At 41.4% G+C, this 72,089-nt stretch overlaps 1 long non-coding RNA gene across 1 annotated transcript; it reads left to right on the top strand.

Annotated features, from left to right (window-relative positions):
• Positions 1-34,432: 34,432 nt before the first annotated feature.
• LOC139622457 (uncharacterized) lies at positions 34,433-36,705 on the top strand. Its single transcript, XR_011691279.1, has 3 exons — positions 34,433-34,521; positions 35,106-35,702; positions 36,014-36,705. It is a non-coding gene; the product is annotated as an uncharacterized lncRNA (long non-coding RNA).
• Positions 36,706-72,089: the final 35,384 nt, after the last annotated feature.

Genomic DNA, 72,089 nt, shown 5'->3' with positions numbered 1-72,089 from the left:
CCAACTTCCTTTACAGAGCGCTGTGACGTGCCACCGTCAGCTCATCCAGACGGTGCAGTATCTGAATGTGAGAAAGCACGGATAACATCTCTGTGGTCATTACCATATGCTCACCTTCCTTGGTAAACTGCATTTCTTCTAGAATGGTAAGTAAACAGCTGTTGCTAACATTGGCTATTTAGCAATAGCAAAACTTATAAATAGCTCCTTTAATGATTGCATAAAATTGTTTTAAGACAGACACTTTGACAGCCAGCTCACACTGAGAACAAGACACAGCATAAGATTTTCCTTAAATAGTTCTGTGATATATGAGTTTCTGCTTTCATCCCCACATACTTTGTTTCTGTCATGGGTTAGAGGGACACAGTATTGACCAACACTGTAGGTGCCCCTCTGAGTGACTTCGGGGCCATTTTCAAGGTGAAATGAAAAGGAGGATGATAGAGAGGGAAGAGGAAAAGGGAGATGACAGGAAATGGAGAGAAAAAGAGTAGAAGAGTGAAGGAGGTGGTGCAGGAGGAGGAGCAAGGGAGCCCCGTCACATGGGACCAGGCTATTGATTTAATTCCGACATTGATTAAGCATCTTCTGATTCACAATGCCATGTGTTTGTGCATGAGTGCGTGTGTATTGTTTTATGTGTGTGTGTGTATGTGTGTGTGGGGGTATTCACAGGGCTTGTACTCAGTGTCTATAAAAGAAAAGAAGGGATGAAAAAAATAGGAAAGTCTTCATTTTCAACATTGTGTCTACTTGCATTTACATATATATACAGTGATGTGTGTTTGTCTGACATGAATGTGAGTGTGTGGGTATGTGTGTGTGTGCATGCCTACTCCTAGGAGGCCTGACTTGCAATACCACTTCATCTATCCTTGTGGGATAAAAAAAGGGTCTCTCACTCTTTTTTTTTTTTTTGCTACCCCCTCACTCTTTCTCTCCCTCTGTCTCCTTTATGTGCACTTTCTTTTTTGTTCATCATTAATCCTACAGTCTGAGTGTGGGATGTCACAGCCTCTCCCTCCCTCCACTGCCCTCTCTCCACAGTTCTGGCTTTCTCTGCTATTGTGTGTCTGCGTGAGAGTGTGTGTATGTGTGTGTGAGTGTGTGTGAGAGGGAGAGAGTTTGCCATCCTGTGCCCCTGTCACTCTGCCTCTCAGTTCACCCCCCCCCCACAACAACCATCTCTTCTTTTTCCACCTTCCCCTCCTTTCACTCCTCCTCTCTATCTCCGCTTTTCTCTATCAAAATTCAAATTCACAAAATGCAAAACAGCAGTGTTACATAATCAACAGAATTATCAGGAATATGTTGCACCCCTGAAATTGTGAACACAAAGCCATGCAGATCACACAAAAGCCAGTAAGGGGCACGCTAGATGCTCTGGGAAGTTTAGTATGAGTTTGGGTTTTTTTGTGCGTCTGTGTGTGTATATGTTGACGGAACAGTGGAGGGGTCATGAATGGAGTGAAGCAGGTCAGGTAGTGTACAAGGCCTCAGGCTGGAACTCAGACATATAAACACAAACGTTGAGAAATGCTATGCAGAGCCTGAAATGACCGTGGGACATTCACAGATAGTCCTGCACACATACTGTACCATACTGACTGGGGTTAAGAGACAGTCCATGAGTCTTGGAGGAGAGTCCAGGAAGACCTCCTGTGTTTTACTTGAAGTGTTGATATCCATAAGAAGATATATTTGTGGTTTTAAGAACCAAAAACCATCTCAATGTAGTTTCACATCTCCTCTCTCAGGCTTCTCTCTGGAGCTCCATCGACAGGTCAATGAGCCAATGAGGAGAGAGGTTCTGAGCATCTATTCTGATTAGCTGACTGTTTTTTGAGAAATTGAAAAAAACAAAACATATTTCAGATAAATACTCAGAGAAACCAAATCCTGCAAGGTTGGTGGCATGGCTGAGGGCAGTGACTGCTTTGCCTAGACCTGCTTTATAATATCAAAAAAGATATGGACATCTACCCTTAGACTATATGAACAAGATTTTCTTCATAAGATGCCAGAACCAAAATATGGGTAGTATCATGATTCTGTACAATGCCAAAAGTATTTCCAGTTTCAGTTTGCCGTATCCCTCTTATTTTTGAAAACTGCTTTGCGCTGATGACTGTTGTCTCACACTTGTATAAACTCAAAACCACAGTAACATAAGCCATCAAAACTGTAATATGTTTACTCTAAATAATAACTACCAGTAAACATACATAAATTATAAGCTATTATACTGCTTCCCCCACCCCACATCTATGCTAGGGTCAGAAGCATATATGCATGTATATGATTCATCTAACTACACATTAATACAGTGTTGGTTTATCTCCCTTGGCAACAAAGTTGAAGATAACATGTAAAATGTAATTTTTCCTATCAAGCATTACATGATGTTGTGTCACTAAGCAACCTAAAGTCTGTCAAGTCAACTGACCGATATACAGTACTTTATATGGGATTGTGAAGAGCGCTTTGTCACCTGGCTTTGTAAATATGGCACCATGCACTTTTGACTGTTAGGGTATGGAAACACATGGACTTCAATAATTGCACAAGCACTTTAATAGGAGCAACAGCACTTTATTGAAGATTTACACAATACATTTGATCAAATTGCATTTTGCACATTTGGATGGCTAGACTTTGCACTATTGATTGATGGAATATTTGTCTCCATATTTATTGTCCTTTTTAATCTTGATTGGCTGGCAGGTGGTGTGTAGGCCACGCAGCTCCACCTGAAAGAGAGGGACATGGGAGTAAATGTGCAGCCATGTTTTAATGGATAAAACAATGAGCTTAGAGTTGAGCCAAAATAAATGTTGATATAATGTGTAGTATGTGCGATAAGTGTATGAAGGTGCAATGAGGGAGATCATAAAGTGTGTTAACCACTCACCAGTCTCTTTGTCTTCAGGGTGTTAGGGCAAAAGGCTTCCCCAGACAATGGACCCCATGTTTAATGGAATAAACTTAACTGAAGGGGAACTTTTTTAACTGCACTCAGCTGTCAACTGCATCTTGCAGTCTTCACTCAGTGAATGTTGCCGACTCCAGTGTCATCATGTGACCCAAGTATAAAAGTTTGGTCACATGATGACAGCTGGTTGTGAGGCAGAGAGGTGGTAACCCCTGTCTCTAACCATGGATGGCTTTGACATTGACCATCACTCGTCCACTGACTCCATTTTGATGACCTTTGACCCCTTGCCAGTCGTTGATGAAACTGGTATTGGTCTGTTGTCTCACCTGTTTTTGTCTTTGCCCCTAAACTTTAAAATAACTGACAGCTCACTCTTAGATGATCTCTTTAAATTGACATAAGAATTAATCTTCTTAACTCTAACTTCCTCCTCATGTCCATTCAATCCAGATGCGCTGCTCCGGCTCACTCGCAGGTCTGTCACTGTTTCAGCAGTCACTTTTCTAATATGATGTAAAGTTGTTTTGCCAACATTGTTGTGTTTTATAACAAACTGAACACGTGTTTGCAGCTCATTTAGCTGCTTTGTGGCTGTACTTGAACATGACAACCCTTTGTGCCTCATAAACTTTCTCTGTGGTCGGTCATTTTAAATGTCAGTACAGTCGATCTCGCAGCACAGCTGCTGTCATTAACCTGTATTTTTGTTCCTTGTGTCAGACCATAATGATTTTATCTGCAGCGTACCTCCATGGTACTGACTGATGATTAACGCAGTAGCCTATATAAGAGTGCTGCATATTTCACAACCTGGTGGTTTAGTGTGTATGTGTGTGTGTGTGAAATAATCAACATGTTTTCCACAGCTACATTAGATGTAAAGACAACTTACCCTTTTTTGCAGCTCAGTGTTCAAGTCCCTGATACTTAAAGCTGGTAAAAATAGTCTTATGACATTTTTGGTGGCTGGCTTGCTGCTGTGCAGTTTACCAATGAACAAGTAAAGTTGGTTTAGAGCTTATTTGCAGCCCCGACACTCACAGGCAGTGATTATCAAACCAACTCCGGTGTTGCTCCTGCTCTGGAAGAACTTGGTCTTCTTGTTTGTTGGTTTGTTTCTGGGCTCTGGACAGGTATATATACTTGGTATATATTTGATTGCATTGGTGACTGTCTCAGTTCTAATCTGCATCACTGCAAATTAGATGAATACTGTTCTATACTATGTTACCTTTAGGCACAAAGTAAGCTGTGGAGGAACAAACCTAATCAGACACTTAAACACCATCACCCCACTGAACATGTCAAGAAGCTCGCAAAGGCAAAGTGGCTAAGACTAGAGTCGCACTGCTGACCTCACCTGTGCGTGACGACGGCTACCTGCTGAGCTGCTGCTGTGGGTGTGTCCACACTGAAAGGTGAAAAGCTGTAATCAGAAAGCAGTCACATGATTATACTGTCTTACAGAGAGAGAGAGAGAGGAGAGAGAGAGAGTTTAGTTTAGTTTAGTTAATAGTCAAATTGAAATAGTATGTTCAATTTTAATATGAACATACAGTTCATATTGTATATATTGTATCTATTATGTCCTTAATTGTCTATTCAAGAAAAGTTAGAAAATATTTCTGCAGTTGTGAAAATCGTAATCAGCAAGGACAACTATAATGGGTGCTTCTCTCAAAACCACTTTAACCCCTTTGGCTTGACTGTTTGTCTACATTTTATGTTGCTTTCACACAAATGTTTCAGAAGGTGTGGACAAAATCTATTACACAGTGAGAAAAGATCTTTGCGTGAGCCTGGCTTGGATGATGTGGACACTAGTGATGTTCAGATAAGTCGCAGATGTTTGGCTGGCAGAGAAGTGCAGTGATAACTTTGTTTATTATTGATAATCAGCTTTGTTACAAATTTGGCAAAGCAGAAGATTTTCTTTTCCATTGATGATTTCACCACGTATTGCATTCACAACATTGTCGGATTTTAATTTAAGTTTAAATGTGTTCTAGAAAATCAAACTAAAACAGCAGAGAGTGCAGAATAGACCCTGAGTTAAGAGGTTACATGGCTCACTGTGTTACTGTAACTGATTATTTTGTAACATGGAGCGTTCAGAAAAATATTCTACTTCTTGGATTTCAAGAATTTATCAGGCTCAGCTGATGGTGCAAGATAACCATAGCTGATTGAGTGGTGTCACGAGATAATGTGACATCAAAGGAACATGTAATATGGAGCTTTCATCACTGTTTCTGCACACACACTGCACAGGAATAATATCACAGGTTCAAGGATTTTCAATGACAAAAACTTGATCAAGCACTTTGTTTGTACTGGTGTAAAAGAACATTGTTAGTGTAACTGTTTTTTTTTTTTGGTGCAAGTTAATGTATTTTATGTATATTTGTTGGTCCAAATGCAATGTGTAATTGTTCTATACTGTGTGTGTGTGTCAGTCAGATCATGCACTGTACACATACAGTCTTTCTCCCTGCTCTTGTCCTGTAATTGGTCTTGAATGGAGACCCTCATAAACAAAAGGCAGTTCAGGGGTAAATAAACAAAAGCCTGTCATGTCGTTTATTATCGCTCCTTTATTCTTTCTTTTTTATTTCTGCATGGCCTATGGTCGGTCAGGGGGTAGGGGGGAGGAGAGAGAGACAGCTCCCTGTCTCTCTCTCTCTCTCTCTCTCTCTCTCTATCAGATGCCTGGTGTGTTGTCTATTGATCGCAGAGGTTCAGTAGCAGAAAATAATGGGGTGGTGAAAGCTTAGCAGACAGAAGGAGATGGAGAGAAAAGGAGAAAAAGAGATCTACAAAGATGTATGTTCGCTCACACACACACACACAGACACACACACACACACACACACACACACACACACACATACATCACTCCCCGTACACAATCCTGTTTTCCTGCCTCTTTTCTGCCCTTTGCCCCCATATGAATATTGGTTCTTCCCTAACTCCTCCATGTCACTGGTGTGTGTGTGTGTGTGTGTGTGTGTCCAGGCTGCCTCATTTGCATGTGTGTGTGTGTTATCTATGTGAATAAATCCTTCCAAGCCCCATGCGCCTCAGGGTGATGTGATGCGGCCAGTGCCCGAGCAACCATACCCTAGCTAATTTACAACCAACCTAGTGTGTCCCTCCACTCCCACGCACACACACACGCCCTCAGACACACACCGATATACACACGACTTGATGACACCATGGTGAAACATGTCGTCTAGACGACATTGAACCCTGAGTCCGCCCAGGGTAATTGTTTTATGCAAATGGTGAGAGCTCGGGCTGACATGATTGGGCCAGACTTGGTGTTGATTGAAGTGTGTGCGCGTGCGTGTAGCTCTTGTTATGGATGTGGCCATGATTGTGGTGTAATGCTGGTAGCCATTAGTATTATTGTTATTGTTGGAAATGTTCTATTATTCAGCAGGGCAGGGTGGGGCAGTATGTACATAACATGCAGAAATATGGAGGCGGATGACATGCAACTGCACACGCAAACACACATACATACACACAAATACACACAGAGTCAATACATTCAAAACATATCTGTGTAATATTCAACTAGCCATTGAACTGAATCATGAATCCCCCACACAGACTACACGTCACACCGAAGAAAATATGAATCATAGCAAGGATGCCACTTAATGAATGTGTTAGAGTTTGGAGCATAAATACACCCACACACACAAACACATGCACGCACACACTCATTTAGGACATGTGTTATCAAGGCAGCCATCAGAAGGGAGGCTGTGTGTGTGTGTGTGTGTGTGTTGTGGTCCAAGTCATAAATTTAATTTCATGCTGGATTTCCAGAGCTCATCTGAATTGCATGTGAGCACAGCCTGATGGGCCTCAGTCTCAACGCTGCAGAGTCACACACTAAGAGGCAGATGATGCCATCGATGGCATGCACACACATAAACACACACACACACACACACACATTCAGCTGTGGCATCTCAAGGTCAGGATAATGCTATGACCTCTGGGCATGACACCACACATGCAAAGCTTTTCCATTATAGTAATGTGTAACTTTGTTGCATCATTGGAGCGTGCACCAACAAACACACACACACACACACACACACACACGCATGAAGTGTCCAAATGTCCTGACCACTTCATCTGCCCTCAAACGCCACTTGAAAAGGCAAAATGTTGCAACTCAGGTTTATTACTTACACTCATTACTATTTTTTGTTATGTGATTTATTTTGTGAAAACTAATTTGCTTGGTGGCTAATGGTAGCTACCCTGCCCTCAACAATGTTGTTGTAACAATGTTGTCGTTGACCTGCATTAAAAGCAAGAGGTAACACACCAATTGTTTTTTTACATTGATTTTTAATTAGCTGGTCGTCGCTGTGGGTTATAGAAGTGCAACAGTGAGTTTAACAGATGACAATCTTCAGAGGAATACAACAATTAATGCACAAAGAGCATAACAACACTAATGAGGACCTGCTGACCAAACACAAATAAGTTATATAAGCATCTTATTAGCAATGCTTTGCATAACAACACACAACCTCATATAGACAAAGACTCTTCGCGTTATTTGTCATTTTCAGGCTTATATCTGGCAGAACGTTGTTACTACAATATCCTTTTTGAGCAACTAAAATGTGGTCACAGTTAAGCGACGAAAAGCACTTGTGCAAGATTAGGTTAACACTGTGGTCACGGCTAAAGAAGCCAGTGTGTTGGAAGGCAAATGTCCGTCTCCGAACCCTGACCTCCACACCCTCAATTTCCACTGCACCGGAGGAACCTCAGCCCTACATTAGCCCTGACAGTTCCATTGAATGTAACTTACTACTGTAGAATAGCTGTATATGAATAGAGGGTAAAGGTGGGAAGGCTATTTCATGAAAAGGACATTCTGAATAGCAAATGAATCTATCCTTGAGGTCTAACAATGAGCATGTTTCCTTCTTCATAAAACATTTGCAAGCCATTTTTTTTCTCATTTTTTATTACTTTAAAACATACATCATTTACATTAATGTTTTCTTCCAGTCTTCTTCTTCCGCAGGGCTTTTTACCACACTTTTTTGAAGAAGCCATGAAGAAGATCGCTTGTTGTGTTGTTGTGTACTTTCGTTGCCCCAAATGTTTCCAGCAGTTGTCAAACCTTGAGAAATACGTCCCAGAAGCTCAAAATTGACTTTAACAAGATTTAAACCACATTTCCTATGTCTACCAAAGAACATGGGTGAATCGCTGATTTTAAAGTGAAATTGCCTTATTCAGTGTGTCTACTGGTTTTAATCATCTGGTGTGTTTGTTTTGGAGAAGAGGAGACCTCCGTGGATAATCAAGCTGCTGGTAAAAACCTCCTGAACATCTGGACCTACAGTTACAAAGATTAGCAGCAGTCTCACCTCCCAACTCTTCCCTGATGTCTTGTGTCCACTGTATAGTGTCAGCAAAACACTGATTTTATATATGTAACAGCACTTTCTACTTTTAGTGTTTTTTTGTAGATTTTTTTGATAAATCTTTTCTTCTATTACTTTTAAATGTGGGAATTTTACTTGTTTTCACATTGGTGTTTTTTTTGCATTTTTATTCATGTAGATTATTTGAATATTCTTCCACTGGTGTCAGTGAGGATTTTATGTAAGTTTCTTTGTCATTCATCTGTCAGATGTATAGGTAAGTGAGTGTGCTTTCCATTTGTCACTGCACTACATCTCTATGCACACGTTGGTCTCGTATATACAAGTGTCCATAAGATTCCCACCAGTCTCTTGCCGCAGCTCCAACCCCGAACTTGTCACAACCATCATCAACCATCACATCCATTTAGATAAAACACTGCCTGCATCTCACCCCCTCCCTCCACCTCTTCTCAATAATTCCCCCGTTCCTCTTCTGTCCATCGGCCTTCCTTGCTATGAAATGGAGAGAGGGAGCGAGCGACCCTGCAGATAGATGCAGGCTAAAGTCAAAAGAGAGAGAGAGAGAAAACTCTGCAATTACCCTGTTACAAGGATTGGAGCAATTAAGGAAATGTACAGTTCAGCCAGGTTCACGGTTTCAAATGCCCGTCAGAGGCATACAGAGAGCCTCATAAAGGCCTCATGAGTCATATTTAGCTGCTCAAGGCCCCTCACACACACACACACGCTGGTATTACAGCAATTGTTTCCTGACACGCTGAGGGAAGTTTTAAACTGCAGCACCTTTATCTCTGACATCATTGTTATCACCTGTTTTACATAAGTAAGTGTAAAATGTTGAACGTTCAAAAGGAAATATTGATATTTTTAAGTTTAAGAGTTTTTTAAGAGTTCTTTTCTCACTTACCTCTTCACATTCACAGTGCAGAAACCTGCAGGGGTCAGTGGAAATTCATTCTGTACCATCTGAAGGACAAATGAAGAATTCTGTTCTAAAAAGCCTTTATTTTTCATTAAAAAATAAAAAAAAACTACTCAAACACACTGAATGTACTGAAAAGCTAGAATCCAGCCTGTGTATGCATTTTGTCACCCAAGAACTGTCACTACCTGCTGTCCTCTCTATAATGCCTTTTCATTTTGTGCCATCTATCATCGCGTAGACAAAGAGCCGCACACTCCAAAAACGTTAACTAACTTTACAAAGAAAGTTTGACGAAGGCTGGTATTTGCTCAACTCTTGTCATTACAAAAAAAAAACAAAAAACTTGGAAAACAAGCCAGATGAACATTTTAAACCCAAGGCATCGTCTGAAGGCCTTTCTTTCTTGCCTTGAGAGTATGAACATGACCATTGTGGAAGATCGTTTTGCAGAGCACAAGAAGAAAATGGATGTATTCGCTCTTTGTGGACTTTATTTTGGGCCTTTTCCACTAAAGCCTCTTCAGCTCCTGCAGTCATTGACTCAGCAGACAGCTTGAGTCTGCCATGAAGGAGGTTTTTGCAGGAGGAGACCGCAACTGTCACAAGTAAAGATAAAATGCAAAAGGAGAACGTAAATAATTTACCGCTCGCTGCAACTATATACTTATCTTTAATGGGGCTGTTTTGCAACTTTTCTCTGCTGCTGAATGTGGCTTCTTGTTTGGAGCAGGAGGTGGTGATCGTTCCCTGACAAGAGCTTCGGCCATTGTTGTGTTTACAAGACAAGAGGTTATAATGCATCATCAGACTCGAGGCTACAGCGGGACGCTCGCTGGTTAGTGTGTTAACTTCAGTAGAGGAAAAGAAGTGACACACAGCGTTGTTTTGCAGCATTAGCCCTGATGATCTAGCTCATGTGACACACAGGAATTACACCATACACGATATTATCTTCCTATCTGTGGAAGTCTGACTTAAAATAAGCAGTGAGGAATGACAGATTGAACAGTGATTCTTTAGAGTTTCGGCCACTTCAGATGAAAATCAATTAATCTGCTGCAGGTAAAACCGAGGCTATTAAAAATACTATTTGTTTTCCATGACTGGGAAACTGATAAACTGTTTTCCAGGTTTTCCAGGATGCTTTGGAATCCTGCTCAACACTGCCTGAAACACGCATGGAGCACTGGAGCGTCTGCAGCTCTGCTAACGTGTGCTCGCACTAAACTTTTTGTGCAGACGTGACGTCGGTGTGCGTTCAGTTTCGAAATGGCCGAACAAATCCTGGGACTTTTTAAAAGTTGTCACTCGTTCTCTTGTGTGTTTTCCTGTAGAGACATTAGACTTCAGTGAACAAGCAGAGAAGAGGAGGAGAGAAGAGGAGGCCTTGAGCTGCAACAAAACAAGCCTCTACAAACATCTAAGAAAAGATAACTCTCACAAACATCTGCCACACAGTGACTGTGGCTGCACTCCCAGGGCGCTTTACCTTCCGGAAGCCGCTCCGGTAACGAAGACAAAAGCCAGACACACACCTACACGCACAAATACACACACTCTTATTCCCCCCTGCCTCGCCTGGCCAGTCTCAACATCCCAGCGCTCTTTGAGGCGACATCCCAACAATTCCACCGGGTCCCTCATTAAGGCCCAGGCACCAACTCTCAAGGGGAGGTGGGGGAGGGGGCTGCCGGGTAAACTTTGGAGAGGTCACCTCCTTGTTTCTGTCTTCCACCTCCTCTAATCCCTCATTCCGGCCCATCCTCAGGTCCTGTCAGCGCAGAGTGTAAACAAGCAGAAAGGTTAGCGCTGTTTTCACCCGACACCATCGTCTCCCATCGGGGACAGGGGACAGTGAGCCGGTGCCACCAACAAAGACACACTTTGTTGTTTGAGAGGCAACTTCTGTGATGGTCCCTGTGTCCTGAAATACATTCAACACAATGACAAGAGTGAGGCGCTAACTAGGTTAAGAGAGGAGTCAGCTGTCGAAGAAATTAACTGTTTAAAGTGATAGTTGGGGTTATTTCACGTGGGGCTGTGTGAGGTAGTTATTCATAGTCATAGTTACCTGCAGTAGATTCAGATCAGCACGCTGCCAGTGTAAAGAAGGAGAAGCTTAGCGATGTGCTGCTGTGGAGGTGTTGAAGTGTACGCTTCATTTTGAATATTTTATATTTTATCTTGAAGTCAAACAGCCCCTTTTTTTTTCCATTTTTTTTTCGCTTCTTGTTTTTGTGGGTTTGTATTTTGCCTCTCATTGTTTGTTTTGTCTCACTTAAACTGAAGTAAAATACTAAATATCATTGTGGTTTGATCAACCTATATAGTCAATTTGCAGAACAACCTGCCAGAGGATCTGAGGGGAGCAGAGAGTGTGGATATGTTTAAAAGGAAACCTAAAACACACCTTTGACCAATTTGACGTCATGACTTACAAAACAAAAAAAGCTTCAATTAATTGATACATTTTAACTTGCTCTGGGAAGGATGCATACGATCTCAAAAGATAATTTCCCAAACTGTCCTTTCTGAAGTTTTTTGGTGAAAAAATAAAAATGTTTTGACCAATAATTTAAGGCATTCCTCGAAAATCACGGTTTTTACCATTAGAGAATTTAAATTAGAGAGGCAAAGTTATGGATTCATTTTAAAAAGTATTTGGTTGCTTTTTCTGTCTTATTTGGAACTGAAATTTGGAGTGGAGGCTCTGATGCTGTGATTAAGTGCAGAATACATGACGTTCATCACTTTCACTTAGCTTGTCCTGGCAGTTTTTACATTTTTTGTGTAGTTCCAGTGGTTCTAAGATCTGCATCATCTTCACAGTGGAATGTCCCAGACACTACAACTGTTTTCAAACATGTCTGATTTTACCACAGCCAAAAACAAGATGTAGCTGAAGTTGGAGCAGCTTGAAGACAAGCATGTGACAGTTGTGTTGGGCAGTATCCAATGAGAGTGTGAGAAGGAGATGAAGAGGGAAGCTGACAAACACACTGCAGTTTTAGGATCTCTCCAACTTGAACAATCCTGGAATCAGTTCACCTAATGTTGTTTATGCAGCCCGAGGTCAACATTCACAGGCTCTGATTAGAACATTTTTTTCTTGTTTTAAATAAGCTTTTCTGTAGTAAAGTGGTGTGTATTATATGCAGGACAGAAAGAAAAACCCTCCTGTACAACAACACGGAGAGAGGATTTCTATCTTACAGTGGCCCTGGATTCATTGTCAGGGGACTTAGCACTGCAAACACAAAACGACCAAAAGCTGGACTTAGTGTGTGCATAACCTCTGCATACCATTAAACTAAAAGATCCTATTCAAATGTCCCCCAGTGGCAGTATTAACCCCCACCCCCCCCCTCCCCACCCCCGCAAGAGTCATCACTCCTCTCCTTTATAGTGCCTCTTTTCCTACAGTCACTGTCCATTCTGCTCTTACACACACACACACACAACACACACACACACACACACACACACACACACACTCCGAGAGAGACAGCCACTGTCCAGTTCCTCCCTGCTACAGTGGTGAATGTGTCCCTGCCTGCCTTGTCTATGTGTTTGCTGACTGGCTGTGGAAGAAGCCATTTAGCATGTTGAATGTCAAGGTCAGCGTGCGCTGTCCTTGTCATCACTCGCCACGGTAGAAGGTCAGGGAGGAGCTCTCCTCAAATGGCCTGTGCTAGACAAAGAAGAGCACAGGGAGACCAGAAGATGGATGAAAGAAAGGCAGAAAGAAACAAGGGACACAGAAACAAACACCCCTATTTTCAGCTCTTGTTAACCAATATTCTATTTCCCTTGGCTCCAGTAGAGCTGCTATTCAAAGTGTTTTATTCATCTTGTGTGTTGTCTTCTAATTGTGTTGTTATTATGAGAACCAAATGTCTTGGCACTAACACAAATACTGTCAGTGTTCCCACTGGGTTCACGCTGGTTTACAGCAGGATCAAGTGAAACCTAAGTTTGGGTTTCATTTGGAATTTTTATTGTAAATTACATTAATTTACATCAATGATATTAATGTAAATACAGTGCATGCGCCTTTTGATGCCGTTAATAGAGAGTTTCCTTTGCCAGTTTGTTGCCAGAAATTGAGATATTGTATATTTGGCCAGTAATCATACAAACATACAAACCTTTGTGTTCTCCTTCACACTGCCCTCTGTCTGAGCTGCGTTCTGTATGTTTGCTGTCACATGGAGTAATGACCACCGAGGGAACCGACCGCTGGCCGTTCAGACATCACCGTTCCCCCCTGTGAGCCATAACATGGGATGATTTTAATGCAGCGAGTAATTACAATATGCCCCCAACCTCTCTATGACTTTCTTGTGCAGAAACACTCAAAAATGCACAAACTTCAGTGTGCACGTGTGAAGCAGTGCACACATGCACAGATGTAAACACACTGAGGAGCTGCACAGGAAAAGCATAGACTAATTTAATTTAGTAGTAACTCCTAAAGACATGCACAGTGCAAAATGCAATTGAGTTTTAATGCACGGGCAAATACTGCATGTGGTTTACATCAGTACCTGTTAACTTTATCATTTGGAGTGTAAACTGATGAAGAACATAAATAATGACATCGAAATAAATGTGTTTTCCACAGCATAATTTAGATTGGTGCAATGAAATGGTCATGTCATAGTCATCACTGTGTTATTCTCAGTGATTCTTTCATTTGCTGTTAAACTACTTTCACTTCGACTTAAAAGTTTTTGAAGTTATCACATTAAAAGCCTGTGAGTAAACGAGAGATTGCATCTTTTGGAGCGACTGCCAAGCTTTTAATGTGACACATCTTTGCAGGAAGTCCTTGGTTTTATTGAAATTAGCGTAACACCAGTCAAAAAAAAAAAAAAAAAAGAAAAAGAAAAAAAAATGCAAAACAGCAAAGTAGTAGTGACTGAAATCAATTAGTGAATAGCAACATTTTACATTCTGTAAAAAAGACATCACACAGCATGGTTGTGTAGTTGTACTGATGGACTTGTAGAGTGCTCTAGCATTTAGGACTGCACTTTCACAAAGCTTGAGCTTAGACACGCTCCCTTGCAGGTAAATGGAGACAGGTCTGTCTGCAGACTCTAAGAGAGGGGTGTAACTCTTCAGTGGGGGGTGTAACTTTACGTAGGGGGGTGTAACTTTAAGTCCAAATCACATAGAACCACACGAGATGTCAAAAGGAGATGATGTTGGCAAGATGATTGTGAGAAGACAACGAAAGATGGACACAAGTAGAGAAAATTTTGTTTGTCTAGTGTTTTGTTTCTCTATGATTTCATGAGTAATTGCCATCTATCAATTTTTTATTGTGTATCTGTGCCTGGGTCACAGGGCAGCAATTTATGCAGGGCTGTCCTGACCTCCCTCTGCCCTGCCACTTCCTCCAGCTCTGTCTCAGTAGATGAGAGCGCCTCTCTGTTTGGACCGGGAGAGAGCTGCTAGCTGCCATGCAGACTGGTAAAAGGGATCCGTGGGTTGGTGCTCCTGTCAGTGTCGGGACTTCCTGTCATTAAATGTGTGTCTTTGATACTTAGTCAGTGAGTCAGACAGCTAGTAGCTAGTTAGCATGGCTGCTGTGCTTAAACCCCTTACACATTGTCCTTAGATTATTGTAAAACTCATTTTAAAGCCAGTTGTATGATGCCAGTATTGACCTTACACAGCTGCATTCACAGAATGAGTAGTTCTCTCCATTACACAGTGTTAATGTGTCACCCTGAATTTACCAAGACAACAGATAAACGATGCATTTACAGCATCAACAGCAAATTAAGACAGCAGCAGATCAGAGCACTTACTAGAATATGAATAAATATATTTCAAATAAAAGACCTGGCTGTCCGTGAAACTGAAGTAAACAGGGCCTTTATTTAAGAATTTACACTATGCACGTAAAGGTAGCAGCTATTTGCTGCCAGCCATCCTCTCCACTCCTTCTATCATTGTGTCTCTGTGCTTGTGCCTACTTTCCACAGCTTGAGTAAACACTGCCAACTCTCTCATTAGTCCCTCTCACCACAGTCTCTCTTTCACTCTGCATGTCTTTCATCCCCTCTCACTCTGTCTCTACGTGCCCCTGTTTAAACAGATGAATGTGATTAGAGCCAGTTTTAAATGACATTGGGAGTTTGTGTGTTTAATGATTCAAATAAAAGGCATGGTTATAATGTTTAAAGATAGGCCTTAACAGGGCGTCTCTGAGTGCCGCTCTGTGTACAGTGTGTGTGTGTGTGTGTGTGTGTGTGTGTGTGTGACACTCCACAACCTCGACTGAGTTTATTTTATTATTTTATTGTGCAGCTTGTCAGATGATTGACTGTAATGCCGGGCTTATGGAGCGGTCTTCTGTACATCAACACCAGCGTGCCTTGCGGCCACAAAACACATCTGTGTTTGCAATTTACTCATTCATTCTAGTTTTTTTTTTTTTCAAGGCCCAGTGTGTCAGTCGAGAAGCTTCTGGTGCTGTGTTACGTTAACTTTTTATGACAGTAGAAGTAACTCAATGTGGTAATAGTTTGGTTTGCTTAATTTACACCATCGACTTTTGTGTCGCCTTGTTCTCACTCAGGCTTGTCCTGTTGGTCTCACAGATCAATGCTGCAGTTTCCACCAAAGAGGCAGGAAAACTAGCACCACATGCCACAGGAATGAGTCCTGTAACCCAGATTTTAGGTCACATCGAAGCACTTTCTGGTCCCTCATCCTGAAATCTTTTTTTTTAATGGATTTTTGATTAGATGACTGAAATAAGGTCTGTGGTTAAAACAAACTCTAGAGATCTATGATTTATGAATAAAGTACTTCAGTAAAAACCCCAGTTTTGATTTTAAGTTATTAACAAGTGGCTAAATGCGATTACAGAGGTTGTTGAGGATGTTAAACGTCGTCAGGCCAAACACGAAAACTGACTTTTATTGACTTGTTCTCACATTTTGGCAAACTATTACCAACTTTGTAAGAGGAAAGGCTTTTGTAGAAGCGGTCAGAGCTAAATCAAACAAGTTGAATTTCAAAGGTGGTGACGTTGAAGTCATGTGACTGTGGTGTAGTTCATTTATAGCCTAACATTAGCTTTTTACTTCTGTGGATTCTGTTTAGGCTTCAATCAAAGAAGTTGTGTTCATTTGTGAAGATTATCCTGCTCAACAAAATGTGTGAGTATCAAACTTTTGTTAGTCAAAAGCATGTCAATATCCTGTTGGCTGTTTGTTGAGGGAGCCAGGGTGACACTAATGTCCGGGTTGGCTTACAAAAATGCATCATCCCTGCAGCACTCTATTGACATTGTTCGATAGCAAGCAGCATGAATACACAGGAGCACATGAACCGAAATAGTTTTTTTTTCTGATGAAGACCTCATTGGGCTATTTTTTTTTCTTTTTTTGTGGTTAAGCTAGCAAACAGAAGGATCCAACAGAGGTAACATGTTACTAGCCTTATTGATGTACACTGGTCAACAGCCCTGTCACCACTAATTGACATAATGGTCATTTTGTGTTTATTTGTCCAATTTCCCGTTCATCTTTGGCTGGTGCCCAACATTACTCAGACATAAGTCTGAAACTCCTTCCGATCATGTTTCATAACTGAATCAGTGACAATTATATCTCAACTGTCGATGAACTATAAGCCACAGCATTACACTAGTCATGTGTTTGGATCACAAGAATCACAAGGTTTTCTCTGAATGCCCAGCATGAACCCAACATTGCCCTGGGTCCATAGCTCTTAAATGCCCTGGTCACTTTTCACGGAACAAAACAGAGAGATGCTGTTCTGAGCCCTTCTGGGGAAATATTCAGAGCAGATTTGTTGATGTATAGTCACCGGTCAAACCCGTGATGACATAAATTTGACTACAGCGAGGGCAGATGAGGCATAGATCACAAATCAGTCTTTAGTTCTTTGAGGCAGTTTGATTTTTTATGGATCATGCACTAATTACTAATACAGTGTGCTGCTGTAACCTATTTAGAAAATGTGTCTTTTTCTATCAGCCTTTTCTCTGTCTTGACTTGTAAAACAGTTAGTTTTACCTTCTGTCCTCTTTGGACCACTCTCACTAGACCACTTGGTCTAGTTTGTGTCAGTTTAGGGGTCCTTGATCTGAAAAAGTTTAAGAACCACTGATCTAAGAGAGTGACCTTCAAGCTTTAGAGCTTGTAATTATTATTATTTTTTTTGTTTGTTTGTTTTTTTTCTTTTTCAACTGAAAGGTTGACAGAGATTTGGACTGAAATGAAATATTTTGGAGGCTATAATTAAAGGTTTTAATATTCAACCTCACTTCTAGCTACCAGAAAGAAGCAACAGCTATTACCCAGTTTCCCAGCTGCTGAGAACTAAAACTACAGTAAGTGTCAGCCATTGCAGTTATTGTTGTTGTTTCTCTTGTATGCCTCTGCCACTCAGACCAGTCTCAGATTACATCCCTATTTATCCAGATATGAACCATTTGTGTGAAATCTTGTCATAATTGCTGTGTGAAATCTGGAGTTATGGCTAAAAGTGTTTTGTGTGGTTGCAGCAACTTTGACCTTTGACCACCAAAATCAGTCCATCTTTTAGTACAAATGGACATCTGAGCCAAATGAAGATATTCCCTTGAGGCGTTTCTGAGATGTTGCATAAACAGAAAACCTAACGCCTCCAGCCCTGGCTGTCGCCGGCGTGGAGGCATACTGACCATAAGCTACTGCATCCACTGTGGAAATGACTGACGCTTTTGTGTCACACAAACTGCATTGTTACTTTCTTAAATTACACCATAGACAGGACTATTTGATTTAAAATACATCAGGAGTTTATTTGGTCACTTTCTGAGCAGCTCCATGCTGGAGGTCTGCTCATTCTTGAGTGCTGAGTAAACACCATTTGTTATTTGCTTTCTGCAGCCTGACTGTCACGGGCCGCACATGGATTTCAAACCAGATCACACAAGCTCTCGTCTCTAACCTCTACACTGCTGCTGCTTGGCCACTACCAGGCCATGTATTATAATGCATGAAAGATTAAGTGTTGTAACTCCCTTTGTCATACCACACACATACTGCACATGAAAACACATCTGCCTGTACCTGCAACACCCTTTGCACTCTCATCTGCATATCCCTTGCTCTGCACTATAAATTCCACCAGAAACAGGCACTTATACTTTCATAAATCTCCTCCTTGTCACCTTCAAATTACAGAGATTTATTCACAGAGGAACAGACCTGAACAGAGTCGAGAGAACAAGGGAAAGTGTGGAGGAGAGAAAACACTTTGTCTTTATGACCTGCCACGGCATTGTGGGGGGATTTAGAGTGGAAGTATGCAGTGTGGAAGTGCCTGTGAAGCAATGTGCTGTGTGTACATTAATATAACATTTTTAACAGCAACTAGTATGTGATGTAATCCTCTTCTGGTCACTTCACTGCGTCAAAACCCTGAAGTGCTCCCTGTTGAGTTGGCTGAGAAATCACTAGAGAATTGTAAAACAGGTACTTCTGGCCTCTACTTCAGAATAGCTGAATTCTAGTTCAGGGGGCCCCTACTTCGGAGGACGTGGTCAACGAAGGTGTGGCCCTTCGTGTACTGTCAAGTCCAAACCGAAATGATGGTCTTGCTTGCTGAGACTTTTCCACCAGCAAAGCACGGCTCTTGTCACCCAGCAATCTTGACAGCACTTTTTTTTCCCACAAAAACTTGGTTTTAACAGTCGTACCGAAACCCAATACATACATACAAGTGTAATCTTTGAGCTCTCTGTCTGTGTTGTTTGCTGCCATATTATTTTCATCAGCGGCATGCAATGAATCTTGGGATAAATTGGGCCACGAATGACCCGCCCGTTTGTTGCTCAGGAAAAGAGGCCGCATTTGTCTGATGCTTTTGAAATAGCTTTCGAAATGGGACACCCTAGTCATTTGGTTTATCTGTCCTGAGATAGACATTTATAAGAATGCCCATAGGTCAGGTATGGCTGAGAGGGTAGAACGATGCAGATCTAAAAAGTCTCACAGGTGGCATAAGAAGAGGATGCTGGAGGATCATGGAAATGATAGAACCAAGTTGTAGTGTTGCACTGGTGAGTTTTCAGGGTAGTTGTACCTTTTTTGCATCGAAATGAATTCAGTGGCTGCTAGCAGGTGCTGTAGCAAGTATTCATTGGTCTTAGAATGAAGGGAGTAAACCAAAGGAACTTGTTTCACTCTTGCACAAACAGAAGGTTTGAGGTCAGTGAGAGACTGTGTCACGTTACAGTGATGCCCACTTCCTGCATTGGACACGCTTAGATTTGATGTCAGTTTATAGATTACTGCTACGTTCATGAGATGGGGGACAGAATGTAGCAAAGGGAATTTATCTTCTCATCATTGGACAGAGAGAGTTAATAACTGTATGTACATTATCATTCCATTAAATTAGCTTATAAGCACATTTAGTAATGAACTGAATGACAAGAGCCATTGTTTTTTTTAAGCTTTTATAGGCTCTTTATTTAGTGCCAAGTTGAATATATAACAGCAGTGCAACTTCAACATGACATGTATAGCTGATGCCACCGGTGTTGTACAAGTTCACACTTCACAAGAGCTAGCTCAAAGGTAAGTTCACAAAGGTTAAAATGAATTACTTCAAATTCATAGTGCACAATTTTGAATTTGCGGCCAAAAGTTAGTGTCCAGATTCATGACATTTCGTTCAGTTCATCGTTCACCAAAGAATGTGCGTGTTCGATGAACAGGCACAACACAACAGTAAAGATACCACAGTTTTGAAAAAGTATCATACAGACTCAGACTCACAAAAATTCCATCTCAGTGACATAAATATGGCAAATAATTTCATCATTATAGCTGCTGTGACCAAACCTTCTCATCTACTTACTCTTTTCTTCTGTGCATCGCTATGATTTCTCTCACCCTCCATTACTCCTTCCCTCCTGCTTCTCTTCCTGTCACTTTGTCCAAGGTGTTATGCAGTTTCGTTAAAAGGAGAGACCTTTGAAGTTGTAGTTACTGAGCCGGCAGCTCTGGTCTTCTTTGTCTGCCTCTGTATTGCTCTCTCTCGCTCACTGTAGGGAAGACTGTGATTCATGTACTCCTGGAGAAGACCACCATTAATTTCATGTAATACAGCTTTTATCTCTGTCCCTGGGCTTGCTATCGCTTCCATTTTCTCTCTTTCTTTCTCTGTGTCCCTTCTGACTTCGCTCCCCCACTTTTCTCTTCCCTTGTACGGTCGTTTTATTCCTCCGCCTTCCCTGTCTCCTCGGCTCTACCCTTCAGCTCTTTAGTGTCGGTGCCATTTTCACTTCCCTCAGTCATCATCGTCATGATTATTGTTCCATCACCATCGCCATCATTGGTCATTTTCATCCACATTACGACAATCACCAACATTATCGCCATCATTATCATCATGGCATCATGACACATCCTGATAATCATCATCACAATCATTAAAATCATCATCTTCAAATCAAATCAATGAATGCATCCTTGTCATAATCATCTAAAAATCACCTTCAGTATCATCATCATTGGAATCATTTAAATCGTCCTCATTTTTTATTATTGCTTTTACCACATCATCATCATCATCATTATCATCATGGTCATCAGAATAAATCACCATCAACACCACCATCGTTACAATCTTCATCACATTTAATATCACCTCATTATCACTTCAACAAAGTCATTTTCATCTATAGATACATGTCATCACATATCACACATCATCATCAATACGACAATCATTAACTGTATTGGCTATATAGTTATCATTGACACTGGTACTATTAGGAATCATTTCCCCTGTAGTCTTGTTAAAAGCCTCCCCCCCTCCCCCCTTCCCTCTTTTCTCTTTTACTTACCCCACAGAGCCTGCAGTGCCACTGAGCCATGGAAATGTCAGGGGTCAAGTTTACGTTGACGCTAAAGCGCCGGTCACCATGGGCCACGGTAAAGGTCGGCACCATGGCGACAGCTGGTTGATACTGTCGTTGGGGAGGCGCTTATGAGTCACTGCTCCAAATCCTCCATGTGGCATTAACATCATTTCCTGATTTCTCTCTCTCAGACTGTCTTTTTTTTTTCTTTTTTTTTTTCAGATGCCGTCTTGACAGATCTGACCCGAGCAGCGTGTGAAGGAAAGGTCGGTTTGAATTGTTAGCAGAAGTTTTTTTTTTTCTTTTCTTTTCTTTTACTCTTCTAGCGCGTGACACATTGTGAAAGTAAAGAAGGTAATTAAACACATCATGTCAGAAATGATACAGGGAGTGAGAGGAAATTCAGATGTATAATAACCTTAATGAAACGTGGATTTTATTCTAAAATAGCTGATAGTATGTTAAACCATCGAAGCCTATATGTGCTGTGTGCACTGATTAGGAATGGTGGTTACAGCTAATGAACAGCACACGGACAGTTCTGCCAACAATGATGCAGTGTTCACATTGTATTGAATTTCCTGTAAATACAAGCTGTCATCTGGGAGAAGCCATTCACGTCACTCTCAGGGTAATTACCAGGAAGACAGGATTGGTTTTTTTTTTGTTTTTTAAGGAGCCACGTTGTCTTAAACTTGAAATTATGAATGAAACATGTCATACAAAGCAAACATGGCTGACGATGGCAGGAGAGGGAAAATTAAAACCATCAGTTATCACTTAAATTGTCTGAACCTCTACATAAGAAAAAAAACAAGTGATACCTGGTGTTTTAGTTCATTTTATGATAATTAAACCAGTTGGAGCAACGGCATCTTATCCACTTTTGATATGACATGAATGAGGCATGTGGAAATAAAAGGATAATTAAAAAAAAAATATGAATAATGTTGAACAACAAAATGAAACAATAAAATGTGCTAACAAGAAAAGAAAACATTAAGGGCCCTATTTGACACCTGGTGCAAAAGTGACCGACACAGTTGTCATTTTCCCATCCAGCGCCCACGTTGTTTAAATAGCAAATACACATGTGCGACCATGGTCTTAAAATGAGGTGTGGTCAGGCGCATTGTTAGTGCATTGCTGTCTTGAAGCAGCGGAAAGTGAGTGCACGACTGACCAACACAAACCTGGTCTGAAGTCAGCGGCGCAGTATTTCAGTTATTTTAAAGACGCATTGTCAAGAGAGCAATATGTACCAACATAAGTGAGTGCACAACACACCTGTTATACACATGCAGAATGCACAGTTTCATAATGAGCCGAAAATGTATCTACATGTCTGATAGTAAAACATAAAAGATGTGTAACGTGATTTGTGCCATTATTAGCTGTGCACAGTGCAATGATTCTCTCAGCCTCAAATCGCATGGAACTGCTGTGTCTGTGAGCCTGGGCTGGGCTCACTGTTCATTAACAATATGTGAGCCAATCAACTGACGCCAGTAAGAATTCTGTGTGACACACTGCACCGTTCTAATAGCAATCCACCAACGTGCAAGTGCGCCAGGCCCAAAACACTCCCATGATTAATTAAGAGACTTACTACAACTCGTTTGAACCATGAGCCTGGTGCAGCGACAGTTTTTTCCACCATTAAAATAACAAAAGCAATGTGGACATCCTCTTAATGCATCTGCACCAGGCACTTTAAATCATGCGCTTTGGATAAAATGGAGCCCTAAAACACAGAGTAAGACATAAGAGTAAATGAATAAAAGTAAAAAAAAAACAAAAACCCTTAACTAGGAAACACTTTCTGATAAACATTTTTAAATGTGATTTCATAGATTTGGCATGACAAAGATGCTTACAAGGGATTCGTATTGCCTGTTATTATGTCTGTAAAAACTGCAACAAAAAATGTCTATCATTCAAACATATGACAAAGAGCCATGGTGTCAAATGCAACAGATTATTTCCCTCACAGTTCAAGTCTGACTGTATCACTTCCTGCCTTTTGGTTTGCATTTCTCATTCTTATTTTGCAGTGCTTTGTCTGAGCTTGATCTTTGTTGTAATTGGGCAAGTAATCTTGGGGTGGGGCTTCTGTGTGGGTAAACTGTCAGTCATATCCTTCCAGGAACTCTGGGAAATCACCACAGTACTCCAGTGCAATTGGCATTCAGGCAGCATAACTCCCAAAAAACATATCACTTGTTTATTTTATCTTATCTTCCTCCCATGGTTATTTCAAGAGTACCCATGCTTTAATTTTCAATCCACTGTGGCCTGTGACATCAAAGCCACCAGTAAATTACCGAAGGTTTACTCAAATAAAACTCCATGAACTCTGACTTACTTTGACCCGGGCTGGTCATCTTGGTAACTGGTCTGCTAGGAAGATGTAGCTTGCCCCATTAGACCACTAACAGGCCCTTCATCTCAGAAAAGTTAGATCATTCTTTCAAATGCGCTTTCATTATTATTTGATAAATCAATCCAATTTTTGAAAATTGGTTAATTTTCTTGCTTTAGAAATCTAAAAACTAAAAATACTGATGCAATAACAATTGTTATAATTCTCAACAACAACAACATGCACTTGTAGCTTTGGTTCCACTGCCATTGGCACTGGCTGATTGATACACTCCCAACATTTTATCTTCTCTGAATTTGCTCCTGTTGCAAATCACCAAGTAGTAGAGTCTCTATTTTAACCTTACCTGATGCATCAGTGGATTTAAAACCAGTCTGTCATTCACCATGAGCCTGAACATCACAGCTGGTATGAAGCAGTCTAAAGAAATAATGAGTTCAGCAATAACTATGTATAATTCTTCTTATTTAATCTTCTTCCTGCTTTCTCCGCTTATTCTTGTTTATTCTTACACAGATAATACAGTCAAATTCATTGATTTTCAACCACAGTCCCAATGCCAATAACAAAAGACATAAAAGGAAGTGGTGCCTGGACCCTCCCAGCAGCACTGTGAAATATATTTCAGCTCTTACTTTGAAAAGGATAGGGATTCCACTTTACATGCAAACCATACAGAGTATATTTAAATGGCCTCTATATTCCTGCCAGTCCACTTTGCGTTCTCCAGCCTTCACCGATTCCCTGGGCCCTTTGTTGTTCCCCCTCTTTTACTGGCAGAATGAATATCTACACTCTGCAGCGCCACAGGGGGTCTAATGTGTGTGTGCCGGAGGAAGCGAGGGAGTGTTTAGACAGCTAGCGTATGTAGGAACACCAGGGCAACAACCACTCTCCCCGCCACTCCCACACACAGACAGACAAGGGTTAATATGGCCACCAGCCGTGTGGCGTGGCTGACTGGCCCACCTTCCATCTTGCCCAGCCAGGCTCCATGCTGGGCAAGACACGCCCACCTGACAGTATGCATCCACCAGGCCACGACGGCTCACATATGGAAACCTTCCCCGACCGCCAGAGAGGGGAGAGGAGGGCAGTGATCATCTGTGGATGGAGAGCCATACTGTAAAGACAAATTCATTTCATACTTCAGAGGATTCTCAGGCACATAGCAAAGTGTGTCCAAAATGGGCCAAAATGTATGTTTGTGTGCAAGATGGCATTCAGTTGAAATGCATTTTGACAGTGGGAATACATAGTAAGCTCTCAAGCTGCAAGAATGAGTGGATGATGGATGCATGGACACTGTAGGAACAGATTTCACATCCTCTACATAAAATAAAAATAAAGATTTTTTTTCCCAGTGAAAACTTTAATTGAATACATTAATCATTACAGTTGTGTGAGGCCTTAAAGTGTTTGTTTTCATGTCAAGATATTATTAATCTGTTTTGAAAAATAAATAAATAAATCATAACAACTACAATACCCAGGTTCATGTTGAAAACTGCATCTTAATATACATAAAATGTCTCAACTGACATCCATTCACAGTTTTGTATCTTTTTTTGAGGCGTTTCTTTTTTTAATTATTGATTTTTATGTGTTTATTAACTTATTAAATCAAATAAAATATGAAATGTCCTGGCTTTTCCAGACAAGAGATTGTACTTTGATTTTAGTCCTGCTTGAGTAATAAATTCATTTTCAGCTGGGACAGATTTAAAGATTTAAGTCTTAAACTGTGGACCACCCTTCATTGCTCTGACATTTACATTCACAACCTAACGTAACAGAAATAACTGTAAGTTAGACTGATATTTGCAACACTCTGAAACATCTACATCTAATAACAGAAAATATGTAAAATTACATAAATCCTAAACACATACAGATGCAGTGCAGAGAAAGTGAGCTGCCGCCATGGAATCTGGTAAAACTGATCAGTCACGTCTCATCCCCCGGATTGGTACTCCTGTAAAACGCTTTGATCAGTGATTGTGTGTGAAACTTATTTCAGGGCTGCAACTCACTCTTCCTAAAGCCCAACATTGCCATGGTGTTTCTGGTTGAACAGCACAGTGCTGGGCAGGTGACAGGTGTGTTCACAGCGTTTGTGCTCTAGAAGACTTCACAGCAGTAAATGTGAAATTTAGTGTGTTCACACGGGTGTTCTCTTTACAGCAATGGCAACCCGAGCCAGAGCCGATAAATTCCCATCTACTGCATAGTCTAGTAATTCCTGACGTGAATTAGGTGTTTCAGTTGTGAGTAAAGAGATTTGTGTGAGCAGTTTAGTCAGTATAGAACAGAAATGTGGGTTTTCGGTTTTGAAAAACTATAACTTGTTATGTGGCAGTCAGTTAACCGATCTGCAAATCTATCAAAACACTCTAATTTTCTACAGCACAGTTTCCCTATATGGCCATGACATTACCCACCATTGCAATATCACACAAGACACAGAAAGAGACAGATAGCTAGAAGGGGAGGTGAGTGACACCAGGTAGTTTATGTGTGTGTGTGTGTGTGTGTGTGTGTGTGTGTGAGTGTGTGTGTGTGCGTGGAGTATAGCTATCTGCAGTTCATCACAGCTTCTCCAAGTCTCAATCTTGCTCTCGTCTCCAGCTTTTGGAGGCACTAAGGTCCCTGATGCCAGCAAAGGTCAGAGCCTGTGATTTATTGGCCCTCTTCTGGGAGGCCGTCTGTGGTCCTGAGATGCCTGCCGTGCCCCTGGATCACAGCCAACATCCCTGACACCAACCAACATGCTGCCAGCAGATGAAAGGCGGCAGGTCTCACAAGGTGGTCTTACTTATTTTGGCCATATTTCATATTACTGTACATATGTATCTGCTGAATTAACATTAACTGCAATACAAGATACCCTGACATCAGTATTTATGTGTTCAAAGTCCATTTAGTTTTTTCACTGCAGAGTTCATCTTCTGTGCAACTGATGAGCAAACCCACCTGTTTTTTAATCTTTTTTGGTTTTTTCTGAAGGTCAAAGACTTTTGCCGGAGTTTTATTTCACTGTTATATTAACAGGATTGGTTCCATTTCTGAGACCGATATTTAAGACTGAAACACAGTCCTTAGCACACAAGAAAAATCCTTTAAAGTTCCTCTCCAGATATGTTTTAAACTATGTAAAAATACTTTGGTATGATTACTATTTTGTTTCATCACTGCTACTTGTACCAAGTTGATTAGTGAAGCAAACATTCAAGACTCGGTCACGTTTGAGCTTTAGTCAGACCCAGACCAGGAGTTTTTGAGGAGTTAGTTGTGCACCAAAATCGGCAACTAGGAGACATATCATAATGGTTAGCATCTTTTATTTGTCTGTGTTGTTTATTATCTTGTAACAGGCAGTGGCTGACACAGTGTTAGTGGCTGTGCTAATGCAAACTTCAGCCCCCTGTACTGACAGGGTTTCAGGTTTATTTTGCCCACACCCAGCCCCACAAGTTGATGCCTTTGGTTCCTTAGGAATATAGTTGTCTGAATCATTGACTGTCATTGGTTCACTGCTGTTCCAAGGTGGAAATACTCAGTCACCCTTCATTGCTCTGACATTTACATTCAGAACCTAACGTAACAGAAATAACTGTAAGTTAGACTGACTATTTGCAACATTCTGAAACATCTACATCTAATACAGAAAATATGTAAAATTACATAAATCCTAAACACACACAGATGCAGTGCAGAGAAAGTGAGCTGCCGCCATGGAATCTGGTAAAACCGATCTGTCACGTCTCATCCCCCGGATTGGTACTCCTGTAAAACGCTTTGATCAGTGATCGTGTGTTTTTGAAACTTATTTCAGGGCTGCAACTCACTCTTCCTAAAGCCCAACATTGCCATGGTGTTTCTGGTTGAACAGCACAGTGCTGGGCAGGTGACAGGTGTGTTCACAGCGTTTGTGCTCTAGAAGACTTCACAGCAGGAAATGTGAAATTTAGTGTGTTCACACGGGTGTTCTGTTTACAGCAATGGCAACCCGAGCCAGAGCCGATAAATACCCATCTACTGCATAGTCTAGTAATTCCCGACGTGAATTAGGTGTTTCAGTTGTCAGTAAAATTGACTGTCATTGGTTCACTGCAGTTCCAAGGTGGAAATACTCAGTCATTGAGTTGACTGCTTATTCTGGTCACAGTATGTCTTGTATGACATGAAACCATACTGCACCATATCAACATGTTAACAAAGTTAAAAACTTGATTTTCATTGGAGGGGGGGTTTTAATATTAATGATGGCTGAATTCCTTTGAGGTGCAGTGTATACTTTTTAGGCCTTTGGTATTCTTCATGCTCCAATAACTAAAGGCTTATTGACCTTCTATTAGGGGGTTTTAAACCTCTCTGCAGGGGTCCCCAGAGGTAAGAAATGTGAGGCAAAGATGAGGTGAAAGGGCCAGGTGTGTTCAACAAACAACAGTTAGTTATTACACTTTGGCCACAGACGTTGCAGTGTATCAGTACGGTCAGCAGCTGCAGCGGTGGCTGTGACATGCAGCTCATGGAGGCAGTTACCTTAAAATTGCTTAACGTCCAATTTCTGCAGTTTTTGTCAAACACTGTACTTACAATCACACTGACAGGACACACATTTATTTGGATTGAGTGTGACTGGTACTTATTAAAAATATCAATGTCCCATTGTTCATTTGTAATAATTGTCCATAAAGCTGCTTAGAAATCAGAGAAAAACACAATCCTTATAGCTTCAGAATTCACTTGAGAGTGTCAGGCTTTGTACCCCAGCCTTATAGTAATTTGACTGGGCTCCTATGTGACCCACTCCACCCTGTTTACCTGTTACTTGGGTTGTGTGGCCGCTCTGCTTTCTTTGCCTGCACTGGAGGTGGGTGTGGCATAAGGTCATCATCAGGGCAGCAGCACCTAGTCTCATCAGCAACCCTGGCACACCTGGATCCTGTACACAAGTGCGCCTTTAAAAACAGTTGCAGCTCAGGTCTGGTTCTCTTTCCTCCCTGAGGCACATTTGGTTGTGGTTGCTGTTCAGTTTGTGTTACTGCACCACACACATTGCACACTGCATTACACATGCCGTTCTTAGTATCTCCCAACATTGTAAGTTCTCCTCTTAGATTCATTGTTCTTTTTAAAAAATAAATAATTTGTTAATTGGCTTGGTTGTGTGACAAAGCCTTCAGACCTTCAGGTCTGGGGCCTGAAGCTCACAAGCATTATTATTAACCACAGCTTGGCCTTAGCATAAGATATTATGTAGTTATACTGTGTCATGCTGCATGGGTGAGCCAGTTAGTCACGTTTTGGTATTATACAAAACTGATCTGATTGTCTTGTAGAAAAACTCTTCATCATTGTAAGACCAGATCACCAAGACCATCCACACATAATGGTGAGACATCAGTGGCACTTCATCGGCATCATACCTTTTCCATGATAATGTAATGTAATTAATGAAACATAATGAATTGCTGTAGCAGACATCTATCAAACCATGTATGTGATATCTTTAAAAATAACAAATTTCAAATTGCACAAGCCTCACATTCTCATAAACAGTTGAATTGAAGCACAGATTTCGTCCACACCAAGAGCTCCACCTAATTTACAGCGTAGCAATGAAATCCAGACTTTCATCCCTTTCATATGATGTGACTGTTTAATCGTAACCACCAGTTATGTTTAAAGCATTTTTATTTTAAGCCTCTTGAAAATATAAATGATAAAAGGAAATTGAAGCCTGTTGCTAATTACTTTTTAATATTTAATTTGGAATAAGGAAATTATTAGGCTATGGCCTTGTGATGCCAAAACCTCATCAAGTATGGACAGTATCTTGCCAGGTTAAAACTAGAAATGTACGCAAGCGAATGAACTCCTGAAGTCTTCCTACTTGGCTGATCGATGATATTGATTAACTGTTTGTGCCAGGGGGGAATCATTGATTGTCCAGCCTGACATGACAAGGTCTCCTAAAAACTCTTTAAAATGTAAATTTTGAATTTAACTTTTTAAATGATTTAGGAATGCCAGTTAATGCTCATCTGTTGAGGACTTTTTGTAGACTTAAAAACAGAAAATCGTTAGTGCATGAATCCTTGGAGCTTTTACCACTTACTCTTCAAAACCTTTTGACCAATTGTTCAATCAGTGAAATCTTTAAAAAAACACAAAAAGGTATTAATAAATATTTTTGTCTGCTTTTATCAGCCTGCTGAAGACAAATTAGTGTTGTTGTGTGTTTCCGTATGTCTTTCTGTCTGCGTCTAGGTTTGTGTTCAGGATGTAATTGGTGGAAAATGAGAAACAAAAAAGCATAAAATCCCAAGAGTGTGGGCCTGCAGTACAAGAGCTGTGGGATATTATGCAACACTAATACAGAAAGTTGATAAGCACTCCCATTAAAAAGACTTCCATGCACATTTAACTTCAGAGCTGCTGCAAAGTGCAGAGCCTAGTCAATTTTTTCTTTTTTTGAAGTACAAAAATTAAATGTAAAATATGACGTAGCAAACCATGACAAGTGCAACAAAATGAATGAGACTGCACTGAACCAAAAGGAAAACAACAGAGGACTTTGGTTGTACATAATATATAAGATACACATATACAGTATAACATTTTAGAACATAGCACATGCAGATAGTGGGAAGCATTAGCCCCTTTAAAACATGCATGTGAGTTTTTTTTATATGTTGTTAGATTACATACAAGTCATGGTATTAGTCTTACTATCGGATGTGAATGTCCTCATCAGGTGTACACGAGGTAGGTGGGTGGGTGGATGGGGTTATTTCTTTACATAGAGGTAGGCAACTCTAATGGACATGGAGTTTGAAGAGAGGCTGTGAGCAGGTCCGCTGCTACCCTCACCTCTACATTTCATCTTAAAGAGAACAAGTACAGCCAAGAAAGCAGATCTTCTTGACCTTGATTTGATTAGAATTGCGCTGCATGGAACAAGGGGACGATGATCTGCTCTGCACATATGGACCGCATCCTCCCAGCAAATGGAAATAACTACGCATCTGTGGTGTCTATGTACTCATCTGTAAGTAAGTGTAACTGAGGCGTAAGTCAGACCCTGCATAAGTCTGAATTTCAGAACAATTGAATGCAATTTAAGAACACATGTGCAGACAAAACACAAGCAAATTCAGGAAATACCTTAATAAATGTGACAACACGTGCTGCAAATACAACACAATGGAAGTGTTTCCAGGGCACATCAAAAAGTAACAAACCTGGGCTGGGACGCAGTTGTTGTTCAGTGATTTGTGACTTTTGAAGTTTAAAGCATTAAACAAGTACGCACGGATGTATTGCATGGATGTGAGTACGTCCTAGTCTGGTTCATCACAGAGTTATTCATTCCAGTAGTGACGGGACAGTCAGGGAGAGAGAGGATGACATGCAGCGAAGAGCCACCGGTCGGACTCCAACCGCCTCTGCAGTTACCAGGTAACAGTTTGTCCACTGGAAACACTTCCATTGTGCTGTGAGTATTTGCATCATGTGTGTTGTCAAATTAATTATGTTTTTGTAATTTGTCTACTTGCATGTGCTTTCTAAAGTCGCAGTGTGTTGAGCTCTCAAGGCCACCGTACAGCACTATGAACCGCAAAAGGCTGTTCCCAACATACTGGTGTCCTACAGAATATTCTTTTGCACACAGTTGTGTTTACCGTCAGTATTTCTGGCAAAAACACCTTGTTTGTATCTTGAGGTCTGCAGAACGTTTTGAGTGCATTTGCTTACTTTTATCATGAAATGAAGCAGCTTCTTAGAATATTTTAAATTCCCTTTACATCCAGCAGTCTTCATTCATTCCTTTGTTGGTCCACTGCCGCTCTCCTCGGTTCATCACTGGCACCAGTAGATCATTGGAATACCGTGAAACCTTTGACAGGAATGTGTATTGCAATGTGTTTTAAATCTACATCCTCGGTTGTACAGTTTTAGAAACTTTACTCTATAGCGCTACCAGTGATCAAAACTTTGATTTCTTTGCTTGGAATCTGTTGAACAAAGATATTCTCTTTGAAGTACTGTAGCTCTTTCCAAAGCCATCACTTTAGGAGATGATAAAGCCAGCAGGGTTATGTGCACCATGTGTTGTAAGGGCTATAGATTCTCCATGTATGCAGCATAAAACATTTATTGGTACTCGATTGGTGACTCAACTTCATCTTCATTTTCAATTTCCATTACATTTTCTTTGAAGCATTTGGCTTCAATTCTATTTCCTCTATCTCATGTTTCTTAATTAACAAAATATATTTATCTTAAATAATTTTTTTTTTCATTCATTTTTTTTTTTCAAGAGTGACACCCTACGTCAAAGCCCATAGCTGCCTAAATCTGCAGGAGAGCCTTTGGCAAAGTGTCATTTCAGTGAAACACTCATTTCTAGGTGAACAAATACATACATCGCTCAAGCCTCTCCACCATTATCTAAGAAGGAACAAGCGCAATGCACTGGAGTTGACACCAGTGGTACTCGCCTCCATTCTGTTAGATAATAAGTGCAGTCATTTAGTGTATAGTATTTTATTTAGAAAGTTGCACTGAAGAATTCCTTTCAATTCTGCCACCTGTACAAACCTTGACTGGATAATAAGCTGCACTCTGACTGGACGACACAACTTCTCCCCCTGCTTCATGGCAGCTCAGAGAATCTACCCTCTGTTTGTTCACTGGCGGTATGTATACTTCACCAGCAGCAACTATTCAACACTGCTTTTGAGTGCGGTGGCAACAATGTGTGGAGTGCAACTGCAAGGCTCCTGCAAAACAGAGAGGAGAAAAAAAATGTAAAATAAATAGAAATAAATAGAGATGTAGATGTTTGCATTGGGAGGGATAGCAGCATATGCACACCCACGTAAGTGATAAAAAAAAACAACCCTCGACCTTCGTCAAGGTGGTAGTAATGCTTGAATAGAGCTGAATCCGAACTCTCTTTGTGTCTTTAAAGGCTGTATTAGCACTGAGTAATTCCACTCTTGAGTAAAACCATTTCAAAAAGCTTATGTGTTTATACCAGAGCTGTATTATAGTGGTATGATGTCTTGGTTTACTTTTCTTTTTAAATGACAGAAAATGTGAGAGATTTGAGGACTTGGGCTTGGTCAGTCACACTACAGCCAAAGATGGTAGGTCAGAAAGTCTTGTCCAAACCATGAATGCACAAAACCATGAAAGGATTTCAAGGACAGGAGCACATACACTCTGAGGCTGAAAAAGAAGCTACCAGCTGAAATCATAACCAATGCAGAGAGCTTTCTACTATAAATGTTTTCTCCATGACCAAAATCTTTTTTAAATGCTTAATTTTTGCACAATAGCTGATATTAGTGTTGTGTAGATGGTGTGGTGTTGTGGCCACAAGTGACAATTACAGGGTTATAGCAAAAATCTCAGGGCTAGCTTTTTTTTTTTTAAAGCACCAATTACATTTCTACTTTGTTTAGCCTTTCTGGTGGCTTGTTAGCAAGTGAAACCAGATAAAAACAAAAACTTTTTAATTGGGTAAACTTTCTATATTAGAATTAATATAAAATTTTTGTGTGATGTTTGTTGGGTATTGTGCACAAGATTTGTTGAACTGTCAATTTTGTAGCTGTCTTGATACCATTGATGTGTTCATTACAACATATATATATAACAGAGGTCACTAATGCGGTTCTACCTGGATCGGGGCTTAAAACCTATAAATCAGTAGTTCCCGACCTTTTGCAACTTAAGGCCCACTTGAGAATCCCAAAAGTGATGGCGGCCCACATCGAACCCCTCAACAATATGGAGGCCAAATAATGCCTTCTCAGAGCCCTTTTTATTTTATTGATGGGGTGAGGGTGGGGTCACTTGTTGATTCACCATCTCTATCTTAACTCTCCTTTTAATTTTAACTGTTGCTAACCAGCTCTATATTATTATCCAGTCTTTGCCCTGGACATAATCAGATCTGAGTAAGCAAACAGGTAGACGATGTGGCCCAGCAGTGGGCCGGCTGGTGACAGCATGAAAGCTCCTATCATTGGCTTATCACAGTGATAGGGAAAGAATGAGGGACTTTTGAAATACTTTTTATGTTTTTAAAGATAATTTTCCTTTTGAACGATTTAAAAACATTGTATCTTGTATATTATATATAAATAATTATGTATTTTGACCAAAGTTGTACTATTTGGCAAATGATTTGTCAGCACACTTGCAGCACCTCCGTAGCCCTGGCCCACATGTTGGGAACCACTGCTGGACCACACTTAAATAGTCACCGTGAACTCTCTTATAAAGTGAAGGGCTTATAGCTGAAATACGTTCATTGATTTTAAATAATAAGAATATTTAAGTAAGAGCGCTGGCATTGCCTTTGTCTTCTTTACTCAGCTACGACAATGCACCTGATAGTGTTCAGGATTTCTTCACTGGTTTAAATGATTGAGAATTATTAGATTTTGATGGTGCGTTCTATTTTAACCAGCACCGGTGACGTGACACTACTCAGCCAATCATTGGATCTCGAGTCAGTCAGTGAAACACACACATACACACACACAGTAAGAGACTGGGTGGGAGAAATAAGTGGGGAAAGTGGGATGGAGCCTTGAAATGCCTGAACTATAACAGCTGTGACAACATAATGTAACAGCAGCACAAGTAGAAATAAGTGAAAAAGTCAGGAAACTGGCCCAGTAATGTTAGTTACCCCACAATATCTGGCTGAAGTTTCCTACTGTTCGCTAACATTAGCCACCTTAGGCTAGCAAGAAAGTCTGCAGTTTATAGCTGACAGATTGTGTGTGTTTCCTTCATTACAACTTGTATTTTCATTGTCTTTCAGCTCCATGTGGAACATATGCGTAAACCTACACAGCTACCGACCTGGATGCACACTCTACACACCATCAATATTCAAGAAGCTGCCAGGTGAATCTATACATTAGGTGAAGCACTGCAGTGAAGAGTGGAAATGTTCCTGAATCCACCAAATGCCAAAATGCCCTCCCATCCTCCAAATGAGAAAGGCTCTTATTTGACTGTAAAATACTTCCTGGATTAAAGGTGGCTCACAGTCTAACTCTAAACATTAATCGAATAGAGGGCTTTCAAATCTGGCATTTTACTGTGGGAAAAGACAAACTACTTTGCTGTCATGTGAATGAATAGGAGAGGCATTTAGTGACAAAGAGGTGGCCTTTTCCCTCTGCTGTGTAATTCAAACGTGGGTGGGGGGGGTAGCTTTATCAAACTCTCTGAATGGCTAAATGCAGTAGTTGAACACTCTGAAAGTGCTCATCATCGTGGGAAGAAGGGAGGAAGGGAGGAGGCAAGGAACCAGAAAACAAGGGGGAAAAAATCAGGGATGAGATTGCTGGTGGAATAAATATGGGCAAAGAAGGAGAAATGTAGGATTCACGTGATTAAGTTAAATTCTAGGATATTGAAAGGACAAAAAAAAGGGGGAGAATTCTTTTCTTTTCTTGTTTGTCACCCCTCTGTCTGTCTGACAGATGTTTCTGCGGTTGTCAACATCCCCTCCTCTTCTTTGGCTGATGGGGTGAAAGAGATCCGCTGCTCCCTGGGACAGAAGAGACCTCATTTTTATATGTGAATGGCTCTGAACACTGCTGAATGACACACTACAAAGGTTGGATGTGCCGCTGCCCTTTCTCTCTTAAATGGTACGTTGGCATTTAGCTTCACACATGTCAGCGGAACACACACCTCTCAAGTATTTGCACCCAAAATGTGTGGAAGTGTGTGTGTGAGTGTGTGTGCACCCACATCAACACAGAGGATTTATTTTTATCAGTTCCCAGAAACAGGAAATAAAGAAGAGTAAGTGTGTGTGTGTGTGTGTGTGAGGGAGAGAGAGGGGGGGGATAAGACAGAGGAGCAAGAGAGCAGATTCGCATCCACATTATATTTCACAAAAAGACAATTTACATTTTGAGTCCATATTATGTTAATTTTGAGTGGCCTCTCCAGATAATTCTATTACACAGATAGCTCTCCCATGTCGTCCAGGGCAGAAACATCATTTCGCCCAGGAACACACACCAGCTGACGAGCACCGCGACATGACGGAAAACAAGGGCTAAAGACAGGTGGGTGTGTACCTCAGTTGTTTGTGCCTGTGTGTGTGTGTGTGTGTGTGTGTGTATGTGTGTGTGTGTGTGTGTGTGTGTGTGTGTGTGTGTCTGAAAAAAAGGATGTGTGTTGACGGAGGCCTTCAAAGAGCAACTATCTATTTAAACGACTTGTGGAACAGTTTATCAGTTTTTCTTTCAATACAGGATGTGCTGCCAGTGAGTGCTGTACACAGTATTATGGCTCTTAAGAAACCATATCACTGCTGCAATCCTGCAAGCAACCAAACCGCTGTAATTCCCTGTCATTGTCCCACAATCCTCCACAGGCTCAGCACTGCTGGCTGGGAGGATGAAGCCTTGGACGGCAGAGTTGAGCAGATTCTTGTGGGACTCACGAGCAAAGAAGAATCCAACTTTGTGGTGCTAGTGAACTGCATTGCGTTATGTTGACTGGTGTTCTTGTTATTTTGTCCATCCCTGTTCAAGACAATAAGGTTAGGTTTAACAACAACTGCACCTGTGACATAGACCTGTTTGATTGACACAATACAGTTTAACAGCACCTCAAACTACATCCTCTAAAATCATCATATAGATGAAACAACCAACCAGTCCTCCAACCTGAACAACCACACTGGTTGTTTTTTTCAACCCTCTGATACGAACCATAGGAGTGTCTCCTGAAATAGCAGCCCTATGATCGCAAGCATACCTGGACCTTCGTTGTCATGGTTACAATAATAAACACATGGACTGTACCTACAGTGACATACCTGCCTTCTTTGCCATGGTTACTCTAATAAAAAGCACTAAAGCCACTTGGTTAGCTTTAGGAAAACATGGTGATTTAGGTTAAAATAAGTACTTCCTCACAATTAGACAATTTTTGTTGTCATGATTACAATTATAACAATGAACAGTCAGAAACAACATAAACTGCTACTGTCACATGGGAATCGAACACCTCTCTCCTGTGTCATATTATTGTGTTTTGTTGACCCATCCATCCACCCCAACCTCCTCCTGACGCAGACTTTGTCGCTCTATAAACTACGTCATCGCACTTTTCCCTTTGCTCCTGTCATCATTACTACACCCACTAGATGTCTCCTAGCAACAAAACCTAACTATGGGTCATAATAACCTGCTGACAGACAACCTATGGGCTTATGTTTTCCAGGACAGTCTTGAATCAGCAGTTTCAACAAAAACTGAACATTATAACCTTCATGAAGGAGGATTAATTGCATGACTGTTGTCCTATATGGTATTAGTTTGAGCGTGTACTTAATAAACTGACAACTGAGTGTATTTGCATACACTGTCTTATCAATTTCAATAACATCCTTTTTAATTGAGTTCTTCATCACCACCATCACAGGTTTTCAGAAGGCGCTATCCTAGTCATAGAAACATACCATGCCACTGCTAACTAATGGTAACAGTGATGGCAGTTATTAGTTACTTTATATAAGACCAACTGTTGTGACATTCATCCACCATTCAGGATTTGGCCTAATGATCCTCAGGTCTGTTCGGATTGCACCAGCTGTCCAGATTTGGACTTAATTTTTTTTTTTTAACTGATTTATCAATAAGTTCTCCAACCTGACTATATAGGCCCTTTGTTCCAACACTATGATACAACCCATAGGAGTGTCCCTAGAGCAGCAAGTGTACTGGACCTTCATCACCATGGTTACTATTATAAAGGGTCTTGGCTAAGTTAGGTTTAAGCACAAAAACTACTTGGTTAGCTGCACTGTCCCACTGCTGTTACATGAACAAATTCTGTGGGGGAAACTTTTCCATTCATTTGTACAGAAACAATCCATCTTCTTTGCTACAGCTTCTATATGATTTTCTTTTCATCATTCTCATCCACCCCTGCTCTTTTTATAACCCTAGAATACATTTTCTCTAAAATATACTTTCAACTGTCATCCACTCTGACAATTTCGTTGTATCTGGTTGAAAAGAAAGCCCAAGCCCTTGGTGCTTCTCTGTGGCATGTCAGAGGCCACTTTCTCTAGCTCCTCCATCTCTCTGAGCAAGTAGGGATCATTAATGAAGTGGCCTTCTCATGGATATTGACTAGCCTGTCAGCAGGCCTGCCACACTCACTAATAGGAGCTATTGGTCTTGGCTTAAGACCTGACAAAGAGGAGGCTGGAAAAGGGAGAAAATGAGTTAGCATGTTCTTTCACCTCAAGGTGGATTTCGGCTTTAGCCTCCAGCCAGCACAGTTTGAGTCTGGCTTCAAGAAACTTGGGTACCATCAAGGTTTCTCCCTGTAAGTCCAGAAAACTTCCTACTCTAGAAGAGACTTTTTAGTGAGAGGTAAAATGCTGTATGATAACACCACGAGTGCTTGGGCAGTACAAGCAAAGCCACAGCAAGCCAAGGAGAGCTCATTAAAATAGATGTGATGGTAAATTGGCACTCTTCAGAGCCTGAGGGTACTCCAGGACTTTTTGTGAATTTATGTAATACTATGTGACATATTTGTATGAATAAATTCCCATGTATCACCGGTTGATATAACAGTGGTTAACTGTCATCAGTGCCATTCAGTCCAGTTCTGGTACTGGACTGAACTGAACTGAACATGTGCAGTTCTAAACCCTACTATGAAATGTGTAGTACAGATAGGAAGAGATTTTTGGGTTTGAATAAGAAAACCTAGTGAGCTTGGACATGGACAGTAATAACCACTGTTAGAAATAAATTAATTTCTTCAGTGCAAGTGCAGTATGTGTACTTGTGTATAGTTTCTAACATCTTACATCACCTCTGTATCAAGACGTTATATTTTTAGGACATTTTCACACCTGAAAGTCTGGACAGGATTCGACCCAAGGTTCATGTCTTTGTTGGATTATATACATTTACATACTTCTATACTAGACCACAAATAAACTACTGTTACCATTTCAAATGACATCAAATGACAAGATATTTTAAACCTTATTTATTTAATTATTCAAAGAAACGTTCACCTTGACTCCAACTTGATGTAGCAGGATAACATGTTAGTTATTCTTGTGTTAGATGACCCATGGATCACGGTTAAGTTTAGTCTTAAATGACAAAGAAGGCTTGTTAAGAGGGAGTGTGATCTGTAAGGAAAAACCCTAATTTAGTCTCTTTGCCCTGAGCTTTGAATAACACTAATGACAGTGTTATAAAGTGTTTTACTTATTGGAGCTATCATCATCTTATGGGAGAAGCCTTTTGGTTTCTGACACTGGCAACATTTAAATCATGCCAGATACAGTTGATCTTACACGTCTCAGCGTAATGAAAGAGTCGTATCCAACCACTATCATTTCCTACATAATTTATGATGACTCGAAATTTGTAGGTGCAATGTTTTAGATAAGTGCATCTTTTTTCTTTTCTTTCCTGTCATCAACACTTCAGAGTGGAATCAAATAGTTCTGCACAAAAGGTCTTTAAAAGAGTAAAGTATGTGGTATGAAACTAGTACCTGCTCTCCATTTGCTTGTATCTCACTTTAGTGTATTCAAGGTGGTTTGAACAAGTCAGTAATATCTTTTTTCAGTGTGGTAAAGTGGAAATTAAAATATATTTTATTTATATATTCTATGTTGTTTAATGCACATCTGAGTCAAAGAAATGAATTCCTGTCAACATATTTGCATCTTTAAATTAGATTTTATTAAAGCTGCATCAGGCAGTGTGTTTATATGAACAGCAGAACAAATGACCCGACTCTGCAGGTGCGTCTCAGCTTCGCTGTTTTAATTCAGTCTCACTGCTCTCATTGGCGGCGTCTCCAGCTGCAGCAATGCAGAGGTTTACAGCCAAAAAGCTCTGATCAACCCGCTGTTCACTGCCTTCCCAGGACCAAGCAGCACACCATTGCAGTTAGCAACTAAATAGTAAACATAATGGAGATTTAGCCGCTGAAAAGCCAAATATTTTCCTCAGTCTGGACTGATGGAAACCAAAGTGGAGCTAAAAGGAGGGTAACTGCTGGAGTTGCATTGTTGTGTGACCAGAAACATGACTCCAGATCAAGCAGCAATCTCTGGAGCTGAAAAATGAACCATCAGCTAAAAGCTGCAGTTCCTCTAATGACCACTAGAGTCTGACTCTAACAGTGAGTCAGTCCCCACAGACTCCCATGTTAAACTGTCCAACTTTACAGCAGAAATAAACATGTTTACAGCCTGGTACAAAAAAGCAATTCTGGTCTCTAAGGCTAATTTCCTCCTTCAAGACAACTGAATGGGGAGGGGGGTGAATTTTTATATAACTCACCTATTAAATTTTATTCAGGCTTAAATTTATGCATAATTGAAGGCGTGGATGCTCTAAGTAACTGGGACGTCAATGTAAGCATCCCACAAACCAGCATGCACAAAGGCACGGCTCCACGCAGGCCCCAACTCTTTGTCCATTTTTGGATTAGCCAGGAGTTAGGTGGAGTCAGGCACTGCCAAGATGGCGACAGTGGAGCAGCTCCAGATATAAATTCCTTTACAGTGTATGTTAAATGGCTAAAAGCAAACCAGAGCTGTACCCATTTCTAAGTAATTGTATCTTTTGTTGGTTGTTTTTGTTTGACTATTTGTCTGCTTGTGGTGTTATTGTTGTATCTTCTTAGACTGTACATCTGTATATTTTCACTAATTGTATGATATTATCAATTGTGTTGTCTCTTCTTAGACTATACATCACAGTCAATTAATTTCAATATCGTATTTTACTCTACTTGTATATCTGTAGTGTATTGTAGTTTTACGATAGTGAAAATTGACTGTTTTGGTAGAACTGTAGTCCAACTAGGGCCAGGAGTCAAGAATCAGCAATAGCTACAAACTCTTTATGCTTCAAAACTGCTTCAAAACCGCTCTTCAGAAACCTGTGGGTGATGTCACAGAGGCCTTGTCCATCTTTATTTACAGTCTGTCCCTCAGATAAATGCTAATCTCATTCTGTGTCTACCAGATGTGTAAATAGGCAATTATTTTATTATTATTTTATTATTATAATTATTATTTGCTACACATACATGGGTGGTAGGGTTTTGTTTACAGCTTATTGCGTTGTGAATCAGTTTTTCAACCACTGGAGTGTTGGATGTTAGCTATGATGCTAGCTCTGCCCAGTTGCATTTTACTACTGTTTCTCGTCTTGTCTATGTTCTTCAAGGAATTTGCCTTCATAAGCTTCAGGAAAACGTACAATTTTTGCTCAAGTTGAAACATTTTCATCACCTCTGTCTGTCTTTAACGTTGCCTCAGTTTGCGATGAACGAAAGAAGTGGGTCTTTAATTTATGTGTGATTCCCACATACAGGCAGAAACTAAAACTGTGTAAACCTGTCGTGAAGACATCGAAGCAGTGGAGCAGTGAAGCCATAGAGGATCTGCGGGCATGTTTGGACTGCACTAACTGGGAAGTGTTCAGGACTGCTTCCAACAGTCTGGATGAGTTCACAGAGGCTGTGACGTCATACATCAGCTTCTGTGAGGACTGCTGTATCCCATCACGCACCAGGGTGAGTTATAACAATGACAAACCCTGGTTCACAGCTAAGCTCAGTCAGCTCAGGAGGCAAAAGGAGGAAGCTTTCAGGAGTGGGGACAGGGACAGGTTTAAAGAGCCCAAGTACAGGTTTAGCAAGGCGGTGAGAGAAGCTAAACGACTGTACTCTGAGAAACTTCAGCTCCAGTTCTCAGCCAACGACTCTGCTTCTGTCTGGAAAGGGCTCAGACAGATCACTAACTACAAACCTAAACCCCCCCACTCCATTAACGACTTCCGCCTGGCCAATGATCTGAATGAGTTCTACTGCCGCTTTGAAAGACAGTGGGACAAGCCTGACACTAACCTCCACATCAGAGCCACATCAGAACCCCCCTCCTCCTCCCCTACCAAAGGAACGTCTCTCTCTATCCTGGAGAGAGATGTCAACAGGCTTTTTAAGAAGCAGAACCCCCGCAAAGCAGCCGGTCCTGACTCTGTCTCTCCATCATCCCTGAAGCACTGTGCTGATCAGCTGTCTCCGGTGTTCACGGACATCTTCAACACCTCACTGGAGACCTGCCACGTGCCAGCCTGCTTCAAATCCTCCACCATCATCCCTGTCCCCAAAAAACCAAGGCCCACAGGACTAAATGACTACAGACCCATTGCCCTGACCTCTGTGGTCATGAAATCATTTGAGCGCCTTGTCCTGTCCCACCTCAAATCCATCACTGACCCACTCCTGGACCCCCTGCAGTTCACCTTCAGAGCCAACAGGTCTGTAGATGACGCCGTCAACATGGCTCTCCACTTCATCCTCCAGCACCTGGACTCCTCAGGGACCTATGCCAGGATCCTGTTTGTGGACTTCAGCTCTGCCTTCAACACCATCATCCCGGCTCTGCTGCAGGACAAGCTCTCCCAGCTGAGCGTGCCTGACTCCACCTGTAGGTGGATCACCGACTTCCTGTCTGACAGGAGGCAGCACGTGAAGCTAGGAAAGCATGTGTCTGACTCCCAGACCATCAGCACTGGATCCCCGCAAGGCTGCGTTCTTTCTCCTCTGCTCTTCTCCCTGTACACCAACACCTGCACCTCCAGCCATCAGTCTGTCAAGCTCCTGAAGTTTGCAGACGACACCACTCTCATTGGACTCATCTCTGATGGCGATGAGTCTGCCTACAGGTGGGAGACTGAGCGTCTGGTGACCTGGTGCAGGCAGAACAACCTAGAGCTAAACGCTCTGAAGACAGTGGAAATGATAGTGGACTTCAGGAAGAGCCCAGCCCCACCCACCCCCATCACCCTGTGCGACTCCCCCGTGGCTACCGTAGAGCATTTCCGCTTCGTGGGAACCACAATCACAGAGGATCTCAAATGGGAGCTGAACATCAGCTCCCTCATCAAAAAAGCTCAGCAGAGGATGTATTTCCTGAGGCAGTTGAAGAAGTTCAACCTGCCAAGGACTATGATGGTGAACTTCTACACCTCCATCATTGAGTCCATACTCACCTCCTCCATCACCATCTGGTACGCTGCTGCCACGGAGAGGGACAATAACAGACTGCAGCGTATCATCCACTCTGCGGAGAAGGTGATTGGCTGCAATCTACCATCCCTCCAGGACCTGTACGCCTCAAGGACTCTGAGGCGTGCAAGGAAGATTGTAGTTGAGTCCTCCCACCCTGGACACAAACTTTTTGTGACACTCCCCTCTGGCAGGAGGCTGCGGTCCTTCAGGACCAAAACCTCTCGCCACAAAAAAAGCTTCTTCCCATCTGCTATTAGCCTCATCAACAAGGCTAGAGAGCCCCACTGTTGCTGATCCCCCTGATCCTCAATTGCACCAATCACCAGAAAAAATTCCTTGTATGTGAAAACATACTTGGCAATAAAACTGATTCTGATTCTGATAGATTTGCATTTGACCCTGAATGCAGCTGAAATACAGCAGCGAGACATCAGTAGTCATACAGAGCCTGATATAATATGAGCAGACAAGAACTCAGGGACAAAACCAGCCAAAATAAATAAACAGACTTCTAGGAAGAGCAAATCCTGTCAGGAAGTAAGGATAGTGCTGCAAAGGTTAGTGTGCTGGCCTTTCTACAGTAGATCACTGGGTGTCTGCTGATGGGAGGGTCCTTGAGTGGTGGAGGGCTGCGTTTGTGTGTGTGTGTGTGAGGGGAAAGGAAAGGCTGATGAACTTCACTTTCTATTAGCGGCCGACAGTGGCTTGCCAGCTCGGTCGCCAATCAATAGGCTGAAGGACAAGGGTGTCAGAAAAATGAAAGACCCTTCACTTTCTGGCTGGCTAAGAGAGGGGAGAGGAGGAGCAAAGGGGGAAGACAAAGATGGAAGGAACTGAGAGTGTGAGGGAATGAGAAAGATGTGGAGCGAAAGAAAGAGTGAGAATAATTCAACATAAAGTAAATGGAGAGTGTGTGTGTGTGTGTATGGATACGTTACAGCACCAGAGCATGTGCATGAATGGCTTCAATAGGAAGCATCAGTGTCAGCAGGGTGAGGAGGTTATCAGCCGAGGCAGACTGTCCTCCTCCTTGAACTTCAACTCTTTGTTTGATCTCTCACAGCTACAGGATCCCAAGAGGTCCACGGCTCGAGTGTGCAGAGCCCCAGCAGGTCCCACACCACCACCTCTCCTATCACCAATCAGATTATCCTGGACAATCAAAAGCATCCAAGGCTCCAGAGCACTTGGAGCATAACATTGTATTTTCCTGTTTCTTTGAGATGTGTACATGGATGGAGGATGATACAATAAGGCCTGTTTACAGCCATGCTGGACATGAACAGAGACTGTCTACAGCCTTTGACTAAAGCAGATCCAAGCTGATACTCCTCCACATATATGTTATGCAAAATAACCACAGGATACATATTGTATTGTATTGAAATATTGTAGGAAATCACCAAAATAAAGTTGTGATGCAGGTTATATTTATGCTAAGCTCTTCTGCTGTCATCAACATAGGAACTGCTTCACAAATTTTACTGATTTTAATATTCATGAAAATATGTAAAAATAAATAGTTATTATGGATATGCAGATGCATTATATTAGTGAAAAAATCAAAGTATATCAAAGTTAAATATAGTTTGGATTGAATATGGGATCGGCAGGTACATTAAAGCTGTGCTACCAGCTATTTTTTCATTTTTATTTTATTTTTTATTTTTTGGCTACTTGGCGTGCAGTTCAGCAAGCTGCAAACCCAGCATTTAATTATTATCACCTATTAACCAGTTGCACCAGTTCACAAACATGCAATCCATTTTAAACTCTGAAAGAAAATATCTGGCTCTTTAGCCGCTAAATGGTCCGCTACGCTCACCAGCTAGCTGCTAGCACTTTCTCTCTGATGTTTGGTTCTGGGCAGGACTTGTTCTGCTGTTTCCAGGTTGATGAGGGCAGTGAGAGTTTCCTGAACCAGTAAATTCGAGGGACGTGAAAACAATGAGCTGAAAAATGCTACAACATTCAACAAAGCTGAGGGAAACTGTAAAGTCACTACAAGCAGCTTCTCTCACATTAAACAAAGCTGTTTATCAGTTGTTCATATAAAAATCCTGACTAGTGCAGCTTTAAAGACAAAACATTATCAGCACATCTTCCACTTTCCAGACTCCTCTGGTCCATAAGCTTTTTTGTGGCCAGGCCTGATGGGTAATCAATTCCTACTTGTTTGTTTCAGATTAGTTAAGACAGTACAACACTGGTTGATCATGCCAACGACCAATGGGGGAAAATACAGAGTCAAGATTATACAACCATGCCAGTTACATATAACAATGCTACTGCACAAAGATAATTCATGGGTGAGGGCCTCAGCTCTACTGTGCCTGCCCCATGAGGAATGAACCTGATATAAAATGGTCAAAAAAACAGCAGCATCCATGAATTTCTCTATAAAGGTTTGTAGCTATAGATGCTTCATCAGTGCTGCTGTAAATGTAAAGATATATACACTAATATGTACCTGCAATATCTACCATTTAGTCAGTCTACAATTAATATAATCAAGGTGCACTTCACATATTTACACATGACTGAGTTGTTGTATAGTATCTTCTTTGGCCTTTCAGGGTGACCTTGATTTAGACGTGAGGTTATAATATTTGATATAATTGATATTTAAAACAATTTACTTGAAAGAAAGATGAGAGCAATTAGCAGGCAGAAAAAGGTTTAATGAAAGATCCTATTGAGCAATAAGGGAATTCAGGATCTGGCATTCCTGAAGCTTTTCAAGAGAACCAAGTCAGGGAGCCTGACCATTCTTTGTCTCCAACGTTACAGGAATTAAGTACTAAATTGTTGGAGTACAAAACAGTATACTTTTGAGGTAACAAATGGCTTTGTGACACTTAAAGCTGTCAGTATTCTTCTCAGTCCATACAGGAATATGTAGTTAATTGTTATCAGTAAGTCTGAAAATCACCATCCCTGGAGATACATGATTTCCAATGGACAGCGATAATTTGTCATTTTATTTACAGCAAACCATGATTATTTACTGCTTCACATAAAGAAGTTAAATTATCTGTTCACATGTAAAAGGTACTTTTTCTTTAGTCTTGTAAAGTAAATCCTGACATCAATGATTTGCCTGCGATACCCTCGACATGAGCGCACATGGAGGATGTGAATGTAACACAACAGTCTTTCTGCCGGGCCTGTCCTCCTGACTAAAAGCCTTTTTGACATGAATTAGCATGTCGTCCTTAAAAGGTAGACAGGTCCAATTTTCCCCTGAAAGGTCTGTCTGTAATAGGTACTCCTTCACAAATTCCAGCCTCCTCTAACCTTGAATAAAGCCATATATACTTTTTTTCCCCCTTTCTCTATAACCCCCTCTCCTCTTCTGTCTCTATCCCTACTCTTTCTCTCCTCCCTGTGTAAAAAAAAAAAACATAAAAGAGAAAAAAAAAACAAAAAAACAACAACAACAACAAAAAAAACAACAACTTGTCATATCAAGGTTTGTATTAAAAAATACAACAACAAAGATTTCATTTCCATAATGCGTTCTAATGGATGGGCGATGTGTTTCAGCAGGTGAGACCAGAGGGCAAAAGCCTCCCAGACAAACACAACAATAAACCTGACAAGCACCATTATGCCATAGATATTACCGGCTGTTAGGGAATGGAAATGATGATAATTAGCTAATTCAGCTATAATCTCATTTGTTTGGCCTCACCTTTTACTAATACGACTTTGACCCTGACGCCTGAGTGTTCCAAACGGCATGAATAAGAGTGCCGGCATGCTAATTTAGCAGGTATATATATATATATATATATATATCGCCCGTCATATTGTTGTTGGAATACATGTAGTATTGTGTGTTACAGTATGATCCTTAAAGCAATTTGTTTGTTAATCAGGAGGGAGATTTTGAGGAGTTTTATGGTGATTATAATAGTAGCTTTACATTACATCCTCACTGCACATATAGACATACATACTATACAAATAAAACAAGCAAAGCACACAAACATGCTTACATTCAAACATTGTCATCTTTCGATTCATCAGCTATATGCGCAGGAGAACTCATGAAAATAGACAAAACACAGGCAAACCTGAGAATATCTTCATCAGTTTGATGACACGTACACTGCAAAGACACACAACAGCAGCAAATCAACATACCCGCTGCAAAGACACACACAACACAACCAGATAGATAATGTGCTGCAAATAAACACAACATAACCTAATAGATGAGAGAATTTGCAAACCACAAACACACACTTAAACAAATGCAATTCCAATTGCTTTACATAACATCGTTTAGAAGAGCATATAAAACAATAAAGTCATATGAAATCATTTAAAGGAACAGAGCATAGAAAACAAATTTAAAAAACAATAACTTCAGTGCATTTTAGAGTCAGAGTGCAGTTATTACCAACAGTTGAAAGCAGAAGTAAACCTATGTTTTTAAAAGTAGCCAGAGTTTCGGCAGCCTTAAGATCTTCCACAAGTTTATTCCAGCTCTTTGTAGCATAGTAGGTGAATGCTGCTTCACTGTGTTTTATTTGAATCTGAGGCAAAAGTTAGCAGACTGGTCCCCGATGATCCAAGATGTGTAGAGGGTTCATAGTGCGGAAGCAAGTCTCATATGTATTTTGACCCTGAACCACTAAGTGATTTATAGACAAGTAACAATGTTTTGAACTCAGTTCTATGACACACTGGTAGCCAATGCAGAGACTTGAGAACTGGTGTAATATGTTCATCTTTACCTCTAGCCACTTGTTCTGTTTTTGGGAAGGCATGAAGTCTAAACTACTGAGGATGAAAGTGTGTGTAGTTTAGATCTTGTTTGGACCTGTATCTTATAACTTTTGATATATTTTTTAAGATGATAATAAACCAATTTTGTAATAGACTTCAAGTAGAAGTTAAATGTGAGTCAATATTAACACCAGGGTTTCTGACTTATAGGTTTCAAAGAGAGGGACTGAAGATATGAACTTTCAGCCTTCCTGCAGAGAGTCTGTGGGAGCATAGTCAATCAATGAGGGAGTTGTGTTAAGTCGAGTGTCATCTGCATAGATGTAAGCGATTCTGTTCTTTTGCATAACTGGGACAAGTGGGAGCATATATTGGTTGAATAAGAGAGGTCCCAGAATTGCACCTTTAGGTACCCAACTTGTCACACTAGTTTGCTCATATGCATAATTTCCTGTTTATCTGTTTTACACTTGAAGTAATCTAAGACCGTGTCAGAGATTCCAACCCAGTTAGTGTGAATGGCCAACAGTGTCAGAAGCAGCACTTTGATTTGGTAACCACTGAAATTTTGCTGAAATCATTATGTTAATAAGAGCTGTTTTGGTGCAGCGATGGGCTTGAAAGTTGTTAAGTTCTTGATAGATTTTTCAACAACTTTACTTATAGTCAAGTTACTTTTGTGTGGATGCAATAGTGACACACTTTGGTTTAATGTGAAACAACTGATAGTTTGTCTAACGTGTTGAATGTTATCTATAAAAGATGCAAACTCACTGCATCTATCAGTGTAGAGGCGTTCAGGGCTATTTGTCCAGGAGCCTGTCAAGAGTGGCAAATAACTTGTGTGCATTATTAACGTTTTCAATGATGATGCCAGAGAAGAAAAACCTTCCAGCACTTTTTAATTCCAGATTGTAGGGATGAAGTCTCTCTTTACAGATGTCATGATGAATGTGAGTCCTTACAGATGCAGCATTTCTTTCTTACTACAAACATACACACTTGTGTGTCAGCTTTGTGTCCTCAACAATGTGGTTCATTGTGCACACACTAACAAATGCAATTTTAGCTCTACCATAAAGTATATAAATGTATATACTGTACACAAACACGCTTGCATGCAAACACAAAGCAGCAAAAACAGGGACCTCCTTGCAGTTGCCTCCACACTGTAATCTGCTGTTGACCAGACACATTCCTCCAGCCTGGGCCACAGCACATGGTGCTCAGTCTCCTCTCTAATAAACGCTCCATAGGCGCTGGGCTGCAGGCCATGGTCCAGGCAGGGGGCTGGTAGGGGGTGAGCCATGGCTATGTGTGTGTGTGGTTAGGCCCAGGGTTTCTTTCATCCTGTGCCAGCCCAAGCTGGGTGTGAGCAGCTAGAGGTTGAACTCCAGGATTTATTGGTTCCTCTGGTTCCCTGGTTCATATACTGCGAACCCAGGATGCTGGGATGGAAGCAGCAGTTTACGATCCACTTCCCCACTGCACCGCCACCGGATGTGGGTCCCAAAACCTCACTCTCCTTTTCTCTTTGGCCCTTTTTGAACAGGACTAGTATCATAAAGACAGTGTGGAATTTGCTGAAATCACTGGTTTCCTGGGATACAGCTTTGTGAGGACAGCCAAGTGAAGATGTTTTATGCAGCTGACCGTTGTGCTTGCTGACTGGCATGTAGATCCACGGATAAAGTTCAGGATCTTACTGTAGCATGGACCGGTGTGTTTTCATTGCCAGCTAGAGTCGGCTGCTGGTGGAAGTCTTCAGGTTTCACACTGCATGCTGACGTCTTAGTCTTCCTGCTGCTGACGGTGCAAACTGCCACTGTTGAGTACCAGTCTGCTACTTTGCGCTGACCTTCCATCCGAGGCTGTGGTCAACACTGGTTGCTTCTAACCAATGAGCCTGTTGCGTGCCTCCTTCTGTGCTGGGCGATCTCCGTTCAGGCCGCAGATGACCCTGTCACAAGGCTACTGGTTGCACCAACACAGGGACATGTAGATGTTGTCATCCATTGATTCATACATAAACCATGGTTTCACAGCTGGAATTATTAGTGCATTATACTTACTGACTGTACATTCAGCAGATTCAGATACAGCAGAAAAATGTAAGAATCTTTCAATAACATATTTATTATTATTGCTGTCATTGTTGTTATCATTATTATTATTACTTTACATCTCTATGTGGAACTTGCATCGTTCCAGATATTGTTCCACACAGTGCCACATCCGATTGGTCGAGGAAGATGGCCACCCACCCTGAGCTCGAGGTTTCTGCCCCAAGCAGAACCGGTTTCTTTTGCCACTGTCACCAAGTGCCTGCTCATGGTGGGAAATGTCAGGTCTGTAAATAATATTAGGGCACAGCCCAGACCTGCTTTATTTGAAATGTATTTTATGATTTGGTGCTATATAAGTAGAGATTGACCTGGCTTGACTTTTTATTTCATTATGTCTAAGCTCTAAAGTTAGACTCTCTTGATTTCTCTACATCTCAGTAACCAAACTCATCTTCACCTGTCCTTTGGTCTGACCTGAACTCTCCTGTCTGTCCACCAATACTTCTTCTTCTTGTGTCACGTCCACCAAACCCATTGCTCGTGGCCTCCACCCTCATCTCTTCCGCAGCGTCTTTGAGCACAGTCGGAGCAGCCCATCTGCAGTCGCCACTCTGTTCCAAACCCTGCCCCTAAAACAGCGTCCGGCCTGATGAGAGGGTCCCATAATGCACCTCTCAATGACATTCATTAGCTAAACCCCACCCCACTCCTCCATTTACACATGCTCTACCCCTCTCTCGTGCCCCCTCGACCCCCATCTCCTTTGTGCTGTGATATGAATGCACTTTGATGCCTAATAAGTGGCTGTGTCCTTTTTGACATGAACAGCCTGTGCCTGCCCTGTTCAGCCAGTAATTAGCCTGCACTCCTTACTTAGCTGCCATGTACAAATTACACTGCTCCGCCTCTATCTCTCCTTCTCTCCCTCCCCGACTTTTCATTTATGGGTACTGTCTGCTCCCCACATGTTCTCCATCTTTTCTCTCTCCCTCATTTTTTCAAAGCTCTGTCCTCCTTTTTTCTCTCTTTCTTTTTTGATGTGTTTAATTTCATTTTTGTAATGTCAAAATGTTCCTTGTGAAGACAGGACGCTGCTGACCCACTCCATTTGAATCCTTGACTGTCTCTACTTGGTGTTCACTCTCTTTATTAACAGGTTTATGGCATCTCCCCACATATGAAGGGTAGGAATTATTTTCACAATGGGTTAGGCTACTCAAATGAGTATCTTCATCAAGAGTGACTTGTGTTGTTGTGAAATGTGTTAGCAACATTTGTTTATATTTGGTTTCCAAAAACTCGTCAGTGACTACGTCATCTTAGACCTTTGATTCAGTCATTTTCTATATTTTTCATGTGACCCTGTGATCCTTACCACACATACACATATTTTTATATTTCATTGAAAAGGGCTTACACATGCAGTATTTCATTGGACTGTTAACTAAACTTTATTTACTTCCTTACCTAACCTACTGCTTAGTTATTCAAGAGGTTCTCAAAGTGGGGTCTGTGTACCCCCAGGGGTCCTTGAGGGAGTCCCCAGCAAAAAGGAGAATATTTTAATTTCAATATAATATAAATAATATAAGTAACACGATGACAGAATGTGTCAGAGCTCCAGACATTATGTTTTTGGGTTGTCCGTACATCCATACATCCCACTCTCATGAACAGGATATCTCTGTAATGCCTTCAGGAAAATTCTTCAAATTCCATTCACTTGGATTCAAGGACAAAGTGATTAGATTTTGGTGGGCAAAGGTCAAAGGTCAAGGTCACTGTGACCTAACAAAACGTGTTTTTGGCCATAACTCACTAATTCATTGTTGTACACTAATTATGACACAATTTAACTCAAGTATCTATACGAATAAAATGAAGAGATGATTATTTTATATCTAAATGGTCAAGGGTCAACTTCACTGTGACATCATAATGTTCTGCAAAAACAGCTCTGGCCATTATAAAACACTGTAACTCAGGGAATAGAAACAGTTTCCAGCAACTGGGCTTGGTGCAGGACTACAACCACAAGATGGTAATTCTAGTTTTGCGTATGGATTTGATTAGTGTTGATTATGTAGGATTGATTGACATGCTTGTCTTGTCTTAATTAAATTTATTCTTATTTGGTGTAATGCTTAGCTATGGCTGTAAAGCTAACTTCTGATAGTTAAAACATTTACTGACTAATGGAAATCAAGTGAATGCCTTGGGCTCAACTAAAGTTAGAACTTGGGGAAACTGCAAACTCATGATGGTCCTCATATAAAAAATGTTAATGTGTGCAGCATCTCTACATACGACTGCCAGAACAGTGCAAGTCCGGGGTTGAGTATGGGTCAGTGATGAAAATCTCCAGCTGCCCTGATGACCAACCTCTTGCTGCACATCCACAACAGGATGGCTTCATTCAGACTCTGTGCCCTCACACCCCCGACCGCCGGCCTCCTCCTGCGTCCCCGAATCAATAGAGATGTAAATAAGGCCATGCAGTTAGGGACCTTTGTTTGGGGCGCCCACACTGGAGTGGCCTGGCAAGTGCTTGTCCTTTGTCTCCCCCTCTCTCAACCCCTCCCATCTCTATCTACATAGATGGTGAGTTCAGCTGCTCAGGATCATCTGTTTATATAAAAGGAGGCTTGTGTTTTAAGGGGATGAGATACTGTTTTTGCATGTGCATGAATGCGTCTGTGTGCATGTCCTAACAATAATGACAGCAAATAAAAATCAACATGTGTTGATACCCGTTTAGCCTTGTAAACATGTGTTACCAGTTATCTTTACACAAACTTAGACTGCAGACCTTAGCTTAGCTTAGCGAGCTTATCAAGAATGAATAGAAAATCCAATATATCTGTATTTTAGGCACAATATGGCTGCTTACACACCTAGGTGCAGTATCAGCTCCAATTACAAAAGCAGCCAGTCTCAGGTTGTTAATTGAAGAGGCTGAATCACTAAACACCAGGGACAGTACTATCTGAATGTTAATTCAGAGTAATTTAGACCACTTTAATGGAAACTGCAAAATAACTGGACAAATAAAAAAAAAAAAAAAAGGCGATATGAAGGGATTTCATACCGAAAAGCACCAGGCAATCAGATGAAATCACAACAGTTATGAGTTTGGCAGGTGCACAACGTCCAAAGCTTTTTACAGTAATGGCCGGCGCTATTATGAACATTAGTCCAATTCCCTTACGAATTCAGTAATCTGTGGTAAGATGGGTCAGAAACACAAACACACACACACACACACACACACACACACACACACACACACACATACATATCCACGCTCACCCACGAATGCATCCCCCAGTGTCAGGTCCGGTTGGGTGCTGTGGTGGTGCTGGGAGTGTTTGTAGGTTGAATATTGAGGAGAGGCAAGAGGGCAAAAGGGACGTGCTGGCATAATGCATTTACTAATAACTGTTTATTATTGTTGGTTCCCCAGGGGAAGCACTTTATGGAAATGGCTGTATATGAAGGGCAGAGGTGCTGGAAGGCCACAGGGAAAATTAGCGTTTTAGATCCCCCCACAATGTCCTACCAGCTTCATACCTTGTCTGCCTGTTGTGTCACCCTGGGAGCTTGGATCATATACATGTGGTTGTTTATGGTGATGCAGACGCACAAAATAAAAGTTGGTGGCGGATTATGAAAAACAAAAAGTTGCATTTAAATTCATGGATAGTTTTCAATTCACTCCACCCTGAATCCCCTCATATATCTGGAGTTCACACTTTGGAAGACAGTGAACCCAGCACAACACACTAATTAATGCACACGGACACATACGTAACACACAACTGCACTGTCTTGGGCAAGGTGTGATCTCGCACTTACTTGCATACATTAATTAAGTGCTTTGCTTCTAATAACACAAAATGACAACTGCACTACATTAATGAATTGACTGTTCCAGTAACACACAACACATCTTTACAGCCACAGTGGCTCTAATTCAGTAAGACTTGGCATATTTTAACACAGGCTTGACAAAAAACAGGAACACTCAGTACATAATACAGAGGTGCTATTACGCACTTTGCACCTTGAAATACATCCTTACGACTAAAAGGACATTTGGTGATGTAAATTAGATCTGTCAATACCAAACCGTATAAAAATATTGCACTGATATAGTACAAATTTACATTTGTTGTAGATTTAGATTTGAATCCACCTGAATATGCATAGGCAGTACCCAGTTAACAGTCAGCTCTCAATCATTTCATCTGATGTGTTAACATTACATTCAGGTTACTATTAATTCAAATAAATAAAGTTTTGTCACCAATAAAACATAAAATGTGAACAGAAGTTTTGCATTCAGCACTGCATCCATTGAGGTCAGTTTATTTTCCTCCATGTTCTCTTTTTGTTAGAGGTCCAGTATTGTATAAAGGTAGATGTCCATGTGTTCTTTTGATCATAAAGCAGGTCTATATTCATACTGTGAAAGTATCAAAGCCTCAGTCCACAGAGAAATGCACACAGCCTGTATTCAGAAACTGAGCCTTAAAACCAGCCGTCAGGACTTCTGGAACTTTGTGATGTCACAACAAAGCAGTCACTGCCCTCTGCCATGCCCCAAGCCCCACCCGACTAGACTCACCATCCAACCTTGCAGGATTTGAGTGTAAATATAATTTTTTTTAAATGTGCAGATGTACTCATTATTACTGTGAAGGACTTTGGGATAAAACGAGGATGGGGACATCTGTGGGGAGGACAGTCCAACAGCAGCACAAAGAGCAGCCGATGAAATGATCATACAGTTAAATCAACACCTCTTTAACACAGTTTGAACAAAAGCTGAACATCATAACCTTCATGGAGGGAGGATTTATTTCAGGACTACTGCATGAGACTACATCAGCTTTAGTTAGGTGTACCTGATAGTGATTGCAGTTATATCTGCGGGCACTGCTGTTAATCTGCAGATCGAACATTCTGAGGCTACGTTCACACTACGTTTCAGTTTTAAAATGTATCACTTTTGCACTTTTGCTTGTTGTGAGACACTCACAGTCGCTCCCTGATTAAGTCTATCAGCCTCGACTACCAGTGGTGAAAGCAACACCGCTAACGAATTACAAGCACTACTACAATGACCTTGTTGTCTTTGCTAGCAGCTGTTGTGCAGTTTAAATTCTACATTTTAACGCTACATTTTGCTGTTCCTCATTTGTGGTCTTTTCTGCAGCCAATCAAGTGCAGGGCATACAATCAGCTTCCTGTTTACACCAGCTTGCACATGCCCACTGTATGTGAACGATCATGAATGCATTTGCAGGTGTGATATTATGGATGGTTGTCTGGACGGAGATTATTCTCGTTTTAAAAAGAAAAGTAGTGTGGACACAGCTTGATTAACAGTGTCAGGCATAAATTAGACTCAGTGTTTGGACTGCTGAACTCGCTATGATTTATTATTTATTTTGGGCAGTGGCCAAACATTATTATGAGCTTTTAAACTGTTCGTGTCCAGGAAGTAGCTGTAACATTCAGCATTTTAATGTCAGACTATGATCAGGCTAACGTCTGATTGGGTGGTGGTCTCTAAGTCTGGGACAATAATTTGTTCAGTGGGTGGCAGGCGGTTTATTTATGCATACATAAGGATTCAGATGACATCAGAGCATAACTAGTAGGTAATAAACTGATAACTGAGTGTATACAAGCATGTCCAGGCTCAGAGGTACCATTTGAAGCCCGTCCCAGTCGTTACGTAATCTCTTTGATTTAAGGAACCAGTGAGGAGAGCTTAATGATGTTTGGAGGAGTAAGGGGAAACACTGTGTCAGCTGCAGATCGGTGCACTGCAGAAAACTGCTGAGCAAAGGTCTGTGTGTGGGCTCATCTACACACCACAGTCATATTTCACTGCTGGATTAAATCTGAATGTTAATCTTTGTGTTGGATGTTGTTTGGTAGAAAACAAAAAAAAAACCCAATAAATTAAAGAAGTCACTTTATTTCACAAGTGATGTGCTCTGGTGGGAGAAGAAGAACAATTAGAATATTCCGACCACCAACGTGCCTGGTTATTCACAAACAATGTCACAGTAAAAACAGTGCAGAGACAACTCACTCTTCCACTGAAACAAGTGCAACTTCTGGAACCAGAGCAGAAAGAGATCTGGCAGGACACTGAGGTCATTTTATTGAACATGTCTTGAAATACGCCTTGCGAAGCAGGATCGCAGATAAAAACATTTGTCAAGCCTAATCATTTTTGCAGAGTGTGTGCTTGTGTGTGTGTGTGTGTGTGTGTGTGTGTGTGTACTTTGTAATGACATGGCTGGGTGAGCCTGTTGACCTCACAGCAAAGCACCGGGAGAGCCTATTTTTCCTCGTTCTCCAGAGGAAGCAGGAGTCCAAACCCCGCTGGTTTTGGCTGAAGGATGTGTTTGTCTGCTGTGTTAGTCTTCAGCACGTCTGCCGGTGGTGTTCTGCGGTCGGGAAGAGTCCACATGGAGCCCGAGCCAGCTATAATCCAGTCTGGACTCAGCTGGACCACATCGTGAAGAAACCCCAGATGCATGGTTAAACACATTATGACCCTGTCTCACTCGTGTCTGTCTTCACGTGTGTCTGAAACTGAGAGAAACGTAGTTACAGACACAACCACATGAGCAGTGGTACCTGGAGCGCCGCTGCCCATGCTACAGCTTCATTTACAGCTGTCAGATTATTAGACAAGATTTAAATAAATTTATTTGGAAAGATATCAAATTATTATATCATATATAATCCTGCTCTATTTTGATTTACTGTACTTATTGTGTTCACACTGGGGATGGACTGTTTGACAGTGTATGAACTAAACACAGTTCATGTATTAAATATTTGTTATACAGCATTTTAAATCTCTCTTGATACAATTGTGAACAACAAAAATGCATTCACCTCAAAAATCATGATGTCAATCATTTTAATTCAAAACTTCAAAGATTCACAGTCTCTAACAATGTTTGCAGCCGCATCACATTTCAGAAGAACCTAAGTACATCAGTAAGTTATAATAATAATTCAATAATTCATAACTCAAAGGTATTCAGCATGTACATCTACAGTGGACCTGTGGGTCAGATTATGGGATCATGGAATTGGACAAAACCCAAGTCAATTCAGAGTTAATCCACTGGATCCATTAAGGTGGTTTTGGTTCTATACAGCCACATATTGCAAGGCCAAACAGTTTTAATTTGTCATATCTGTCTACGTGTTACAAGTACTTTGGATGCGTAAAATAGTACGTTCACAAAAAATTTGTATTACCATCTCCGTTTTCACACAAAGGCTGTGTTACCGCTTTAAAGTCACCCACACAGTTCTTTATTCAAACATCTGCCCAGATGCATGCAGCTCTGATAAGGTGGCCTTTCTGATGTCACTTCTTCAAGCATAGGTGCCCTGTCTCCTCACGACCCAAGAAGAGTTGTTATCTGAAATGTTGTTGCATTTTGTGAAATGTCATATTATCTGAAACTTTGTTACAGCTTGACCCTCAGGCCTACCATATACAATAGTAAGTGAACGCACCACCGCTCATTCGACTCAACATTCAGCACTGACTTTGTCACTTCAGTGGATCCAGTCAAAACTAGCCAGGCCTACACTGTGCATAAGGTAAATAGCTTAGACACCTGTAATTTACAACAGCTATCAGATTATGTTTGTTTCTGTGGCTTTCATGTCTTTAATGATCTTAGTGAGTTCTAGTAAGGTGTTAAAGAGAAAGTGCGAATTACAACAGTGCTCTCGGTCATCAGCGAGGAGCTCCACTGCTAAAAGCTATTGATTCAATCACTGACAATGATGATTCAGTGTATTCTGAATACACTGAACTGATGTTCAGTACATTTATAAGCTGTGTTTATAAATGTACTGAACATCTTAAGTATTGAACAGGAACCCAAGTTGACTTTCCTGTGAAAATGTATGGTCCACTCAATGAAGTGGTTTAGATAATCAGCCTGAACTGATTTTTACAGCCTGTCTAGTTATCATGATGACATGTAGTAATGTCCCTGAGTCTGAATTGCTCATGGTTAAACACTGATTTCCAATCCAAAACTTAAAATAATAAATTAAAAAATTAAAAAATTTTTTTTAGAATAACAGCAATCATGACTGAGCCTCTTGTTAACCTCCACCAGACCACATTATTTAAACTCACAGGAATTCTGGGATATTAAGTCTTTAAAGTTTAACTAGATACTCTTCGGGCTGCTACCATCTGAAACTGCCTCATGTGTTACATCATCTCCTTTGTAAAAGCTTCCTTTGTATCAGCCACTAAAGTGTGTCTGTATATGTTGACTAAAAAACAGGGAAGTACTTACCTGATAAATGATTAGACCAACATTTTCTTAATGAGCATGAAGAAGAACAAATAAAAAGTCTAAATGCAGACTGAATGAAGACATACCCTCGCATGAGGAAGAAACGGTAAGGCAGGCAGGCAGGCAGGCAGGCAGCCGGCCTGAACTGTAATTAATGAACAAGTTTCTCATGATTAACTTTTATTAAGCGATACTCCTGAGTCCTCTAGCCGGCAGGTAATAGGAGAGGCCTGGGGAGAGGGAGAGAGGGATGGAGCGAGGGAAGGACGAAGGAGGGAGACACTCGACCCCATTATTTCTCCTCAGTCGCTCGTAAAAACAGCATCCCGTAAACTCATAAAATCCTTTCCCACTGTAACTGGGCCCTTAAGCTGCGGCCTGGTGAATTAGAAGGGCACGCAACGCACAACCAAGGAAGCCTACTATAGAAGGAATGTTACACGTCTGCATGTTGAGGCTGCCATTTATACCTCATGTGTAACAATTTATTTCTACAGGCACGATCATGGTGATTATTATTATGTGTGTACTGTCGAATAAGAGCTAGGGCTGTGCCTGATTGATTGATTGATCACAGAAATGTTTGATGCCTAAACACTTGACTGTGTGTGTCCCTGCACGTTTTGGCCATTTGGTCCAACATTAAGAATGAAAAAGAAAACAAGCTGCTGTAGCACCTTAAGAGACATCACATTGCACACACATACACCCTTGCAGGTGCACAAACACACAAACAGGCCCAAACAATCTCCAGTTTCCAGTAAGATGCAGTTGTAGTGCAGCACTCAGTGGGACCTCTGGCATTCCTTGTTTTCCACAGTTCCTCAGAAATCTGGCTTGTGTTCTGCTGTGGCCACTTGAGACGATTCCTTCTCACGTGTGTCAGTAAGAACAGATCAATGCTTGGATTTCATGTTTCAGAGCACAAAGAAGAAAATTCATGGGATCTAATACGATGCATTTGTTAATGATGTCATTTCTCAAGATCAAAGTCAGTATTGCTATTAAAGTTTGATATTCTGTGTTCAAAAGAGGACCCCCCCCCCCCCCCATTGTAGAGCCTAGTAACACATGTAGCCTTCCATGCAAGCTGATGCAACGACAAATGTTCCCAATTCCGAATGCTTGGTACATTTTATGAACACATGGGTCTAAATATAGAACATACAAGTGAACAAAGTGTGTTTAGCTTCTGCTTGTGCAGCTTGGTACCTTTGGGGAACTCCTTGGTTGTGTTAGCATGAAAGTAAGTGAAATGGCTCAGGATAGTTGATTGATTTGACCACTTGATTATGAGAATAGTTCTGCATTTTTGGAAACAGGCTCATGTGTACCTTTTTGAGAATGATAGGACTGATATGACGGCGGTTAGCTTAGCATAAACAAGGGAAGAAGAAAGAAAAAGGTAGCCTCTATCTGTCCAAAGTTCAACAATTAAACCAACCAACACATCTAAAGCTGACAATTAATACCCTCTGTCAAATGTTTCACTACACATACAGAAACAATAAAATGACAGTTTGTATTTTTAGGATAGGAAGTAAATACTATAACTAGTAGTTAGTGACCAGCAGCAGTGACTTAGGGGTATATGCACATTTCAGAGAGAGCTAAAGCTAAAGGCTAGCTGTTACAACCTGCTTTTAAATACAACTTTGAAAATGGGAAAGTAAATTAATAGGGGAATAATACAAAGGTAAATAAATACAGAACCAAATTAAAATAGAAATATCAGTTTATGTCTTATCTTATTACTTAATTGACCCCTTGTCTTATATTAGGGCAATGATCAAAATTGAAGGTACAAATACATTGTATCCCCAGTTGTTCTCTTATTTCATTTAATAAAAAATAAGAGAACAAGCTATGGATAAAAGAAGCACATACCTGCAGACAAAGAGTTAGAGGAGGAGTGGTGACATGGCCATCCCCAACTTATTGTACAGATACTCTGATATAAGCTTCTTAAGGCCAATAGAAATCACATCAATGATGTGTTCTGATTTTAATTTCCCATATCTACAATGGTGACAAAAACCCAATGGAACATTTTTAGACAAAATATAAACTATACTGACCTGGCAATATCTGCAGTGATTTGAACTAAAAATGGTTCATCAGTGAATATCTGCCCCTGCTGACTATATTTTCCCTTGTCCAGCAAAACTCACTGGTGCATCGGGCTTTGTGGAATATATGGAGAATTGCATCAAATCAAAATGGGATTCATATTTCAAAATATAATAAACAGAGATCCAGGCTGCTAACACCAGGAGAGGTCTGTGGCTCAGTCCTCTGCATCACACAGCATAAAGCCGTCATCCTCGTGTAAGAGATTTTCATAAGGCGAGCATCCTCCTAAGATGCCGGCTCTTCATAAAGGAGCATTAGCCATTAGCCACGAGGGCTCACATCTCATCCCCGCCACTTTACACTGCCGTGTCTCTTAGCATGCCTGCTAGCATATGTTATTAAAATGACAACTGCTTTACGACAGCTACACATAGGGTCATGGTGACAGTCATAATCTATTACCTGCCTGGTGTTTTTGAAAAGAAAGCAGTGCTGTGTGTGAGGTCAGGAAAACAGAGGAAGTAATGAAAAATGCAAAGACCGGTGAAACAACTGGGGATCCGTTTGAAAGCCACTCCACCGTATCTCCCTGATAATCTTTTGTCAGTCACATTGTTACGAGCATATCATCCATTTGTTTTATGTTGTCGTTTTCTCTCCACCGTTACGTCTGTGCTGCTCTCTAACACTGCGTGTGCACTCCGCAAACACTAAATCCCATTGTGCATAACAGCAGGAGAATGGGGGGGGGGGGGGGGGGGGGACGTCTTGAGTGTGTGAGCATGTGCACATTTGTGTGTGTGACTGTAGAAGAAGAAAAGGTGCATAGAGAGGGCACGCAAAGAAAATTAGTAAAGAATTAAAGCACATGGTTCTGCGTTTGCAACTGCGTGACAGTGTGAGCCTGTGTACCTGTGCACGTGCATGTACAGTAGTCTGCGCTTGTGCATGTTTTGTGTGTTCACTAGCACACTCGGCGAGCTGTGTGTGTTTACATGCGTGTGTGTACCCTGTGTGTGTGTGTGTTATGCTTCATGCAGATGTTGTTGTTACATGAGGACAAAGGAGCACATGGGAGCGAGGGGAGCAGCCACAGCCGAGCAGACAGACACACAATGCATCTTTCCTGCCAAATATGGCACCTATTCAACTGCAATCCCACTTATCTACGTGAGCATCAATGAAAAGTGCTTAGAATATGATCCTGACTGTATCTGTGTCCACCATGCCGAGCATAATAAGTTAACCTGTTGTTTATGAATACAATCAGGGAATCGGCCATTGCTACCAGGGAGTGTTAGACTTTTGACAATAGCTCTGAATTCACCTCCATATATTTCCGGATATCTGTGTATGAAGTGAAGACACACAATAGGGCCAACAGCTCCGCTGATGTATCAGCTTCCAGCCTTTCCTCAGGTCCAGCTGACACCTCTGGAAATTGAAAACGGCAAGGGCCTTGTTCGCCAACGAATGGTCCTGCAGCGCGGGATGCCCACAAACACACACACACACACACATCCAGGCATTTCCCATTCATGGAATATATATTTCCATGCAGCCCCTGTGCGAGATATTTTAAAACATGAATGAAATCTAAATGAAATCTTAACATACTGGCGTGGCACTACACATCCCTCAAGCCTCATGTGGATTGCACACGCTCAGTGGAGAGTTCAAAGCGGGGCAACCTCGGTAATGGAGTAGCTGTTTGCAATGCAACATGGGTTTAATGTGAGCGAGTGCAAACTCTTGATACATAGACTTCTTTCCTTTTGTCGCTTGCTGTGATACAAGTACATGTAAACTGCTTGTGGAAGACGTCAACATCAGTTACTAAGCTGCACTGACCGTTAACCGGAAAACAGGTTTAAAATGTAAAGTTTTTTTTTTCATCCATATTGGAGGTTTTACGCTTGGCTGTAATTATAATGTTAGTGTAGCCATGAGACTGCGTCTTACTTTAAGCTTTTATGGCCAGAAACTCTGCAGTTCGTCCACACCATATGCAACCTTCCACTCTCCCATTAGCAGTGTTATTTAAATCAATTTGCTGTTTCTGTAATAAAATCAATGGAATAAGCCTTCAGCCCTTATTCAAATAACATAGCATGTATTAGTGTCACAAGACTTCCATCCTGACATGTCAGAGCAGCTACAGCTTATTGCTTATTGCCTAAGCCATTAATTGATTTTTTTTTCTAGATCCTATAATTTAATATGTCCAGTATATGTCAGGGTCTTCACTGAGCAAACTCCTCTAGTACGGAAAATAAAGAAAAAGAAGTCAGTACACCACATTAAGTTAGACAGCTTAATTCCAACAGCGCAAATTGCATTCTTTTACTATTGTTTCAACTAAGTGGTTTCAAATGTGGCTGTGACTGTTTCCACTTATGTGCTCTTAAAAGGGATGACTCATCTGAAATACCTCCACGAGTGCACTTAGGGACAAAACAACCTGATTTGCTTTTAAAAGCCTTGATACATGTAATTCACGGCAAAATACGACACGTCTGACTTTGTGCCATGTTTACATTGGATATCTTCAGCGGAGAGGATGTAGTGGAGAGCGCACTTATTCACCATTCTGTACGGGTGGACCGTGTGTCTGTGTGGGGTAACGTTACCTCAGCACACTGCAGTGAGCAGTGTCAACCTGAGGAGCAGGGCCATCGCTACTGTGGAGCACCCCTGAGATCACGTCCTCTGTAATTTTGTGGGTTTTAGCAACATGGGAGGGAGTTTACATTCTACTATTAAAGACTTAAACATAAAAAACTACTTTTAGGCCTAAGCCAAAAAAAAACTAGATTTAATTTTAGGAAAATGTGGATTAGTTTTAGTGAAATGTTCCTAATTAGATTTTAGTTAGTTTTAGCTTTAGGTCAACATTATAGTTTAGTTTTTGTCAGTGACGTGTGCTTCATTTCCATCATATACTTTTAATTTTTATGTCTTCTAAGCATTTCAGTCCTCCTGATTGTCACACTAGACTGGAAGTAATGTTCAGGTTACCTCAGGGGGGTGGGCCTATTGTTCCCAAAATATCAATACCACAGATATTACGTCTCGTTTTTGAAGATCAAGTCTAGCATCGCATAGCATGACAGTAGACTCTGGACTCAGTAGTAGTAGAAAGGAGTAGAAAAGTCTGTGCATACTATGTTCTGTCAATGTGTGTATTGTATGTGTGTGAACACACATAAGTGCAGCCACTCTTTGCTTCTCCACCGCTGTTGTCATGTCGTTCACACTCAAACATGAACACACCCTAACTACTGACCATCAAACCCAGGTCTTACAGGTGGCAAATGATTGCTGACCCTTGGGAAATTATTAAGTGGTCATTAAAATGCTTAAACCTAATAAATCACGACACACTCCCAGACATGAAAGTACATAAACTACTTTAAATAACAAAAAGAATCAGTATTGAGATCGGTGATTCTGGCCCTGTATTACTTCATCAGATCCAAAAGACATTTCACAGCATCGCCCGCCTCTACTTACCTCCATAACCACAGTGCCTGATAGTTGCATTACCTTACCTTTTTATACATGTGGCTGTGATTCCTGCCTGTTTTCGTAGTTTGTCTCAGCTGTTTTGTTGCTGCTCATTGTCTAATTCTCAGTGGATTTTGAATGAATTTAGTCCATAAATCTGTTTCTTCCAGGAACAGGTAATATCAGATAATATTACTGACAGATCCAAAACTTTGCAAGTGGCTAAATGAAAACAAGAGATGAGGAAGCTGTTTTACTCTTCAGCTTCCACAGATGCAGGCTCACAAAATGTAACACACCCTTTAGTACATTAGTTCTTGTTTTCAAAGATTTCTTTTTATTCAGCTTTAGCCTCATTTTTCATCAAGAAAAAAGGGGCATCAACTGACATTTGTCGTTAGTTTTCGTTAATAAAATTAACACTATTTCAGTGCCAATATAATAACTTACTTTAGGGAATGTAAACCAGTTTTGACCTGTATTTTTCCCTTTAAAAAATAATACAAATGGCTCAAAGAATCTAAGTTAATTATGTTGTCAAAAATAAAATACAGTCTTAAGATAGAGAAGTTTGACCAAAAGATAACAATGTAGCATCTATCCAAACTGAATACTGACTTTCAGTAACACTACTTGACAGTTTTTAAAGCTCAGTGCTATGGACATGTTTTGGTTGGTTGTCCGAATGTATTGAGGTTGAATTTGTTTAAAACATGGACACAAATGAGTGCGACGGTAGCGTGTTAGCAGTGGTACGAGCATAGAGAGTAGAGAACATGAACACAGAGCAAGTCTGCAGTGTGGGTTTACAACTCGCTACCATATTGAAACTGGAAAACCTGAATTGGGTCAAATCAAAGACAGGCTGAGCTGGGATCAGCTTGAGGTAACCAACTGACTGTGATAGGCTGACGCACCTGTCAATCAAGCAAGCATGCCTGAAAACAAGTCCTACAGAGGACCTAAATTTTATGCACTGCAGTTTGCAAACTTTGAAACAGCATTTTAGTGTATTCTGGGAAATGCAGTTTAAAGTGTAATGAACCAATTAGTAAATGAAGCATTAAACTTGGATCAGAAACTTCTAAAATTCCATCTTCTAAAATTTCCCAGAGCTTGCAGCCACATTTTAGGGTCTTCTATGTTTATAATGATCCTATATTTACAATTAATCACAATTAAAAAAAACAAATTAGAAATCTTACTCATCTTTTCATAAACTGCTTGCTATGTGATATTTTATCTCCAAATAACTGGTAATAAAAAAAACTAACAAAAATCTGGGTTGATAAGGACCCTGACATATTTCAGCTCAACCCGTGTGAAGTCATCAATCCGAGCGAAAAGATTGTATGTCTCTCTCTCGCTCTCTCTCTCTCTCTCTACCTCCGTCTCCTCCTCCTCTTCCTCTTGTTCTATTTCTCACTCATCACTCCGAGTGTGACGAGCCTCGGCTGATGAACTGGAGTCGGTGGAGTCAGGCGGCGACACGGGGCCCCACCAGATCTCGCTCGCCGATGTCGCCCACCATCCACAGTGTTGACAAAAACAAGGATTTACACATATTAATGAATAAGACGCTGTGACACCTTGGGAGAGGTCTGGGAGGAAGAAGAAGAGGGGAGGAGTGAAAATAGAGAGAGGGAGGGGTTGCATTCATTCGCTATCAATTTAGTTGGTATTCCTTAGGGGATATGCTAATATTTTCTGAGTGGCTGTGTTCTCTCTCTGTCTCTTTATTTCTGTCGCTCTCTCTTTGTGACCGCTGCACCTTGTTAGGGCTGTGGCCTCCTCCGCAGCACCGAGCGGGAAGCAGCGCCAGAGAGTTAGAGATGAAGAAAAACAGGCAAATAAATAAATAAGTGGAATACAAAAAAAAAAGAAAGAGAGTGATAGAAGAATGGAGGATGGGATGGTAGCACCTTGACGCCGATGTACAGCTGCTCTCTCTCAGCATGCTGGTTTCACCTTTCCAACCCCCTCCTGTCTGTCGAGTGACGCGTTTGATTTCGCCGCATTCATACATCAGTGCGCCCGTGCAATGCTGACACCTCATCTCAGCCTGCCGACTTTGGCTACCGAGGCCCTGCTTTGCATAGTGCATACCCCCCCCCCACCCCATCCCCACCCCCCCCACCACCACCACCACCTCCTCCTCCTCCTCCTTCCTCGCTTCCTCTCCTCCTCTCTTCTGTGTGACACTCTGCCCATCTTTAAAGAGAGAAAGATAGGTCAGGAGTGTAAGCCGGGTTCGGAGGTGGGGGGGTGGGGGGTGGGGGGGGGGCTTTGCAAGTGACAGAGAGGAGAAGAGAGGAAGAGGGCATCTGGAAGAAGAAATCAGAAGAGAAAAGAGACGCTTCTTGTTAATTTATGCTATCGCTGTCCCTCATCTCTTCATTGTTGCTCCCTGTCAGTTAAAAAAAGACATTCTCACAGTTTCCTCGCTCATATCTTTTTTCAGCCTCATTTTTTTTTTTCTGTGCCAATCACATGCTACAACCTTTACCTTTGACTGACTGCGCACAAACACATCATTTCAAAAAAAAGAAAAAAAAAAAGAACAGGACATTGCTTTAATGATGAATAAAGACAATGCCCATTACGTCGGGATGCAATAATTATGTTTGTCCAATTAGTAAGCAGCTCGAACTGTAAAAGAACTTGGAGCTGCCTTCTTCAGAGAACAGTTCTTATTATAATCCTGGACCGCATGGTCAAGATGGAGAGCTTGGCACACGCTCAGGACAATATGACAGCTCCGGTGTTTTTTGATATGCATATTTCCTCTGCTCCGTGCCTGGTAATTGTGTGCTTATTACTTTTAATGGGTTTAGTGAAATAAATCTTGTATGCTAATGTGTGGGAATACTTACTGGGCCCAAACTGGAGGTGTTGGATTAATAACAGCGCCGCTTACAATGAAGCTGACACTCAGCGAGCACTGCTGCACAATGCAAGTGTTAAAATGATGGTTTGAAAAGGAGACTGCATGACCTTGATCAATTTCAGATGTTTGTATGCAATAGCACACCCTTGTTCTTTACACTGTCCTCAGCTATTTTAACAGTATGTTAGAAACTCTCATTTTCCAAAGGTGTCAGCCAGACATGAGAAAGGCTAGAAGTGGATACTGCAGTGGAGCTGCCATGGCTATTGTGTGTCTTCACCTCATTTAAAGGTCCCATATTTCACTCTTTTCCTGTGTTGATTTTAAAGTGTTGATATCCATAAGAAGACATAATTAAACCATCTCAATGTAGTTTTACACCTCCTCTCTCATGCTTATCTCTGGAGATCTAGTAACAATGGTTGGATGGTGGGTCCAGGTGGGCGGGGCTTGGGGCATGGCTGAGAGCAGTGACTGCTTCGTTGTGACATCATAAAGTTCAAGAAGTCCTGATGGCTGGTTTTAAGGCTCAGTTTCTGAATACAGGCTGTGTGCATTTCTCTGTGGACTGAGGCTTGGTTGTTTTGGCACCTATAATACCTTATAATTTAAAAAAATATGGAAATTTCTATATGGGACTTTAACTTAGTTTACAGAAAAGGGCATAGCTGCTGCCTAGTTGTGATATCAATTCAAAGATTTTATGGATACAAAAAAAAGGAAATTAAAAAAAAAAAACATGTTCGTATTTATATAGACAGCTGCTTACTAAATCTAGCAAGGGTTTGTCCTGATTCTTGCAAGGTTGAATGAATTTTTAGATGCAGTGGGTAATTAGTAAGATGTAAAAGGATCACATTGTCCCAGGGGGAATGCAGAGTTTAAAGTTAATGCTAAAAATGTGTTAAAAGTACATATTATCCACTACGCCGAATCATGGGGACTCCCCATTATTGATGAAGAGTCAAACCCAACTAACACACATCCATCTGAAGTAAATAATGCAAACCTGAACTCAGCATTCAGATTGAGAGAGTGTGTGTAGTCTGTGTGTGTGTTTGTGTGTGTGTGTGCTGGTTAGAAGTGCTGGTGTGTTACTGATCCTGAGCTGCTGGCTTTGCAAATATACCAAAGTATCATATAGGCATCAAGACTAATGTCACATACTGACACCTTTTCCTCTCTTTTCATGTGTGTGTGTGTGTGTGTGTAAAAGTGAGAAGGAGGACAGGAGAAAAAGAACAGAGTGTGAATGTCACTTTGAACTGTCACACTGTTGCACCCCCCATAACACACACACATACATACACAAACACACACACATATACACACATGTCCTAATGAGGCAGAGAGGGGCTTCCGCTGTGCCAACCCAGGGGCCAAGGTGGGAGAAACACTTCTCTCCCAGCACCCATTGTAAACACATTGAACATCCTTCCCCCAGCTCCAGACTCCCCCCCGCCCCTCTGCCTCCCAACAGACACATAAACACCCACTGAGGCCTCCCAGGGCCTGACAGCCTCAGATAAATCAGGCTCTCGACACTCCTCCGCCCTCCCTGCCTCTCCATTTCTGCTGCCCCTCCCCTCGCCACCTGGGGTGGGAGGAGAGTGTTAATTTTCTTCAGGGAGAAACATTTGGGTGGGTAGGTGGGTGGGTGGGTGGGTGAGCTATGGGGAAAGGATGAGTGTGTGATGGTGGGGTGTTAACCCAGACTTCTAAACACCTGCTTGGAGAAGTGGGAAGTCCTTGAGATTAAAAGCAAGAAGATCTGCTAATGTGACAGTCAGGTTCTCTGTAATGAGTCGTCTGACTTCTGAGGGAAGATGAACTGTATTGTACTTGTGACTTCAAAGCCACAAAATCAGCAAAGTCTAACTGTAATACATCACTGGACTCAATATAAAACTCTTTCTTTACATTATAAGGCAAATCTATTTGTGTCACATGGCGCAAAGCTTGTCTTAAAAACATTGTGCTGAATGAACGAATGATGTGAGTGTTAGTGTCCTGTCATTTAATGGGAATACGAGACATTACAAAACATCAGTGTTTACATAGAATTAAAAAAATTCTAGACATTTATAAATTATAAACGTTTACAAATAATCATGATGAAAAACAAAAAACTTTATTATTATTATTATTATTATTAATATAATGCCCTCACTGATAATGACTTTTTCCACCTGAACTCTCATTTATTCACTAAATCATTTGCCACTTTGATTTTCTCTTCTTCAGATAATTATTAATTAGTCCTTCATGTCCATCAGCTCACTTTTATCTTTCATCAAAAGATCAAACATTTATAATAAAAAGGACAAAAAAACCCCATAATGGACAAGTTAGACTTTCTTCTCCCAAAGCAGTGCACATTCTTGTTTCAATAGTTTGTGACAATGTTAAATCATCACACAATATCAGAGTGTCCATTACGCCTGTTATAAGCTTAATGATATAAAACATAATGTTTTTTACTGTTCCATCTCACGAGGTTCCTGAGCAGATGTGGTTGAATGTCCTTACATGCTCTTTGTAGTTCCCCACCTGACACAGACCTGTTCAGACCAGCTGAATATCTAGGTCTGTGCATAACAAATAAATCAACCAACACACAGAGATGCTATGATTGTCAGGATTGTCTTTACCCTGAATCATTAACACTGTTATACATTCATGCTGGACAAGTGTGGATCTCTTTACTCTGACCCTAAACTTTGTCTACCTGCTCTCTCTCTGGGATCTGATCAGCGATGCTGATTGGTCAGTGTGATGAATCATGAAACAAAAGGTCATCAGAGTCAGACGTCAGAGGGAAAACTGGTTCTGAAAGATGTCCTGGTGTGAGGCTTTCAAATGAATCTGGTTATTTTTGGTCTTCGTCTTTTAGAGTGATAAAAACTATAAGAGCACGTTTGGACTCATACAAGACAAACAGTGGGAGGGGAGGGGGTAAGTGAGGGGTCAACAAGCAATATTGATGCCACCACAGTTCCACTGCTATTTGGTGCAGAAGACTCACTGAGATGCTGTTTTCCATCCTGCTAAACTGGCCTCTGGGGCTAATTATTCTGTTGGCTAGGTTCAGATGCCACACAATGTGAGATTTGGGGTGGGGGTGGGGGGCTGGGCAAGGGCAAACACTGAAGGGGGGTCGAGGGAGCGCGAACGCCCAGGTGTGCAATCTCCATGCTTGTTTCGCTTTGACCTCAGGGGTCATCGCCACTGCAGACCTGAGGCGTTTCCTCACCTTTTTTTTGTGCAAGAGGCTCTTTTGCAGCCGGCATCGAGCTGGGAGCCACCCAGTGCAACTGCAGACGTCCACTGGTGGCCAATGAGCGGCTTGACTGGAAAAACAAAAGGCTCAGTCTGACATGGACGCAAACAAAACCCATCTGTGTGTTTTTGCATGACGGTTAAGACAATGACTGTTTCAGATTTTTTAATTGAAAGGAAGATATGGCCCCTCATGGCAACCCATCTGTTCAAAATTGATATCTGAGCGACAGTTGCCCTCTCATCTCCATCGACGAACAAGCGTGAGATTTTCAAGCCCTATTTCATTTATTTCAGGTAATTGAAATGTGAGGCACGCTTGCGGGTCGATAACGACAGAGGGAACTAATAAACAACACATTGTGTTTATTGTTTTAATCACACAGGATGATTTGTTATTTTCTTCTCACACTGCCAGAAAAGCCAGAATCAGCTTTTAAAATATGAGGAAGAAATGTAAAAGAAGTAAAAAAAAAAAAATGAAGAAGCGTCTTGCGTTGGACAGGTGGAGGAGAGCAGGATGAGGACTGACAAGGAATCTGTTCCTGGTTGGCCCAAGCACAGTACGGAGGGATGACGAAGATGAAAGAAAAAAAAAGAACTGCAAACAGATGGTGGAGGTGCAGACGAGGAAGGGATAGAGAGACAGTGGGAGGGGGTAAGGAAGAAAGAGAGGAATAATACACCGTCGAGAGAACCTAGGAATACAACCTGTCAGAGTTAAAGGACAAGGGAAAAAAAATGCTTGCATTGTTGTTTTCATTATCTGGCTGCTGTCATTCTGCAGGCTTTGTATCTGTGAAATAAAAGAGAGGGATGAACTAGTGGAAGGAAGAGGAGGACAAGGATGAGAGGGGAAGAAAGAAGAGGAGGAAGAGGGACAGAGGAGGAGGGAGGAGAAGAAAGAAGAAGAAGAAGAAAGAAGAAGGGAAAAAAAAAGCTGTGAAATTAATCTTTTGTGCCTTGCCTTACACAGCCACAGACATGCTCAGACAAAAGCCCAGACCTGGAGAAGCTGCCTGGGTGTGATTGATGAATAAAGTAAAGGTGTCAGAAGTGTATTATGTAAATTAGCCCAGGCAGGGACCATTTCGGCGGCGAATGAAAGAGCGGGACATACGTGGGGTGTGAGAGAGGGAAGGGAGTGTGTATGTGTGTGTCACGTAGGGTGCGATCGTCCCCCGAGCTCCACAGCCATGCCATCTTTCATCTCGCAAGACAACCTCGGATGGCAATCTCTGCCACGGTTGCGGGTTTAAACCTGAGAGAGAGAGAGAGAGAGAGAGGGGATGGACGAAGATGAGGAGAGGAGAGGGAGATGGACAGATGAAATGTTGCCTGAATGAGGAGAGGACAAGAAAAATGTGTGTGTGTGTGTGTGTGTGTGGGGGGGGGGGGGGGGGGGGGGGGGTTGAATGAATACAGCCCCTCTGATTGACCAGTGTGGGACATCTCTCATCTTACGTATGCTTTCCCTCCTTCTCTCACTGTAGTAAATGTATACAGTTACATTTCCCACCACCACTTTATCTCCCACCGGGGAATACAGTTATTTCAGTCGGAGTCGTAAAGACCGCCATAAAGAGCCTGTCTGTCTGATTCCCAATGACAGTGTACAGGCTCTGGGAGGGCAGATTGAGCTGTTGTGTGGAGAGGCGGGGTGTGCATCCGCCAATGATGTTATGGACAGAGGCAGGCTGAAAGTCTTTTGTGGTATAGACTGTGATTTGCATTAGATATCAAGGTCTGTCATGGGAGAGGAAGTGAGCGAGAGGGACATAAATTGTGAAAATGGGCATTTTCTCTTTGGCCATCCATTACACACACACACACACACACACACAGACACACATACACACACACACACAGATGCAAACACAAACACATCTCCGCCACCTCTGGATCCGACGGGTATGTTCCAACCTTTGCCATTAACAGATTCAACAGCACTTTTAATAGGCTGGCAAAAACAATCTATCATGCATTCACCTACATACAGCACTATAAAACAGGTTAAGGGAAATTGACGGCATCCGTGGCCCTAATTCTTACCTTGAGTGGCGTCTCCCCGTGATTGAAACAGACAAAGACGTATAGGGTTATCCCTGCGCCGTGGATGCGCTAATTGCTGGCGCTTGTCGTTCGCTGAAGCATTGTCTCAGAGGCTAACTAGAGCGCTAGTCCACTCTTCTTTTTCCCCTCTCCAAGTGTGTTTGTGTTTGCGTGGCGACCAGACAGGCTGCTGAGAAAGCTGTTTTCATCACGGCAGCGGCACCCCGGTTATTAACGGGTTCATAAGTAAGCCCAGGCCCCAGCTATTTCTCTGCGTTAGTATTTATTAGGAGTCCACAAAGAGAAGCCAGGCCCCATGCCTATAATGAATGAAAGAACCTCCGTGTAATTGAGCCTTATTAGGCCACACTCGAGAGAGAGGGAGAGGAAAATAGGACAGCAGGGCTG

Source organism: Trachinotus anak, unplaced genomic scaffold, assembly GCF_046630095.1.
Source record: "Trachinotus anak isolate AG129_WGS33_773 ecotype Australia unplaced genomic scaffold, CSIRO_AGI_Tana_v1 ptg000007l, whole genome shotgun sequence".
NCBI lineage: Eukaryota > Metazoa > Chordata > Actinopteri > Carangiformes > Carangidae > Trachinotus > Trachinotus anak.
The sequence above is the reverse complement of the archived record's forward strand: the minus strand, read 5'-3'. Positions and strand labels throughout refer to the sequence as shown.